Genomic DNA, 67,850 nt, shown 5'->3' with positions numbered 1-67,850 from the left:
TGGGATTAAGAGGGAGCCCATTACATACTTCCCTCCTCCCTGTAGTTGCAGTTTCACTGAGGATTGCAGGTTGAGTGCGGCTGGTCAGCCAGTTTCCAATCCATCTGGTGGCGGTGCTGTCTATCCCACATCTTCTATCTTACCAAGAAGTAGGTGGTGGTGGTCTATTTTATCAAATACCTCCCTGGAGTCAGAGTGTTGCAAGTGGCAAAGGGGTTTCCCCGCTCCCTGCCGGAGAACCAGTTCTCCCTGGCCTGCCTGGGGCTCAGGTGGCTCTTCTGGCTGGCTGCGGCCGTTTCCCTCCCGCCCATTTCTCCATCCTCTACGCCAGTGTTTCTCAACCTTGGCAACTTGAAGATGTCCGGACTTCAACTCCTAGAATTCCCCAGCCAGCGAATGCTGGCTGGGGAATTCTGGGAGTTGAAGTCCGGACATCTTCAAGTTGCCAAGGTTGAGAAACACTGCTCTACGCCAGTGTTTCTCAACCTTGGTGGCTTGAAGTCCTGTGGACTTCAACTCCCAGAATCCCCCAGCCAGCATAGCATAGCATAGCATAGCTGGCTGGGGAATTCTGGGAGTTGAAGTCCACAGGACTTCAAGTCACCAAGGTTGAGAAACACTGCTCTACGCGGCCCAAGGAAGCGGCAGGAAGGGCCGGAGGTTCGCTCAGAGGACCAGCCCTACGGCAGCCCCCGACCCCTAGCCCAGCTCAGCCCGGAACGCCGGCCAGCATCGCTCACCCAGGTCGATGGCCACGTCGCCCTCGGAGGGCTCCGTGGGCGCCGCGGCGGCAGGCAGGGGCAGCGAGTAGTTGTGCTCCCATTCCAGGCAGCCCGAGCCAGGGAGGCTGCCGGCGGGAGACGGGCTCCGGTCTTCGGCGAGGCTGCTCTGGCCGGAGGGCTCGCCGGAGCCGTCCCATTCCTCCCCGACGGGGCTCCAGAGGCATCGCAGCAGTTCCTCCAGCTCCTCCTCCTCCTCCTGCGGGGCGAGAGGCAGCGGGAGCAACCAGCGCCAGCCGAGGGCACCGCCCGCCCGTCCGGCCCGCCGCTCACCTGCGGGAAGCCCCAGGGCTCCGGCTCCGGTTCGGGCTCGCTCCCCAGGAAAAGCTCCTCCCGCAGCAGCCAGTCCAGCAGGTCGTGCTCGGCCATGCCGCCCCGGGAAAGGAAGCCGGTCAAATGCCCCGCCGCCGCCGCCGCCCCTCGCTCCAGCTACGCCGCTCCGGCTGCTGGACGGTGCCGCCCCGCCCCGCCCCTTCCAACACGGCAGAGATGACGTCACCCCAGGAAGTCCCTCGCGCTCCGTCCGTATTTCTCTTGTCCCGCCTCTCTCGCGGCCGTTCACTGGCTGGTGTGGCCGTCACTCGAGCCTGGGAAAATCCTGCGGCTTCTGACGTCATGGGGCGTGGGCGCCGGGTTCTCCCTCGGGCGCTGCCGGCCGCTCCCTGGCGGCTCTGGGCTGAAGGCCTGACGTCATGGGTTCTCGGAGATGCTCTAGTCTAGTCCAGTGTTTCTCAACCTTAGCAACTTGAAGATGTCTGGACTTCAACTCCCAGAATTCCCCAGCCAGTATTCGCTGGCTGGGGAATTCTGGGAGTTGAAGTCCAGACGTCTTCAAGTTGCCAAGGTTGAGAAACACTGCTCTAGTCCAGCCCGCTGCCCCGCACATGCATGGCAGAATGGCAGCCCGAGCTTGGCTTGCCCCTCCCCCGTAGAACCCCGGCCTTACTTCAATAGAAGCGCCCCCCCCCCCCGGCTTTTCCTGCTTGTCCCCGGGGGGGTTGTTTTTTAGAATGGAACCGAACCCTCTGTTGGCCAAGTGTGAATGGGCACGCAAGGGATTTGTCCGAGGTGGTGCAGTGGTTAAATGCAGCACTGCAGGCTACTTCAGCTGACTGCAGTTCTGCAGTTCAGCGGTTCAAATCTCAACCGGCTCAGGGTTGACACAGCCTTCCATCCTTCCGAGGTGGGTAAAATGAGGACCCGGATTGTTGTTGGGGGCGATATGCCGACTCTGTAAACCGCTTAGAGAGGGCTGAAAGCCCTATGAAGCGGTATATAAGTCTAACTGCTATTGCTATTGCTACTGTTATAATTGAGCTGCAACGTGGCCCATGGATTCAATCAATAAATACCGTTTGGATCTCCCTGTGTCAGGAGCCTCCACCTGTCGCTGCTTGTCCTGCCTTCAGGAGAGTCCCCACAGCCCCCATCCCAGCTGGTCGGAGGGTTTAACCTTCAGCACAACACTTCTGAGGACAAGGGAAGGGAGAGTCGGGCTGGGGGAACAAGTGGAGAGAGAGAGAGTTGCTCAAAAGTTGTGCTCACCCACAGAACTCAGTGAGGGAGGTCCAAAGCGAATGGCCACCTTGTGGTCTTGCAGGAGCTTCTCAGGAATGTCTTGGAGGAAGAGGGGAATGAGCGTACTTGTTGAATTTGCCCATGGCCCTGTGAAGTACCCGCGGTTTGCCCAGGAGGCCAATGTTGAGAAAAGACACGGACACGAGCTTTCTCGGGATGAGGCGACCCAGAATGGGGTCTGGTAGCCCCTTTTATTGAGATAGGACAAAGGCAGGAGGAGCAATCAGCATGTGATTTAAGACAGCCTGTCAAACTACAATTGCTAATCTACTGCTCAGGGAAGTTCTGTCTATATATGGTCATATCCTGGTCAGGATGTTTTATCTTTTGGGACTGGTTTTTTCCTGTGTGGTTCAGCGTGGCTGCGCATGCCCTGTTATGCACTGGGCCATGGGTGACCGCCACACCTACACAAGGAGTTATATGACAACATGGCCCCACACTGGGTGGGATAGTTACCACCCTAGAAGACAGAAATAGAATTATGGGAGCGACTTGGCGGCCCTTGCTGGCCTCCTCATTGATTTGTGGGAAACCAGTGTGGGAAGTTATCATCCAGCCCTCTCCCAGAAAAAATGAAATATCCTAGGAAATATTGAAAAGGCAAAATGTTTCTCTGGATGTGAAAAGAAGCATGTTTTAAAAGACAGAATAGTTGCCTGTAGCTTCCTACCCACCCCCACTTTGTCAATAGGCCCATTAAGACTAGCCAGGCTAGCCCACTTTACATAATAAAGACTTCAGCAGCAGCTACAGAAAGGCACGATAATATTGGCCTTTTACTCAACTCTCCATATGGCATCTGAGAACTCATACTTGGATTCAAAAACACAGCCTAGAGAGTAGCCCCCTGCATGGCACCATGGGAGTCTGACAACCAATCAGAATACATTTCTTACGCAGGAACAGGAAACAGAGAGGTGGGACTAAACAGGGTATAAAAAGCCTAGCAAGCCCCTCCCTCAGCCCTTCTCTTCTTCTCCACCAACATTGAAGCATGTGATCACCTTTTCTGTTCGGGGCTCAAGCCATGTGGCCCTGTCCACCATTAAAACCATCTTTCCAAGCAGCCTCCATGTCTCCAGTGTCTTTTCCCTCACTTGGAGCTGAACCCAGAAGGACATTTCTTTCAACACCAGCAGGGAAGGCTGCAAATGGTGATCACGACTGTGGCTCGCTGGTGCGCCCGGATAGCAATTGTGTGACAATGCGGACATTGAAACAGCTTGTCATTCCGAGGATCAATCACAAGCGCCCCGCATTCGGCTCCACTGTAACTTCACATATTAATCAGTTATCCACAGAAATACTTCATTAGTTGCAGTGAGCAATGCATCATCTTCATTTTGTTGGTCAGATCCCAGCTCTGGCAACAGCATTTAAGAGAAGTGGGAGTGAATCCAAAGAAGGGCAACGAAGCTGAAACAAGGAATAGAAACCAGTGACTGTGCAGAAAAGTGGAAGGGAGTGCGGGATCAGATGGCCAGCAGAGACTCGGAGGGAAGGGTGGCCAGAAGGCTTCTCTTTCGTCATTCTGGTGTGGATTATTTTTTTTCTTGTGGTAAAACATGAAATTGGATTGAGTAGGCTTTTGGTATACACGAGGGACCCGGTTACACATTGTGCCTCTGTTCCAGTGGCAGGATTCAAATTTTATTACTACCGGTTCTGTGGGCGTGGCTTGGTGGGTGTAGCAGGGGAAGGATACTGCAAAATCCCCATTCCCTCCCGATCAGCTGGGACTCAAGAGCCAGAGAATAGATGGGGGTGGTATTTACCGGTTCGCCAAACTACTCAAAATTTCCGCTACCAGTTCTCTAGAACTGGTCATGAACTTGCTAAATCTCACCTCTGCTCTGTTCTCTTTGATTGCTTCAGATCAGGTTTTTTAGTTTGCAATGTACTATAAGACACAGTGTTAGAATAAGAAAGTTTTAAAATGGAATATGGAGCCGCTAAGCAGTGTAACACGGTACTGTACTTTTTAGAATGCAGCCGCGCGAGCGATATCGGGTGTACCTCAGTACACCCATGTTACACCTGTCCTCCGCGAGCTGCACTGGCTCCCTATTGGTCTCCGGACCAATTCTAGCTGCCGTTAACACGCTTACAATCAAATATTTCAAGTCTCTATTGTATATTTCCAGTAATATTCCCAATAAAATAATCTCAGGTTTATGCAACAGAGCCGAGGTGGCGCAGTGGTTAAATGCAGCACTACAGGCTACTTCAGCTGACTGCAGTTCGGAGGTTCGGAGGTTCTAATCTCACCGGCTCAAGCTTGACTCAGCCTTCCATCCTTCCGAGGTGGGTGAAATGAGGACCCAGACTGTGGGGGCGATATGCTGACTCTGTAAACCGCTTAGAGACAGCTGAAAGCCCTATGAAGTGGTATATAAGTCTAACTGCTATTGCTAAAGTCTATATGTTTCTGAGTCATTTTTTCCAAGTAAGTGTGGATTTTAGTCCAATATCTTTTTACTCATGTCCACCACATATGGTAATATGAAGCTGGTATCTGATGACATTTCCAACATTTTTCTGATTTGTCCTGGAACATTCTTGCTATTCTCGCTGGGGGTAAGTGCCACCTGTAAAACATCTTATACAAGGTTTTTTTATATGCTGTTGACATTGTCATTTTATAATTTAGTGGCCATAATTTTTGCCATTTCTCTAAATCAATTCCATGACCAAAATTCCCCCCCCACAAGCAATAATAGTTTTTTTAACTTGTTCTTCTTATAGTTTAACCTCTAATAAGTATCCATTTAGTTTTTTAACCACCTTTTCATCAGTACCTGTCAGAATTTTATCCGTCAGTCATTTTATCATGAAAACCTTCTATCTAAAGATAAAATCTTTATCATATCTAGAATGTATTAGCATATGAAAACCAGTTCATTCTTATATCTTGTTCTTCTAATTCTTGCATTCAATATTTCACCATATCTGTTTGTTCCTTTCTGTATATTATTGAATATGAAAATGCTTCAATAGTTGATAACCAGACTGGATTTTTTAAATAATGCTGCCTTTTAATCTTCTCCCAGTTTAATAACAAGGCCTCCCGTATGTAATGTCTTCCGAAATACCCGTGTTTTATAGCAATAGCAGTTAGACTTACATACCGCTTCATAGGGCTTTCAGCCCTCTCTAAGCGGTTAAAGAGTCAGCATATCGCCCCCACAGTCTGGGTCCTCATTTCACCCACCTCGGAAGGATGGAAGGCTGAGTCAACCCTGAGCCGGTGAGATTTGAACAGCCGAACTGCAGTCAGCTGAAGTAGCCCGCAGTGCTGCATTTAACCACTGCGCCACCTCGGACAAATCCCTTGCGTGCCCATTCACACACATTCAAACTCCAGATAACAGTAATCTGAAGTGGCTTGCAGTACTGCACCCTAACCACTGTGCCACCTCGGCTCTTTTAGTTTTTAGTTTTAGTTTTTAGTTTTAGTTCCCTTATACCATAAGAAAGCGTCCAACCCAACAACAAATCATGATCTTCTAATGTCAGCTGAAGTAGCTAGAGTTTCTTAACATTATCCATTCCTTAACCCACATCAAGCTTGTTGCCTGGTAATAGAACTCCCATTTAGGTAGGCCAAATCCTCCTCTTATTCTAGCATCTTGTAACAGTTTAAGTTTTATTCTTGCTTTCTTTCCCTGCCAAATGTACTTCAATACTATTTTGTTAAGGTCTTCAAATAAATCTTTCCCTAACCTAATTGGAATTGTCTGGAACAAATATGAAATCCCGGGTAGTATATTCATCTTGATTGTTGATATTCTCCCTATTAGCGAGAGTTGTAAGTTTTCCCATTTGGCCAGGTCGTAATTTGTTGTTTTAAGTTTATAATAATTGTTCTCTTTAAGTGTACTACATCTTGCTGTCAAATATATCCCCGAATATTTAACCTTGTTTGTGACTGGAATCTTCAAAGCTTCCGCCAATACTTCCTTTTGTCTTGCTAGCATGTTCTTTGTCAAAATCTTCATTTTGTCTTTTTTTCCAAACCTACTACTTTTCCATATTCCTCTGTTTTTTCTATCAATTTAGGTGCGGTTTCCAATGGATCCTCTAAAATGAAGACTAGGGTCATCTGCGAATGCTTGCAATTTATATTCTTTTTTAATTTCCATTCTTTTTATCTCTTTATCTTCTCTAATTGTTCCTGAACGTTCTTCCTACACCCTCCCTGACGCTTCGACACCCCCACCCCCCCATGCAGCAGTAGCAATTTACCAGTCTGCAAATCCGGGACTTCTGACTTTGCTGGTGAGAAGGCAGCAGGAAGTTTCTTTGCCTAACAACTGTGGGATTCAATTAATGACGGCCACTAGGACTACAGGGATTGTTAAGCGATGCGGTCGCACTTTACAGTCAAAACTCCCAATTACCACAGTTAACTGAGGAGACTACCTGTGATGGTAGCCTGGCAACCACCATGTACATATATGTGGTTTTAAGAATGTGCAGAGAATGAAGGAAGAATTGAATTGGCAGAAGCTGGTGGGTTTATCCTGCTCCCTTTCAGTTTCCCAGGCCAAGCGTCTACCTCCCCATTTCCAACTTGGGCATTCCAGCCTCTAAGCAGTAGACCCTCATTTTTTTTTAAATTTTTTTTTAATTTTTGTTACATAGGCAACACAATCACATAACAATAGAAAAAGAAAATTCAGTTTAAAATTCAGTTAAAATCCAATTAACCAAGATGAAGGGAGAAAAAGGAAGATGGGGAGGATCTGGGGGACTAATACATTAACAAAGATGCCATCCTCGCGTTGGGACTGGCACATTGGGTTATATTTCTTTACCTCTTTGCTTAATTTCTATAGCTGCCCAACTCAATCAGGTAACCCTGAACCCAGGGGCCATGAAGGGTTTCCAACACCTTGAATTGGACCCGGAAACCAGTGCAGCTTGCGAGCAGTACCGCATGGGCCCCTCAATAACTGCTTTCCCAGGTTCTTCGTGTGATTTTGTCTCTGCAGCTTTGGATTTTCTTTCCCTGCAGGGCAGCCTGAGCAGCTAAGGGGTTCTGAAGGTCGTAAAACCGACCCATGACAAGCACCATTAGAGCCCCTAAGGGCCCTCTTCCCTGGTGGCCTTGAGTCAGTCCACCCTCATCGGCATCTTGCCCACGGGTGTGTTTTTCCAAAGAGCTTCCTCCGGGTGTGGCATGAGTCGTCAGGAGGCCTCCAAAGCAGCCTCCCTCTGCAGCTACTGCCCAAGGGAGGGAGGTGGGTGCCTGCTCTGGTGGGGCAGCCCGGGAGACCCTGCCCAGGTTCTCCGCCCTTCCCCACAAGGACAGGCACCAGCACGGACTCCAGCAGCACAGAAGGGCTGGGGATGAGACGCATTCCGTTGTTCTCCACTCAACTAAAAGCAACCAAACCGCGAAACCTCTAGAGCGGTGGTCTCCAACCTTGGCAACTTTAAGACCTGTGGACTTCAACTCCCAGAGTTCCTCAGCAAGGTTGGAGACCACTGCTCTAGAGCAGTGTTTCCCAACCTTGGCAACTTGAAGATGTCCGGACTTCAACTCCCAGAATTCCCCAGCCAGCAAATGCTGGCTGGGGAATTCTGGGAGTTGAAGTCCGGACATCTTCAAGTTTAGAGCACCCTTTGGCAGCCAGTTTAACACGGGGGGACTTCAACTCGCACGAAAGCGACCCTCCCCATCGGCCAAGTTGGGGGGGGGCGAGGAATTCTGGGAATTGAAGTCCCGGAACCTTTCGAAAACCAGGTCCGAAAGGCCCCCGCCTGCAGGACGCTCCGGCCCACCGGGGAGAAAGAGGATGCAGGCAGGAGGGGCTCCGCTGTCCCGGGTCGCCCTCGACGGAAGAGGCCGCCGCCGCCGCTCCCCTTCTCCCCTCGGGGGTCGGGGGTCTCGACTCAGCGGCGGGAGGGAAGGAACCCCCCTCCCTCCTCCCCCACCCCGAGGGCCCCGGGCATGCGCCCTAGCGGGGAGGCGCCTGGCGGGCGGGGCGGGGCCAGGCGGGGGCTGGGGCGGCCCTCCCCGCCCTCGCTCACAGCCCAGCGCCTGCCGCCGCCGCCGCCGCCTCGCCCCGCAGGTAGGAACGCGTCGCCGCCGCCGCTCCCCCGGGAGGCCCAGCCAGCCACGCGCCCGACGGGCGGGAAAGGGCGCCGCTCCGGGCTTCGCGCTCGCCCGCCCGCCCGGAGCCCCAACGCCCCGGGGCTGAGGAGGGCCGGCTCTTCCCGGGTTTGCAGGACGGGCGCAAAGTGGCGGACTCGGGGAGTCTCTCCCAACTTTCCCCGGGTGGGCGGGGGGGTCTAGCGGCGGAGAAAGCCCCGGGGGGGGGACACCCACGACTCCGCCCCCGCTCCCCCAGTCGAGAGGGGAGGGTCCCGGGGGGGGGGCAGGTGGGTCCTCGCTGCTCTCGGCCTTGGGGGCCCGTGCAAAGAGAGGCGCCCCTCTCCCCGGTTTTGGGACCCCCGGCTGCTGCCCCGTGCAGCCCCCGGGAGTTTGGGGGTCTCCTGTCCGAGCCGGCAGCTGGACACGGGCGCGGGGGGGGGGCGGTGGAAGTGCAGCCCCTCGAAGCGGGGCCTCCGGGAAAGTTGGCCTTCGAAGGTCCGAAGGAAAGCGGAAAGGGGGGGAACTCCACTCCCGGCTGCCCCCCTCTGCAGCTCTCGGAGCCCCCTCCCCGGGCTGCCCCCCTCCGGGCCAGCCCCCCGACCCCCCCCGACCCACCCCCCGACCGCCCCCCCCGGGCCAGCCCCCCCCCCCCCGGGCCAGCCAGTCTACTTTGCAGGGGGCGGCTTGCTTGCTTGGCGCAGGGCGAAGCGGGCGAAGCTCGCCTGCTCCTTAAAATTCCAGGCGGGGGAAAAGGCGGAGTTTCAATATTGAACCGAATGTGAACAAAATAGTCCCTTTTATGGCGCTGTGCTCCTTTTGGTGGGGGGGGGGGCTGAGGGAGGGGCCTTTCTCTCTGGTGACGGGCCTTTGCATGATGAAGAGGTCTCTCTGTTCGAGGGCTGGGATCGTTTTTTTTCTAAGAGGAGGGGATCTGTAAGCTGCTCCGGCTGGAATTGGGGAGGGTGAATCGGGGGGGTTCTCTGGAGTTTGGTTGCTGGCTGGCAGGCGGTTCATGATGGCTTGGAAGGAACGAGGGTGCATCCAAGATACACTTAAAAAAAAAAAGAGCACTTTAGTACAGTGTTTCTCAACCTTGGCAACTTGAAGATGTCCGGACTTCAACTCCCAGAATTCCCCAGCCAGCGAATGCTGGCTGGGGAATTCTGGGAGTTGAAGTCCGGACATCTTCAAGTTGCCAAGGTTGAGAAACACTGACTTAAAGCATAGCTGGCTAGAGAATTCTGGGAGTTGAAGTCCGGACATCTTCAAGTTGCCAAGGTTGAGAAACACTGACTTAAAGCATAGCTGGCTAGAGAATTCTGGGACTTGAAGTCCGGACATCTTCAAGTTGCCAAGGTTGAGAAACACTGACTTAAAGCATAGCTGGCTAGAGAATTCTGGGAGTTGAAGTCCGGACATCTTCAAGTTGCCAAGGTTGAGAAACACTGACTTAAAGCATAGCTGGCTAGAGAATTCTGGGACTTGAAGTCCGGACATCTTCAAGTTGCCAAGGTTGAGAAACACTGACTTAAAGCATAACTGGCTAGAGAATTCTGGGAGTTGAAGTCCGGACATCTTCAAGTTGCCAAGGTTGAGAAACACTGACTTAAAGCATAGCTGGCTAGAGAATTCTGGGAGTTGAAGTCCACAAGTCTTCAAGTTGCCAAGCTTGAGAAACACTGCGTCTAGTAGGCTTGTAGTGTGTCTTGTGCAAGGCGTGCGCCAGAATTAGCAGGCGGGTGTTTACAGGAAAAAATAAAACCACAAACGGCAGTCAAGGCTGCAGGCTTTTTTGTCAAAGGTTTTGGGCCATTTTGATCAAGATGACGGGGGTTTATTTTTAACCTCCTGAAAATGGAGCCGAGAAATTTGGAGTTAATCGACCTTTGCCGTCACCAACTTTGGTTTACGGCTTTGCTCTGTGGGTGGCTGCCAAGTGGATTTCCACTTTCTGTTCCTTTCTTCCTTGGTTGGGGCTGCTGGTGCCCTCCTGGCTTGCTTCGGGGGGGGGGGTCTCTAGGAAGCCTGTGAGAAGCCCCCCCCCCCACCTCCCCGGAGCTCCATGGCCTTGGGCTTCCTCAGGGCTTCCGCTTTTTTGCTGGAGCCGCCGAGAGCGAGGCAGCAGATGTGCCCAAGAGAGGAGGCCTCTGGAGGGAGAGCATGCCGCCAGCTTTCCTCCCACGTGGAAGTTGTGTCTTGCAGGGCTCAGTCGAAAGGGAACTGCCAGGGATCACCGGGAGCACAGTTCAGTATATCTCCCTTGTTTCTCGCTGTTGCAGAAGTGGGGCCTCCCCCCCCCCTCCCCACTGAGTGCAGAGCCTTTGACTGCAGCTGTAACATCTGCTTCGCTCAGCAATGCCTTGTGTGGTGGGGTGACCCGTGCTAGTCCAGAATGCGGCCGCGCGAGCGATCGTGGGTGCACCCCGTTTCACCCACGTAACACCTATCCTCCGCGAGCTGCACTGGCTACCTGTCGATCTCCGGGTGCGCTTCAAGGTGCTACTTGTCACCTACAAAGCCCTGCATGGTATTGGACCTGGGTACTTGAGAGACCGCCTACTGCCAATCACCTCCACGCGGCCTATTAGATCCCATAGATTAGGCCTCCTCCGAGTTCCATCAGCCGGTCAATGCTGACTGGCAACCACGCGGAGGAGAGCCTTCTCTGTGGCTGCTCCGACCCTATGGAACGAACTCCGCGTGGAGATTCGTACCCTCACCACCCTCCAGACCTTCCGCATAGCCCTTAAAACCTGGCTGTCCCGACAGGCCTGGGGCTAAAGACCTTAACCCCACCCGAATTGTATGAATGTTGTGCTTTTAACAATGTATTGTCTTATGTGTTTAACTTGGTTTGTCCTCCCTCCCTTTGAACTGTGAGCCGCCCTGAGTCCCCCCAGGGAAAAGGGCGGCATACAAATAAAATACCTATACCTATACCTATACCTATACCTATACCTATACCTATACCTATACCTATACAAATCATTCCTGGGGCTCCAGAAGGACAGTGGCATGCTTGCCCAGGATGGGGAGGACGCCCCAGGAGGCATATCCAGAATTGGGGGGTGGGGGGATGCCTTTCACTTTCCTCCTCTGACACAAGAGCAGCCTAGGCCCCCACCATGTTGGGCATTGCGCCATCTGCCAGTTCTTGGTGCTGTGGTTCTCTCTGCCCCCAGATAGAGGCCCTACAGCCTTCCCCCCCCCCCAGTGCTGCTGGTGAGCCAGGGGCCAGAGGTGGCCAGGCAGTCCATATTTGGTAGCAATCATCGTGGACTCTTTTGCCGTGGGAGGGGGACCCTTCCCACTCGGTTCCTCCTCCTCCTCCTCCTGGCTGGAAGCTGCTGCCTCCACATATGGGAGGGATGAGGCGAAGCCAAGGGGGTTGGGTTCAGGCTGAAGGGCCCTCTTGAGTGCATGTCTTCCAAAAGTGGTGGGCACAGAGAGGAAATTGGGTACGCGTGGGCCCCCCCCTCCTTTCCCTCTCCTGGTTTCTGGTTCAGGGAGAGCCAGGCGGGGATGACCATCCCAGGATGGCTTTGGGAGGGAGGGAGGGAGTCCTGAGCCTGTTCCTGGCTCTTCCTCTTCCCCCCCCCCTCTTTGGGGCACCTTGAAGGCAGAGGGGGCACCAGAGGTCGCCCCCTCTGACCTCTTTGCTCTCCTTCCCTTGTGCCCAGAGCGAGAAGGAGGAAGCTCTGGCGTCAGAGCCTGCTGATGCGGCCATGAGCTGGACGGGGCAGGAAGTGGACCAGCTCACCAGGGACTGTCCTGCAAGGGGGGGGGGTCGGCCGTTCCATCCTGCGGAGTCAGGGAGCAGGCGAGGCTGCTCGGCACCTCTGGAGGGTTGGGTGGGGGTGCTGGGGGCTCCCTTCTACAACTGCCAGTGTGCCAAAAGCTGCAGATGTTGTGCTTCCGTTGGGAAGCCGGGGGCCGGCTGGGTCCCGCAGGGCAGAGTCAGGGAAAGGAGGCCCAGCTCAGAAAGGGTGGGGCTGGGATGCACCCAGGGAGGGGGCTTTCTGACTTGGAATGGCATAGCCCACGGTGGGGGGGGTCTCCTCTCCCCCCTCAGCAAGGAGGGCAGGCGGTGCTGTGTGGGGAAGGGAAGGAGGGGAGCCCTGCCTGGGTGTTTGGAGGCCTCTGAACTCGGCCGGCCGCAGAAGAGCGGTGGGAGCTAGGCGGCTGAGCCGTTTCCTGTTGCATTTCTCTTTTGCATAGAGAGGGCCAGCGGGTGTGGGTGGGTGCCTGCTCCCTCCCTCCCTCCCTCCCTCCCTTCCTTCCTTCCTTCCTTCCTTCCTTCCTTCCTTCCTTCCTTCCTTCCTGAAACTCTCCTAAGAGAGCAGCCACCCTGCTCCCTTTGAGCAGCAGAGAAACAGGCCGAGGGACCTGGGAGGCTTGGTTGGCCCTGGGCTGCTCCTGGCGCAAGTCGCCTCTCCCCTTTGGACTGCGGCTCTCGGAAGGCCTTTGGCCCTGGCACAGCCAGCTTCCGGTTTGCTTTGGCTTTCTGGAGAGCGAGGAGGAGGAGGAGGAGGAGGAGACCTTCCTCTTGCCTGCTGCATGGCCCTTTCGGCTGGAGTGGGCTTCACCTATGGAAATTGTCCAGGTCTGCCTTTGCAGGGTGGGGAAAAATTTGCCTGGTGGTCTTTGAGCAGGGGGCTTCAGCCCCCTCAGGTGGGTGCCCTTCCTGCATCTTCTTCTGCAGTTGGCTCCCCCCTTGCCTTCTGGGCCCCCATTTCCATCTGCCCTGCTGCAGCCGAGAGCCGAGCCTGGCAGATTCCTCGTTCGGTGCCACCAACTGAAAGGCAGAGAAGGAAGGCAAGATGGCCCAGCGCCGCCTCTCTTCCTCCCCTTCCTCCTCCTCTCCCCCCCCCCTATTTGTTCTTAGGCTGATTGGTGTTTCTGTGGAGACATTCAGCGCCCCAAATTACTTTCAATCCATTCGATGTTAAGGCTCTGCTCCCCCCACCTGGCATGAGGGCTGGGGGGGGTGGGGAGATTCAGGCTGCATTTTTCAGTGGAGGACTTCAGAGTAGTTGATGGGTTTATCAAAACCTTCAGGGCCAGCTCTAGCATTGAAAGGGGGGCCGTGTAGCTAAGCTGACCTGCTTTCCCAGGCTCTGCTTGGGTCACCCGTCCTCTACCCTGTCATGCCCCCCCCCCCCAAAAAAAAACCATCCTTCCTCTGCTGCTGGTGATTCTGCTCTGTATGAGACGACACCCCCCTCCTGAGACACACACACACACAGGTTTTTTTTCTGCAGAAGCTCCAGCCTGGGGGCTCCCAGTGCTTGGCCTTGGTTGGTCCTGGGGTCCTCCTTGGGGGAGGGTCATTCCATTCAGCAACAGAAGGGCCAATGCCTGGAATGCACTACCTGACTCTGTCGCTACATCCCCAACCCCATAATTTTAACCTAAGACTGTCTTACTGTTGACCTCACCCCATTCCTAAGAGGCCCGTTAAAAACCTGGCTGTGTCGGCAGGCCTGGGGTTGATGAGTTCCCTTCCCCTCTCGAATTGTGTGTCTGTTGGTTATTTTAAATGCTTGTATTTGTAGTCCTTGTGTTTCCCTTCCCCTCTTGGGTTTGTGAGCCGCCCTGAGTCCCGCTGGGAATAGGGCGGCATATAAATAAAACGAAACCTAAACCTAAGGGGGGGGTGCATAAACACACTAGCATGTCCCCGTTTATTCATGTTCATTCTTTATTCCTTTTATCTTGTACACGAGTGACAAACTAAATAAACGAATAAAAACAAAACCTCTCTGCCCCGATTCCTACAGAGTTTAATTTTGAATGGTGCCGCCATCTTCCTTTGCGGCTCGGTGCTTATCCAAGCTAGAAAGTTGGCAGCTCTTTGATTCCAGTTCCCCATTTCTGTGTTAGCAAGAGCAATAGCAGTTCGACTTATATACTGCTTCATAGGGCTTTCAGCCCTCTCTAAGCGGTTTACAGAGTCAGCATATTGCCCCCAACAACAATCCGGGTCCTCATTTTACCCACCTTGGAAGGATGGAAGGCTGAGTCAACCCTCTTTTTGTCCTTCGGTCTGTAAGAGGAGGGGGGCGGGGGGACCCACACAGAGCAAAGGGGTGAGGAAAGGAGGGGAGGGGTTCAGGGGCTGCTTGGCTCAGAGGAATCCGGCATCTGCTGCATGCAGGTCCATTAGTGCTCTTTTGAGTGACCCCCCCCCCAAGAGGCCGGACAAGGCTTGCCGGACGCTGCTTGACTGTTTCTGAGAATGAACTGAGAATGCCTGGGCCTCTGTGGCCCCCAGCCCCACCCCCAACCTGTCTCCTGCGAAGGTTTAGGTTTCATTTTATTTATATGCCGCCCTATTCCCAGCGGGACTCAGGGCGGCGCACAAAACCAAGGAGGGGAAGGGAAAAATACAAAAAAACTACAAATACAGGCATTTAAAAATAACCAACAGCCACACGATTCAAGAGAGGAAGGGAAACTCATCGACCCCAGGCCTGCCGACACAGCCAGATTTTAACGGCTTTTCGGAAGGCCTGGAGAGAGGTGAGGGTCCTAATCTCCGCGGGGAGTTCGTTCCAAAGGGCCGGAGCTGCCACAGAGAAGGCCCTCCCCCAGGTGGTAGCCAGATGGCATTGGCTGGTGGACGGAACCCGGAGGAGGCCGACCCTGTGTGATCTAATGGGTCTTTGGGAGGTAATTGGCAGCAGGCGGTCTCTCAAGTACCCAGGTCCAATACCATGAAGGGCTTTATAAGTGACGACTAGCACCTTGAAGCGTATCCGGAGACCAATAGGCAGCCAGTGCAGCTCGCGGAGGATAGGTGTAACGTGGGTGTACCGAGGTGCACCCATGATCGCTCGCACGGCTGCATTCTGGACGAGCTGAAGTCTCCGAATGCTCTTCAAGGGCTGCCCCATGTAGAGCGCATTGCAGCGCATTGAAGGAAGGTCTGGCTCTCTGGGACTTCATCGGGTTGGGAAACTGACCCAGGGACTTTGCAGCTGCCTCCGTGTGACCCCTTCCGGTCCTGGCAGGATGTGTAGGTCCAGAGGGAAGATGCAGGAGCCCCTTCTCTTCCAAACGGGGGTCCCCTCTGGGAAAGTGTTGCTGCTGTGGCCTGTCTAGGCTCAACATTTCTCTGGGGAAAACCGGGTGGGGGAAGGGGGGCCGGGGCCGGCTCTTAACCCAGCCCATTCTGCGGATAGTTTGCCAACAGTTCTCTTGGTTTGGCCCAGACCAGCCCTCTTCCTCCGGTCCCCAAGTGGTGGTTGAGGGCCCATCTGGCAGCTTCTGCTGTCTTGCTAAAGGGGGTTGACCCGCTGCACTTCCGTTTGGGGAAATTGGCTCACCACAGTTGTGTGCATGCACCCACACACGCACGCACACACACGCACGCACGCAGTGTCCAAAGCCGTCGACAATTCCCAGGCTGCATTAACTTTCAACTTTCAATAGGTTTGTATGCCACCCAATCTCGAAGGACTCCGGGCGGCTTACATAAAAAGTAGTTTAAAAAATATTTAAAAAAGATTAAAAACACAAGAGGAAGAGGAGAGGGTAGTAAAGAGGGAAAGAGGGAGGGAAAGAGAGAGAAGGAGAGTTGAAAGGAAGGAAGGAAGGAAGGAGGGAGGAAAGGAGGGAGGTTAAGAGAAAAGGAAGGAGGAGGGAAAGAGGAAGGGAAGGAGGGAAGGTATGTGAGAAGGAGGGGGGGACCGAGGGAGGGAAAGGAGGGGGAAGGAAAGGAGGAAAGGAGAAAAGAAAGGAGGGAAGGCAGGGGAGAAGGAAGTAAGGGGGGAGGGAAGAAAAGGATATGGAAAAGAAGAAACGAGGGAAGAGAAGAGGGAGGGAAGGAATAAGATACCTAACCTTTGATGTTTATAATGATTTGAATATCTCGAAATGTAGTTGTATTGCTTTTTACAAGTTATGGATGTTGTATTTTCTTTTTACCAATAAAATCTTTTTTTTAAAATTAAAAAAAAAAAAAAACAAGACAGAACGGCTTAAAAACAGAAACACGACATGCACTCGGTTTTCAAAGGGGCTGAAGTTCAATCAAGATCAACACAACGGGTGGCAGCAGGCTTTTTGCCCCGGGACGGGTGCAGCCCCCCTGTCTGTGCAGGAGGGAGAGGGGCTCCCTGTGGCACTGCCAAGGCCAGGGGAGGCTTCGGGAGGGCACTCGGGTGGGAGAATGAGGAGGGGGCTCCCCTCCCGTCTTTCAGAGAAGGGTCTGCTTCTCCTGTTGGGAGGAGGGTTGGGGGTGGCGCAGTGGTTAAATGCAGCACTGCACGCTACTGCTAGATCAGCAGTTCAGCGGTTCAAATCTCACCGGCTCAAGGTTGACTCAGCCTTCCATCCTTCCGAGGTGGGTGAAATGAGGACCCAGACTGTGGGGGCGATATGCTGACTCTCTGTAAACCGCTTAGAGAGGGCTGAAAGCCCTATGAAGCGGTACATAAGTCTAACTGCTATTGCTATTGCTATTGCTATTGTGGGAAAGGGGAAGCCTAACCAAAGCACGCCGGAAGCGTAGGTGTCACCCCCCCCCCCACATTGGTTGCTAGCCCTGGTTCCTCTTTCAGAGGGGGGAGAGAGGGGGGGGAGCTTAGGCAGAGGCCTACCCCTCCTTCCTTCCTTCCTTCCTCTCCCTACAGAGCCTCTGGCCTGCCTGGGGCCAAGCGGGGGTGGGGAGGGGCTCCCCTGGGAGCAGACGTATTTGGGGCATGCTGAGAATGCAGCTCTGGAATGTCTCCCTGGCATGGGGGGCGGGATGATGCGGGGGGGGGCTGCCTCCTAGGGGGAGGACTCTGGTGCAGAGGCCGGGAGCCACTTGCCACTTTATCAGCTGCTTCTTGATGGGGGTCTCTGAACAGCCCAGGGAGCCTGTGTGAAGAGGGGAGGGGGCTCAGAGCCCCTCCCCGCCCTTGGGAAATTGGCTTTGCCGCCTGCTTTTGCTTTTCCCTCCCATGGTCGGCCTACGACGTTAACAAGGTTGGCGCCCCCAGCCCCATTCCGGGGTGGGGCAGGTAGAGAATCTGCTGAGTTCTGGATCGGTCGGGGTTGTGGGGCAGCATCCTGGGGCCCACTGAGACCAACCAGGAGCAGCAGGAGCAGTGGGGGGGGAGCCTCCTTCAGGCGGTCCTTCTGGGGCTTTGAGAGGGGCCCCCAATTCTACCTGTGCCCGCAAAAGGGACAGGGCTGAGGAGGAGGAGGAGGAGGAGTAGGGCTGGACCCACCTCCAGCTTATGAGCATCCTTGGGTTCCTAGCTCTGCTTCCCCCTCCTCAAATGTGACCCCCCCTTATGGGCAGTGAGGAAACGCCCGTCCTGCTGGCTGGGCTGGGCTTCAGCTGCTGGGGGGGCGGTCCTCGCTTTGGGTGAAGAAAAGATGCCCTCCTGGCTGGGCTCTGACTGGGAGATGCCCTTCCCTGCCCTCACTCCTCCTGGGGGCTTTGGGCCGAGAGGGCGGGGGGCATCCACATTTACCTGATTGGCGGGTGCCATTGAGGGGAGGGGCCTTGGGGCGTGGGCGTGACCCGCCCAAGCAGAAGCGGGGCTGGCCTTGGGGGTCAGATGAGAGGAAAGGGGCTGCAGCTGCTGCTGAGTCTCGCCCTGTCCAGAAGCCGAAGCAGGCAGGATTGGCACCCGTCCCGTCTGTCCGTCCGTTCCCCCCCCCGCAAAGGACAGCTGGACAGGCAGAATCAGGTAATATAATAGAAGGAGAAAGTAAAGGGGCGACACATTTAATACCACGTGCTATAACAGCAGCGAGAATGGTTTATGCCCAACATTGAAAATGTGAAAATATTCCTCTAGAAAGGGAAATAATAATAAAGAAAACATTAAGATTGTGCAGAATGGGATAGAATGTGACGATGGGACTAAAAAATAAAGGAGGGAATGCGGAATGAAGGATGAGATTTGGAATAGATTTTTTTATCAGTGGTTGGGTTTGAGGAAGGGAAGTCGGCCTGGAGAAGGACTAGGATGTGCAGACCGAAAGATGAAGGGAAGGAAGGAGAGAAGAAAGGTGGGAAGGAAGGAGGGAATGTAGGAGAGAAGGAAGAAGGAAGGAGGAAAGGAAGGGGGAAAGGAAGGAGAGAAGGAGAAAAGAAAGGGAAGGAGGGAAGGGGAAGGAGGGAGGGAAGGAAGGAAGGAGAGTAGGAGAGAAGAAACGAGGGAAGGAAAGAGGGAGGGAGGGAAGAAGAAGTAGGACCGTTGTAAGATAAGATGGATCTATGGGATGTTAAGAAAGCAATCTTTAAGTATATTGTCAACTGTAGGGGAGGAAAATTGTTATAAATACATATTATTAATAACAGTTATGAGATCATATAATTGTGAATGTATATATGAAATTGATAAAAGAAAAGAAAAAAAAAGAAAAAAAAGATGATATGATATATGTAGATGTAAGTGTTTATAAGGGGTTAAATACATGTAATAATTACTAATGTATATTGAGCACATGAGATGTTTGTGCTGTGCTTCAGATAATGCCAGGAGAAAGAACTCTTCCCTGGAAACTCCTGCCAGTCCCACTGTTTGAGCTCTAGGGAAGCAGTGGGGCGTGATGAAAGGGGGGGAGGTGGAAGGATGGGGTATAGCACGGTGTTGGGGGGGGGCTCCTTCTCTCCTCCGGGAAGTGCATCCTGGGCTTTAAACCCAAGGTGGCGCTCCCCTGCCCCCCACCGCCGTGAGGTGTGCCCTGGAGGGTATTCTGCAGCCTCCTCGTTTCAGGACGCATCTCCATTTCGTGCCAGAGGCATTGGAGAAGGCTTCAGTTGTCGGGTGGGGGGTGGGGGGAGGCAACCGTCCGGTGCCAGGCTGCGTCTTCTGGCTTCCTTCAGTGGTTTCCTCTTGCCGGTCATCTGGGCATAATCTGCCACCGGCCACCGGCCTTATCAGCTCAGCTCCACCATGAGGGGCTTCCTCCTGTGGGCATGATACGGGCACATCTTCCTCTGCAGGTTCCTCCTGGGCCACCCCAACCCCCCCCCTTTCCTCCTACCCTCGTGCAAGCAGCGCCTGCCCGCCCATGAGAGCTGCGCACTTCTCCAGGGCGATGGCAGGAAAAGGGAAGTTTCTGGTCATGGGACGGCAGCCTCCTGTTCTCATCTTGACCTCTGCGGCCCCCCCTCCAGCAGCTGTGCCAGGGATGTGGGTGGAGGGGAGGCCACACACTCAGAGAATGCCTCCTTGCGGCACCCGGGGAGGGCTGCCCGCTCAATAGCAATAGCAATAGCAGTTAGACTTATATACCGCTTCCTAGGGCTTTCAGCCCTCTCTAAGCGGTTTACAGAGTCAGCATATCGCCCCCAACAACAATCCGGGTCCTCATTTTACCCACCTCGGAAGGATGGAAGGCTGAGTCAACCTTGAGCCGGTGAGATTTGAACCGCCGAACTGCAGATAGCAGTCAGCTGAAGTGGCCTGCAGTGCTGCACTCTAACCACTGCGCCACCTCGGCCCTTCTTCAACAGGTAAAGCAGGAGAGGGAACATCTCAGGCGCCATCATGGTGGCCTTATCGCTCAAGATAAGCATTGGCAATGCGGTGAAGACTATGCAGTTTGAGCCCTCCACTATGGTGTACGACGCCTGCCGCATCATCCGGGAACGGGTGCCGGAGGCACAGATGGGGCAGCGTAAGTGTCCAGGCGGGCTCCCCTTGGAGAAGGAGATGCCGAGGGAGAGCTGGGTGGGCTACCAACCAGGGACTGCTGTGGGGGTGGGCCAGGGAGACTGGTTCCCGTTTCCACCTTGCCCCTGTGGCCTGGGGGCACCGCTGGCTGACCTCAAGCCCCCTCCACCCGCCCCGGCCCAACCCCCTTCCTGCTGTTCTTTCTTCAGCCAACGACTTTGGCCTTTTCCTCTCGGACGAAGACCCCAAGAAGGGGATATGGTTGGAGGCCGGGAAGGCTCTGGACTACTACATGCTCCGCAATGGGGTGAGTCCTTTCCTGGGGGGGGGGGCTTTCTGATCAACCGAGTGGATTGGGGGGAGGGGGGGGAGGCTGAAGGCCAGTGTTGGCCACAGCAGTTAATGAAGGGCTCCAGCGTAACTCCCCCCCCCCGGCTCCCACCAGGATAGGCTGCTCTTGACCATGTGGCCCCTGAGCGAAGCCCCTCCTCCAGAAATGGCCACTAAAATTACGCCGGAACAGCATTGCTCCCAGTCCGGAGCCAGGTCAGCCGCTCCCTCCGGCTGGGCCAGCATCGGCATCCACATCTCCCCTGGGAGACAGGTCCCTCCTGCCTAAGGAGGGTCCTCTTGGCGGCGGCTGGCGGAGGAGAAGGCTGGGCCTTGAAGCATCTCTCAGAGGAGGCCCAAGGACCTAACCTCTATACACACACACACACACACACACACAGCCCTCGCAGCTGGCTACTGGGGGAGGAGGGGTGTTGTAATATAGTTCCTTGTGTAGGTGTGGGTCACCCATGGCCCAGTTCATACCAGGGCATGCGGAGCCACGCTGAACCACACAGGAGAAAACAAACTCCTAAAACCCCATAACATCCTGATAGTTCATAACATAACATCCTGAGATGTGCCCTACCAAGGACGCCCAAGATTTGACCATATATAGACAGAACTTCCCTGAACAGTAGATTAGAAATTGTACTTTTACAGGCTGTTTTTAACCACATGCTGATTGCTCCTCCTGCCTTTGTCCTATCTCAATAAAAGGGGCTCTCAGACCCCCAATCTGGGTTGCCTCATCCCGAGAAAGCTCGTGTCCTGTCTTTTCTCCACATTGGCCTCATGGACGAACCACGGGAACGTCACATTTGGTAGCAGAGGATGGTTACTTCGCAGAGGGGAGCATCTCCAGCGTGGGCCCAAGTGGGTCAGCCCTGGAGGAAGCCCTGGCTAATGGCTCAGCAGGAGGAGCCCCAGAGGGACGACCTTCTTGGCTCCCTCGTGCTCTTTCCGACCCCCTTGGTTTTCCATACCACCACCACCCCCAATTCCGACCCTGGCATTTCTTGGCTGACCCCCACCCTCCTTAAATCTGCCTTCCCAGGACACCATGGAGTACAAGAAGAAGCAGCGGCCCCTGAAGATCCGCATGCTGGATGGGACGGTCAAGACGGTCATGGTGGATGACTCCAAGACGGTCACCGACATCCTGATGACCATTTGTGCCCGGATCGGTGAGCAGCCTGGGGACCATTGGGTTGACGGACAGACGGGAAGGGGGAGGAGTGAGGAGACAGCCTCTCTTCTGTGGGTCCTTCCTCTCCTCCCCCCCTCCCCCCCGATTCAGGAGGGACAAGCTGAAGCTTGGGCTACCAGGCAGCTGTGCCCATGGCTGTGGGCAGGGCGACGTTTGTCCCTGGCAAGGCTGCTTTGTGCCCCCCAGGCATCACCAATTATGATGAGTACTCGCTGGTGCGGGAGATCCTGGAGGAGAAGAAGGAGGAGCAGACGGGCACCCTCCGAAAGGACAAGACCCTCCTACGCGACGAGAAGAAGATGGAGAGGCTGAAGCAGAAGCTCCACACGGATGACGAGCGTACGTGATCCAGAGCCCAGCGCTCAGGGGAGGCGGGTGGGGTGAGGCGGAGGGGACCTCGGCGGCTCTCATCCTGCCCTGCCTCCTCGTGCAGTGAACTGGCTGGATCACGGACGCACTTTGCGCGAACAGGGCATCGATGACACCGAGACGCTGCTCCTCCGGCGGAAGTTCTTCTACTCCGACCAGAACGTGGATTCCCGCGACCCCGTGCAGCTCAACCTCCTCTACGTCCAGGTGCCCCTCGCTGCCCCTCTGCCTTGCGGGCTGGCATGGGATGCTTTAGCCCGTCTGCGCTGCAACGGAGGCTTCCGGGGGAGGCCCTGCACTCCCAGGGAGGAGTGGTGAGGAGTGTCCCTGCTGACCTTGCTCCTCTGTCTCCAGGCCCGCGACGATATCCTGAACGGCTCCCACCCCGTCTCCTTCGACAAAGCCTGCGAGTTTGCCGGTTACCAGTGCCAGATCCAGTTTGGGCCTCACAATGAGCAGAAGCACAAGGCCGGGTTTCTGGAGTGAGTCCCACTGGGTCCTTTCCTGGGGCCGAGTTTTCCCTGCAGTCCCCTGGGTCGGGTGTTGGCTGGAGGGCTGGAGAGAGCAGGGGAGCCGGGCCTGAGAAGGCCCCTGTCTGAGGGAGACCCTCTTTCCCCCCCTGCAGCATGAAGGACTTCCTGCCAAAGGAGTACATCAAGCAGAAGGGGGAGCGGAAGATTTTCCTGGTGAGGGGGGGTGTCTTGTGGGTCCCATCTACCTCTGGGAGGCCTGGACACCATGGCGGAAAGGGGGGGGGGAGAATCTGCAGGAGGATGGTGGGGCAGAAGGGTTGGGGGAGCTGTGGGACAGGGAGGGGGGTCATTAGGGAGCAGGAGAATGCAGCCCCCCTGTTCTCCCTCCCCTCCCCCAAGGCCCACAAGAACTGTGGCGGCATGAGTGAGATCGAAGCCAAGGTCCGCTACGTGAAACTCGCCCGCTCGCTCAAGACCTACGGCGTCTCCTTCTTCCTGGTCAAAGTAAGCAATGCTCCTTCAGCCCCGCTTTTGTCCCCCCCCGTCCCCCCCCCCGAGAGCCTGCTCACCGGCTCTGGAAGGGAGGCGGGAGGGGGGCTGGCTCCAAGGGCGGGGAGGGGGGCTGGCTGTGGAGCTTTCCTGCTCTGGGCCGGAGAGGATTAGGCACACCCCATGACCTGGGCACCTGCCTTGCAGGAGAAGATGAAGGGGAAGAACAAGCTGGTCCCCCGTCTCCTGGGCATCACCAAGGAGTGCGTGATGCGTGTGGACGAGAAAACCAAGGAGGTCATTCAGGAGTGGAATCTGACCAACATCAAGCGCTGGGCAGCCTCTCCCAAGAGCTTCACCCTGGTAAGAGCTCCTCTCTCCAGCCCTACGGAGGTGAAAAGGCCCATCGAGGACCGACTGGGGGAAGCCCCTCTCGCCCCCCAAGTCTACAGGCAGATTGGAGGGGAGGGGCCCGCTGTGAGGCCCCGGCCTTCCTGGAGCAGGCAGAGTCTGCTTGGGGGCCCCCAACCCCTCAGGGCTGTAGAGGCCACTTCCCAGAGAACTGTCCTCCGAAACAGCGGTGCCCAGTTGTGGCTGTGGCATTCCGTGGGCTGCCCTGCCCATCCTCTTCAACCCTGCCGCTTTCGACTGGCAGGCCTGCTCCAGCACAGGATGCCTTTCTCCTCTTCCGTTTGGCCTCCTCTGCCTGTGGCGTCGTCCCCTTAGCTACGCCTGAAGCCTTTTGTGCCAGGTCGAAGGGGCACCCGTGACCCATAGATGGGAGGCCCTGGGGGTGGGATCTATCTCCTCTCCCCCCCCCACAAGGCCCCCTCTTCTGGGGCTGACCTGGGCCGCAGTGGGCGAACCCCCACCTTCCAAACCCACTGCCACCCCAAGAGACCCCCAGGGGGTCAGGGGGTGGTCCTGGCTCAGCGGAATGGCCTTTCTGTCCGGCTGCTCCTGAGCGCGGCAGCAAGAGGGATGGGGCTGGAGGGGGCCGTGGGGAGAGTCCAGGAGCAGGAAGACCCTCCTGCAGCAACCCCAGCCGGAAGCCCCTCCCCCCTGCAGTGACTGCCTTGGCTTTGGGGTTGCAGGATTTCGGGGACTACCAGGATGGCTATTACTCAGTGCAGACCACCGAAGGGGAGCAGATTGCCCAGCTCATTGCTGGCTACATCGACATCATCTTGAAGAAGGTGGGTCGGAGCAGGAGTGCTGGCTCCAGAGCTGGGTCAAGGGGCGCCCTGAGCCGCAGCCACCCTCCCTTCACCTGGGCTGGCTGGGGGCGAGTGGGGGGGCAGGGATGACGGCTGCCTCTGTCTTGCAGAAAAAGAGCAAAGACCACTTTGGCTTGGAGGGAGACGAGGAATCCACCATGCTGGAGGACTCCGTGTCCCCCAAGAAGTAAGACCGGCGTTTCGTGGGGCGGGAGGGGAAGTCTGTCTCCGTGGGGGGTGGGGGGGCAGTGGGGGCTGCGCTTCACCCCCCTGCTTGCCTCCTAGGTCGACCCTCCTGCAGCAGCAGTTCAACCAGCTGAACAAAGCCGAGCACAGCTCCGTGGCCCTCCCTGTCATCATACGGCCGGGGGCCAGTGGGCCGGAGAACTTCCAAATGGGCACCATGCCCCAGGCCCAGCAGCAGGTCACCAGTGGGCAGATGCATCGGGGCCACATGCCCCCTCTGGTAAGGGTCCCAGGCTGGGCTCTGGACATCCTAGACCGCTAGCGCCAGCCGCTGCATCCCCCCGGGGTCCCTGCTGCTGCGGTGCGAGTCTTGGTGCTTCCGCTGCCCTCCAGGGCTTGGTGCTCCTTCCTGAAGCCACCTCCGATTCTTGGGAAACAGGGAGGCAGCCCCACATTTGCCCCGCTCACCAGCCTCCCTGCTGCTGCTGCTGTTGGGTGGGGGGTTACGTGTGAGGGGGGGAATTGGCTCACCTGTCTTTCTTCTGCCCTGCAGACGTCGGCTCAGCAGGCCCTGACGGGGACCCTCAACTCCAGCCTGCAGGCTGTGAAAGCTGCCCAGTCCAGCCTGGATGACTTCGAGACCCTCCCGCCCCTGGGCCAAGACGCGGTGAGAGGGGCTGGCATGGGATGCTTTAGCCCGCCTGAGAGGCCCAGGAAGCCGGGGGGGGGGGGCTGGGTGTGTTCCGGAGCCCCCGGATGACCGCTGCTTCTCCATCCATAGGCCTCCAAGGCCTGGCGGAAGAACAAGATGGACGAGTCGAAGCACGAAATCCACTCCCAAGTCGACGCCATCACCGCAGGCACGGCTTCCGTGGTCAACCTGACCGCCGGGGACCCGGCAGAGACAGACTACACGGCCGTGGGCTGCGCCGTCACCACCATCTCCTCCAACCTGACCGAAATGTCCAAGGGGGTGAAGCTGCTGGCGGCACTAATGGAGGACGAGGGCGGCAACGGGCGGCAGCTCCTGCAGGCTGCTAAAAATCTGGCCGGTGCCGTCTCCGAACTGTTGAAGACAGCCCAGCCGTCCACCGCGGAGGTCAGCAGCAGAGGGAGGGACCGGAACCTGCTCCAAAGGGGGGGGGAAGCTGGCTTGGGATGCTGGACCTAGGAGAGCCAGGGTGGGGTTGGAGCCGGTGGGAGGGGGAGGGCGCTGCAGATTCCCATCCCCCTTGGCAGTGGACTCTATCTGGGGGCCTTTGCACCCCAACCCCACCTCACAGGGTTGTTGTGCAGTAAATGGGGGTGGAGGGAACGCTGTGGCTGCTGCTTTGACCTGCCGTGCCAAAGGAAAGGAGCAGGTGTTTGATTCCACGGGTGCCCTTGTGCTTCTGGGCCTGCTGGGACAAGCAGCAGGGCCCGGGGGGGTGGGTGGTATGGGAGGGGGACAGACATTGCCCACCTTGACTGCTAGAGTCAGTTTCCTGACAGCAGCACTGGCCCAGGGGCTCAGGGTGCCCCGACTCCTGCGGCAGCTGCTTCCCTAATCCTGGGGGAGAGGGTGACTCTTGCCATCGACAGTCCGGAGGGTGCAGAGTGGCAGCTCGCCTGTCTCGGGGCACTGGACTGAGGAGAGCCAGGCCTTGACGTGCACCCTGTTTTCTCCCTTCCAGCCGCGGCAGAATCTGTTGCAGGCAGCCGGTGCGGTGGGACAGACCAGCGGAGAATTGCTGCAGGAGATTGGGGAGAGCGACACGGATCCCCATTTCCAGGTGAGGGGTCTGCCGAGAAACCCCACGTGAATTGGACCGGCTCAGGGGGGGGGATGAATGATGCCCGGGGGGCTGCAGAGAAGCCTCTGGGGGGGGGGGAGAGATGGGGGGAAAGGCCGAGGGGCAACAGCGGGCCCTTCTGATACCCAAAGGAGGCCGAGACTACCAGGCCGTGGGCTCCCAGACTAGAGAATTTGCTCCACCCCAGCAAGGACTCCTCCCTGAGAGTCGGCAGTCTGTTGGCGGTGCAGAACCCGAGGGAGCTTGCCTGGCTGGGAGGCTCCGAAATGGAGGTCCCTGCCTTGAGTTCGGGGGTTGGCTGGGGTGAGGATTCAGTGAGGCCTGATGGCCTGGAAGGCGACTCCACAACGGGCAGCCGAGGTTCGTGGGCTGGGCCGTGATCTCTCAGCTTGCGGATGTTCACATACAGATTGTGGAGAGCCGGCACCTCCGGACCCTGTGCGCCCCTGATGCCAAGACGGTAAAAGGGCCCGAGCTGGTCTGTGGCTGTGCTCCTGGCACAGCCCCTGCTCTTGCCACCCCGTCCCCAATCGGTGTGCTTGCCTGAGGTGGTCCCTGCAAAGCTTTCTCTCTGCCGGGCTCTTCAAAGCTGCTCTCTGACTGGGCTCTGTCCGCTGCCAATCCCCACCGTCTAATTTAAAAGCCCCTCGGAAAGCGACCCGTGGTCCCTCTCCGCGCTCACCTCTCGGATCTAACCTGCTTCCTCAGGGATGACCGGGCACCCTCGAAACTCCCGGAGACATAGGGATCCTCCTGGATGGGGGAAGTTTCAGCTGGGCAGCAAAGGAGAGGCGGGGGCAGGCTTACAAACTGGCAGAAGGGGGTGCTGGGCCTCTCCCAGCCCCCAAGCTGTGCCTGCTGGGCTTGGTGATGGGTTTGGTGTGCGGCACTCTGCGCTGAGATTGGGTTGCTCTGGTGGTGAAGGTTCCTGGTTGGGCAGGCTGGCGGCAGAAGCGTGGCCCCCTCCGGGCGGGGTCCCTGGGGGAAGAGGAGGCGAGATCCTGTGCTGAAGGTGGCCCTTCCTTCTCCAGGACGTGCTGATGCAGCTTGCCAAGGCGGTGGCCAGTGCGGCGGCCGCTTTGGTGCTGAAGGCCAAGAACGTGGCCCAGAAGACGGAGGACTCTGTGCTGCAGACGCAGGTGATCGCCGCGGCCACCCAGTGTGCCCTCTCCACTTCCCAGCTGGTGGCCTGCACCAAGGTGAGTCCTCCTTGCTAGGGATTTGGGTGGTCAGCAGCACGGCCTCTGTCGGGACCTCCTCTTGCCTCTTCCTTTCTCCGCTGGACGGTGGGCAGAGAGCCTGCTCCCAACCTTGAATTGTTCGCCGCCCTGAGTCCTCCCGGAGAAGGGCGGCATACAAATAATACAATACCTATCAGATCGCATAGATTAGGCCTCCTCCGAGTTCCATCTGCCAGTCAGTGCCGACTGGCAACCACACGGAGGAGAGCCTTTTCAGTAGTAGCTCCGACCCTTTGGAACGATCTCCCCGTGGAGATTCGTACCCTCACCACCGTCCAGACCTTCCGCACAGCCCTCAAGACCTGGCTAGCCCGTCACGCCTGGGGATGAAGATCGTAATCTGTCCCCACCCGAATGATGAATGAATGTTGTGTACTATTTTTTACTCATGTATTGTTTCATGTTTACTGTTTTGTACCCCCTTCCCTATATTTTGTAAGCCGCCCTGAGTCCCCTCAGGGAAAAGGGCGGCCTATAAATAATAATAAAACTCTAAAAAAACTCTAATACAATACAATACAATACAACCTGTGCGCCTTGCTCCTTCTTTGGCAGGTGGTTGCTCCCACCATCAGCTCCCCCGTCTGCCAGGAACAACTGATTGAGGCTGGGAAGCTGGTGGCCAAGTCCGTGGAAGGCTGCGTGGATGCTTCCCAGGCAGCCACCTCCGACGAGCAGTTGCTGAAGCAGGTGGGGGTGGCCGCCACGGCGGTGACCCAGGCGCTCAACGACCTGCTGGAGCACATCAAGCAGCACGCCACGGGAGGGCAACCGGTCGGGCGCTACGACCAGGCCACCGACACCATCCTCAACGTCACCGAGAACATCTTCAGCTCCATGGGCGACGCTGGTGAGGAAGGCCTGGGAGGCTGCCCCGTCTGCAAAGCCCCAGAGTTGAAAGGGGACGCCAGCCACGGTTACCGGACAACCCCTCATGGCCTCTCCCTGCTCTCTGCCCGCCAGGCGAAATGGTGCGTCAGGCTCGCATCCTGGCCCAGGCGACGTCTGACCTGGTGAACGCCATCAAGGCGGACGCGGAGGGGGAGACCGACCTGGAAAACTCGCGGAAATTGCTGAGTGCTGCCAAGATCCTGGCAGATGCCACAGCCAAGATGGTGGAAGCGGCAAAGGTGTGGTCCGGAGCTCCACGGAGCAGAGGGTTGGGGTGTTTGGTTCCAGTGGTGCCTCTTTGGCTCTGTGGCCACAGCTGGACAATGCAGAAAACGTCCCTCTCTCTTGGGCGAGTCCCCTGGCAGGCGGCTCGCAGGCGAGTGGGCCCTGCCGGAGCCCACCCCTGGGGGTTTATTGGAGTTGCCCCTCCCGGATGGAGCAGAGGAATTTGGGAGAAGGGTCTTCCTGACGGGCCTCTGTCCTTCCTGCCAGGGAGCTGCGGCCCACCCGGACAGCGAGGAGCAGCAGCAGCGGCTGCGGGAGGCGGCTGAGGGGCTCCGCATAGCTACAAATGCCGCAGCCCAGAACGCCATCAAGAAGAAGCTGGTGCATCGGCTGGAGGTGAGTTCCCCCCCCCCCTTTGGTTCTTCCTGGCCAGCTCTTTCTGACTGGGAAAATGAGGACCTCACTCGCATCTCTCTGCTCAGCATGCAGCCAAGCAAGCCGCTGCCGCTGCCACCCAGATGATTGCGGCTGCCCAGCACAGTGCCGGAGGGAGCAAGAACCCTTCCGCCCAGCAGCAGCTCGTGCAGAGCTGCAAGGTAAGCAGGAATGGGGGGTGGAACCTTCTCCTCAAAGCCCCCTCTGATTCCTTGTTCCCGACACGGTTTCTACCACAAAACCGCGGACGACAAAATCGCGGTCGACGAAAGCGCGTATGTGACGTCATCACAGCGCGACGAAAAAGATCGAAAAATGTAAAAATAAAGCTAAAACCTTCCCCTAACCCCCCCAAACCTAACCCTAAACCTAACCCTAACCCTTAACCTAGCCCTAAACCTAACCCTAAACCTAACCCTTAACATAACGAAAAACCTAATGCTAACCCTTAACCTAACGCTAAACGTAACGCTAACGCTAACGCCCTAACCCTTAACCTAACCCTAACCCTAACCCTAACCCTTAACCTAACCCTTACCTTAATGTGAATCGGCTTGCTGTAATTTAGTTTTTATTTCAATTTTTCGATCTTTTTCGTCGCGTTGTGATGACGTCACATACGCGATTTCGTCGACCGCGCTTTTGTGGAACGTGCTTTTGACGGGTCACGCCCCGACACGGGTGGGGTGGCCTGTCTCCACCATCCTCCCCCTTCCAGGGTGCCCGGTTGGGGGGCCTGCAGCCGAGACCTCCTCCTTCTTCTCTCCCCACAGGTGGTGGCCGATCAGATCCCGATGCTGGTGCAAGGCGTTCGGGGCAGCCAGTCGCAGCCGGACAGCCCCAGTGCCCAGCTGGCCCTTATTGCCGCCAGCCAGAACTTCCTGCAGGTAAGCAGAGCCTCTGGCCCGGCTAGGGGGCTTCCAGAGGGCTTACGGCACATGCCTGGCAAGCTGGGCCACTGTACGTGACGCCTACTCGTCCCTTTCCACTGTAGCCCGGTGGGAAGATGGTAGCTGCCGCCAAGGCCACGGTGCCCACTGTCACGGATCAGGCCTCTGCCATGCAGCTCAGCCAGTGCGCTAAGAACCTGGCGGCAGCTCTTGCCGAACTCCGCACAGCAGCACAGAAGGTCAGCCACTTTGCCTGCGAGGCTCCGGGTATCGGTCCCATGGGGGGGGAGAGGGGCAGGAGCAGAGGGGAGACCCCTGGCTCTCTCTGGGAGGCTGCTGGGCCTGAGACACAACTCAGCCTGGCCACTTTTCCGCGGGGAGGGCTGGGGGGGGGGCTTCCCTTTGATCAGGAAAATGTGGGACTCCTGGCCTTGGCAGGGAATCCCCACGGGGGGACGACGATGGAGCGTGCGGGTGAGCAGGACGGGTTCCCCTCTTCCCTCCAGGCGCAGGAGACCTGTGGACCCCTGGAGATCGACTCGGCCCTCAGCCTGGTGCAGAGCCTGGAGAGAGACCTGCAGGAGGCCAAGGCGGCTGCCCGGGAGGGCAAACTGAAGCCCCTTCCAGGGGAGACGGTGTGTTGGGAAGGGGGGATTCGTGAGGGCTGGGGGGTGGGTGGGAGGTGACCTCTGGGGGGCCCTTTCTGACAGCCGGTCTGTGCTGCAGATGGAGAAGTGTGCCCAGGATCTGGGCAACAGCACCAAGGCAGTCAGCTCCGCCATGGCTCACCTGCTGGGAGAGGTTGCCCAAGGCAACGAGAACTATACAGGTACCTGGTCCTGCGGGGCTTGTGGGCTCTGCGTGTTTGTGGGTGGCCTGTCCTGTCCGGTTCCACCACAAAACCGCGGTCGACCTAAAGCGCGCTCGATGAAACTGCGTACCTGACATCATCACAGCGTGACGAAAAAAGCACGCTGTGAGCGGTAAAGCTAAAATTAACGGCTAATCTAACCCCCCCAAACCTAACCCTAAACCTAACCCTTATCCTAACGCTAAACCTAACCCTAAACCTAAACCTAACCCTTACCTTAACGTGAATCGGCTTGCTTTCAGAGCGCTTTTTAAAGCGCCCTTTTGTCTCCGCGGTCGTTGTTGTCGCGCTGCTGATGACGTCAGCGACGCGCTTTAATCGGGCGTGCTTTAGTGGACCGCGGTTTTGTCGTGCCACGGTCCTGTCCTCCCCCGGCCAGCCTGAGAGGTCAGGGGCTCCTTGTGCCTTACAGCTGCCCCCACTTCCCCTTAGGACGCCCCAGCCCAGCTAGGTTTCCCTTTCTTGGGATGGGGGCCCCCGTTCATCTCCAGGCTCTGGAAGCAGGAAGACGGCTGGGCAGGGCGGGGATGACTCCCATGCCCCTCTCCCCTCCCCGCAGGGATTGCAGCGCGGGATGCGGCGCAGGCGCTGCGCTCCCTCAGCCAGGCTGCGCGGGGGGTGGCCGCCAGCACGCAGGACCCTCAGGCCCAGGCAGCCACCCTGGACTGCGCCGCAGACGTCATGGACAAAGCCAGCAGCCTCATCCGGGAGGCCCGCAAGGCAGTTTCCAAGCCAGGGGATGCCGAGAGCCAGCAGCGCCTGGCCCAGGTGAGCCCGGGGCCCTGGCTGGGCCTGGCAGTGCCAGAGGCAGCAGCTGCTAGGGGTGGGGGTTGGGAGCTGCCTGGGAGGGCAGGCTAAACGCTCCGTCTCTCCTGTGCAGGTGGCCAAGGCTGTCTCCCAAGCCCTGAACCGTTGTGTCAACTGCCTGCCTGGTCAGAGGGACGTCGATGCTGCCATCCGCACCGTTGGCGAGGCTAGCAAGAGGCTGCTGGCCGATTCTGTGAGTGTGGGGGGGCTGCTTTAGGTCCGGCGGGTGGGGGAGCCTGGGCCAAGGCCGAGCCCAGGCCGGCCCCATGTGTGCAGGCCAGCTGTCGAGCTGTACAGAGAGCCGCTGCCCTTCCCAAGCTCATCCCCGGGAGGGACCCAGATTGGAACATGCCCTCCCCCCCACCCACAGGCTCCACAGTGCCTCAGTCCTCGAGATCTGCGGGTGGCTGCTGGGTGTTTGGGGAGTTGAAGACGTGGGGAGATTAACCAGCAGCCCCCAGGATGTGGATTTGCGGAACTGGGCCGTGGGCCGTCCTGCTCCGGGCAGCGGAAGGGGCCACCGTGCCAGTCCTCAGGCGTGGTGTCCCCTGGACGGAGGGAGGGGCTGCAGGTGTCCGTGTGGAGGGGAGCAGATCCTGTGACCTGGTCCTTAAGGGAAACCGCCTGGGCTGCGGCCAATTCCTGGTTGGTCAGGAGTCGAGAGCAGCCCTCAGGCCTCTGAGTTTGACACCCTGTGTCAGAACCTCTCCATTAGATAATTAGGAAAGAAAGACCCCGAGACTCCGTGGGTAGAAATCAAGTGTACTTTTACTAATTATAAATGATTAAAGGCATAGCGAAGCGAAGACTGATTATTTAGGCGCGAAAGCGAGTGATATATCTCTGCTCCCAGTTTCCTCCCAGCACCAAGAACTTCCAGGAGGCCCAGGGCCAACTCAACCAGGCTGCGGCTGGCTTGAACCAGTCGGTCAATGAGTTGGTGCAGGCGTCGCGTGGGACCCCCCAGAACCTGGCCAAGGCGTCCGGCAAGTTTGGCCAGGACTTCAATGAGTTTCTGCAGGCCGGGGTGGAGATGGCCGGCCAGTCCCAGGTAAGAGCTGCCTTGGCGGGGTGAGGAGGAGAAGAAGGAGCACCTCACCTCAAGGCGCGTGGGAGGGGCTGCACACACAGAGCCTCCTGGTGGGGGTGGGGGAGGCACAAGCAGGTCGTTTGAAGGGCAGAGCCCAGGCGGGGTGCAAAGTGAAGGCAGGAGCTGCTCCAGAGAGCGTCCAGGGCAGGTTCTCTCCGGGGGGCTGGCAGGCAGATGCCATGGTGCCCATAGCCAAGGGAGCTGCCCCGTGGCTGGCAGGCCGGGTGAGGCCCCGGGGCTTTCAAAGCAGAGAACGCTTCGGGGGGGGGGGGGGGTTGACCAGAGATGAAACTGCTCTCTTTCCTGCAAGGCTGTTCTGGGTGGAGGGGGGGAGGTCTTAGGCCCTTCTTGGGGGAATCTGCTTGGGGGAGTCTGGAGGTCCAGCACAGCCCAGGGGGGGCAGAGCAGGCCAGACCAGGGGAGCCTGGGGTGGGATGTGGCAGTGACAGCCAGAGTCCTCCTCGTTCTTGGCATCCCGTGAAGGGCAGAGGGGCTACCCGGGGGAGGCTGGGTGAAGGCTCAGCTACACCTGGGCTCTGGGGACTAAGAGCTCAGGCTGGAGAGAAACCATTTGCTTGGCTGTGAGGTCCCAAGGCGAAAGGGGAAGCGGGGGGAGGGCAAGCTGGGCAGGGAGAGGGGGCCGCCCGTCATGGAATGCCGATTGCAGCGAGGGGCTGGCTGGGTGTGGCTCGAGGGTCCGATGACTCCCTCTGTCTCCCTCCCTCCCTCCCCTGCAGTCCAAGGAGGCCCAGGGCCAGCTGGTGTCCAACCTGAAGGGCATCTCGCTCTCCTCCAGCAAGTTGCTCCTGGCAGCCAAAGCTCTCTCCGCAGATCCTGCGGGGCCCAACCTGAAGAACCAGCTGGCAGCAGCTGCCCGGTAAGCAGCCCAATTGCGGTGGGGGTGGGTGGGAAGTGGAGCCTCCTCGCCCCCTTTCAAAGTTTAATAGCATTTGTATGCCGCCCAATGCCGTAGGACTCCGGGCAGCTAACAATACAAATAATCAGAAAGAATAGAAGGAAAGAGAAGATAGATTTAACAAACACACCATGCACTCCGTTCCAAATGGGGCTGGACCATATTTTGGGGTCAACAGCCCCAGGCCTGCCGGAACAGCCAGGTTTTAGTGGCCTTACGGAAGGCCGAGAGAGTGGGAAGGGTCCGGATCTCTGCGGGGAGATCAGGGCTGGGGCAGCTACAGAGAAAGACCTCCCCCGAGTAGTCGCCAACCGGCATTGCCCGGTCGACGGTACCCGAAGGAGGCCCAATCTGTGAGAACTGCCGGGGCCTCTCTTGGACAAGGAGTGGTGGGGGGGCTTCGGAGAAGAGCCGTGCGGCCCGTGGGTGCCCAGGGCGGAGGGCAGGGCAGGCTTAATGGCAGCCTTTCTTCTCCCTCCGACCTGACAGCGCTGTGACGGACAGCATCAACCAGCTGATCACCATGTGCACCCAGCAGGCCCCGGGCCAGAAGGAGTGTGACAATGCTCTGCGGGAGCTGGAGGTGAGCCAGCCCCGCCTGGAGGAGGGCAGGTGCCGGGGGGCTGAAGGGGGGGCAGGCAGGGTGGCCTGCCTGAGGCTCAGCTGACGGCTTCTCCTCTCCAGACGGTGCGGGAACTTCTGGAGAACCCCACCCAGGCCGTCAGCGACATGTCGTACTTCAACTGCCTGGACAGCGTCATGGAGAACTCCAAGGTGAGCGGGGCTGGGGGGTCCGATGGGCCTGAGCCAGCGCTTAGAACCCTTGTTGGGAGAGACTCTTGAGGCCTTCAAGCCCCCCCAAAGCTCAGGGTAAGTGGCCAGACAGAAGGACGTCCAGCTTCTGCTCCAGGACCCTCTGCTGATTCCCTGTAGGGGCGAAGGGGGTCTCCATCCCCTTCCTGGGTCATCTCTGCAACCCCTCCTCCCTCCCCCTTTGAAACCGCTCCCTCCGAAGGGCCTGGGAAGCTGCTCCTTGCCCCCACGCACCCACCCACTGCTTCCCTGCCTTCTGTCTCCTGCAGGTGCTGGGCGAAGCCATGGCGGGCATCTCACAGAATGCCAAGAACAGCAAGATGCCAGAGTTTGGGGAGTCCGTCAGCACCGCCTCCAAGGCCCTCTGTGGCTTCACGGAAGCAGCGGCCCAGGTGGGAGTCGGGGGGGCTCCTCGTGAGGCTGGGCTGGGGGCGCACGATGCTCCCAACTGTGGAGCAGAGGCGTTGTGGGGTGGGTGTGTTTGTCTTCCCTGCTCTCAAGATCCCCCCCATCCATGCTCTGTTACAGGCAGCGTATTTGGTGGGCGTTTCTGACCCCAACAGCCAGGCCGGTCAGCAAGGCCTGGTGGACCCCACCCAGTTTGCCAGAGCCAACCAAGCCATCCAGATGGCCTGCCAGAACCTCATTGACCCAGCCTGCACACAGTCACAGGTAACGGCCACCTGTGGCCAGGAGGGAAGATGGGTGTTTCCAAGGCAGTTGGAACAATTCATCAGGGGAACGGCTTCCCTCCAGATGTTGTGGGAACTCCAACACTGGAGGTTTTCAAGAAGAGACTGGATAACTTACTTGTCCAGAATGGTAGAGGACCTTCAGGGTCCCTTCCAGCTCTGTTATTCTGTTGCACATTGGGGAGGGGGGGGCTTGAGCCAGGCAGTGGGGAATGCAGCCCCACAGCCAGTGGGGCTCCTCACACGGAGGCCGGGGAGGAGGGTGGTGTTTCCTTGAGCCTCCTTAGGGCTCAGGAGCTAAGGCAAGAGGGGCCTCCTTGCCCTCCGCAGGTCTTGTCGGCTGCTACCATCGTGGCCAAGCACACCTCCGCCCTTTGCAATACCTGCCGGCTGGCCTCCTCCCGCACCGCCAATCCAGTGGCCAAGCGCCAGTTTGTCCAGTCTGCCAAGGAGGTCGCCAACAGCACAGCCAACTTGGTCAAGACCATCAAGGTACCCGCAGATTCCCGGCAGAGAGAAAGGGGAGCCCTGCGCTTGGGGGCCATGGAACGCAGAGGGCCCCCCCTGCCCCCAGGCTCAGGGTCAATAGGGGGCTGTGTCTGGCTGGCTCGAACTGAGCAGCTGTGTTTGCGCTGCATGCTTAGACGGTTCTCCGGGCCAGAGGACGGCGGTTTAGGGTCTTTGCAAAGTCATCCTGCAGAGGATGGGGGAGAGTTTCTGTCCAGGGGAGGGTGGGGGTGACCTTGTCACTGCGGGCTGACCCTCCTCCAGTTTGGTTGTGTGGGTGCCTCTCAGCTTTGTGTGGGCCGGGAGCCGAGGTGGCGCAGTGGTTAGGGGTGCAGTACTGCAGGCCACTTCAGCTGACTGCTATCTGCAGTTCAGCGGTTCAAATCTCACCAGCTCAGGGTTGACTCAGCCTTCCATCCTTCCGAGGTGGGTAAAATGAGGACCCGGATTGTTTTGGGGGGGCGATATGCTGACTCTGTAAACCTCTTAGAGAGGGCTGAAAGCCCTATGAAGCGCTATATAAGTCTAAGTGCTATTGCTATCTATCTATCTATCTATCTATCTATCTATCTATCTATCTATCTATCTATCTATCTATCTATCTATCTATCCTATCTATAACTATCTATATCTATCTCTCCATCTATCCATCTATCCTTCTATCATCTATCATCTATCATCTATCATCTATCTGGGTGAAATGAGGACCCAGACTGTGGGGGCGATATGCTGACTCTGTAAACCGCTTAGAGAGGGCTGAAAGCCCTATGAAGCCGTATATAAGTCTAACTGCTATTGCTATCTATCTATCTATCTATCTATCTATCTATCTATCTATCTATCTATCTATCTATCTATCTATCTATCTATCTATCTATCTATCTATCTATCTCTATTTCTATATTAAAAAGAGCCGAGGTGGCACAGTGGTTAGGGTGCAGTACTGCAGGCCACTTCAGCTGACTGTTATCTGCAGTTCAACGGTTCAAATCTCACTGGCTCAGGGTTGACTCAGCCTTCCATCCTTCCGAGGTGGGTGAAATGAGGACCCGGATTGTTGTTGGGGGCGATATGCTGACTCTGTAAACCGCTTAGAGAGGGCTGAAAGCCCTATGAAGCGGTATATAAGTCTAAGTGCTATTGCTATCTATCTATCTATCTATCTATCTATCTATCTATCTATCTATCTATCTATCTATCTATCTATCTATCCTATCTATATCTATCTATATCTATCTCTCCATCTATCCATCTATCATCTATCATCTATCATCTATCATCTATCATCTATCATCTATCTGGGTGAAATGAGGACCCAGACTGTGGGGGCGATATGCTGACTCTGTAAACCGCTTAGAGAGGGCTGAAAGCCCTATGAAGCCGTATATAAGTCTAACTGCTATTGCTAACTGCTATTGCTATAATAGCAGATCCAAAGATCTCAGAAGTCTAACTGCTATTGCTATTGCTAGAAGGGAGACCACGGCAACAGAGGGGAGAGGAGCCAGTGCAGGGGGGCCTCAGATGGAAGCGCCTGCCCCCTCCCCACGCGGGACCTGACAGCTCTCTTGGTGCAGGTTCCCCCTGCAGTGAGAATCTCTGGCCGTCGGGGGTGGGTGGGGGGGTTAGCTCCTCACTTTCCACTCTCTAGCACTCTACTGAACTGCCTCTTTTCTGGGCCACTGCTGGGGCCACTATCTATCTATCTATCTATCTATCTATCTATCTATCTATCTATCTATCTATCTATCTATCTATCTATCTATCTATCTATCTATCTCTATATGTATATGTATATCTATATATCTCTATATCTATATTAAAAAGAGCCGAGGTGGCGCAGTGGTTAAATGCAGCACTGCAGGCCACTTCAGCTGACTGCTATCTGCAGTTCAGCGGTTCAAATCTCACCGGCTCAAGGTTGACTCAGCCTTCCATCCTTCCGAGGTGGGTGAAATGAGGACCCAGACTGTGGGGGCGATATGCTGACTCTGTAAACCGCTTAGAGAGGGCTGGAAGCCCTATGAAGCCATATATAAGTCTAACTGCTATTGCTAGCTTCTGTGGGAGCAAGAAGTGGCTGGTTCTGGGCTCCGGGAGCTTTTTTATCCCGGCCTGGAAGGTAAAGGCCCAAGGGTGTGTGTGTGTGTGTGTGTTTCCCGCAGGCTTTGGATGGCGCTTTCACTCCGGAGAACCGCGAGCGCTGCCGCGATGCCACGGCCCCATTGATTGAAGCGGTGGAGAACCTGACGGCCTTCGCCTCTAATCCCGAGTTTGCCACCATCCCTGCCCAGATCAGCCCAGAGGTAGGGAGAGGTTGCTGGGGGGCAGGGAAGGAGGAAGGGGTCCGCTCTGGGCAGCCTTTGGCCTGTTGTCCTGGAACGGCTCTCTGCTGGTTCCCTGTAGGGGCGCAGGGCCATGGAGCCCATCCTCTCCTCTGCCAAGACCATGTTGGAAAGCTCGGCTGGCCTCATCCAGACCGCCCGCTCTCTGGCGGTCAACCCGAAGGACCCGCCCAAGTGGTCGGTGCTGGCAGGCCATTCGCGCACCGTCTCCGATTCGATCAAGAAGCTGATCACCAACATGAGGTGGGGGCTCCCTGTTTGCCCAGCTCTCTTTCCCCCTTGGTGGGGGGGTGGGGGTGGGGGAGAAGAGAGGGATAGAGAGAGTGACCATTCACACAACTGGGGAGATTCAGGAATTGCCATCTTCAACTCCTTGCCAGAAGCCTGGAAAAGCGACTCTCTCTGTCCTCCAAATCCTTGGCAGCACGTTGGCATCTCTCTGGCTAGCAGAACTGGGGAGGGCAGAACTGAGGCAGCCATGGCGGCGGGGGGGGGGGGAGGGAAGTAGGGAGGTGCCCAAGTGTGCACATCTGGTTGCCCTTCCTGTCTGCAGGGACAAGGCTCCAGGCCAGCGGGAGTGCGACGAGGCCATTGAAACGCTGAACAGGTGTGTCCGTGACGTGGACCAGGCCTCCTTGGCAGCCATCAGCCAGCAGCTGGCGCCTCGCGAAGGCATCTCCCAGGAGGTGAGGAGGGGCCCAGGCGGCGGCCTTCTGGGGAAGAGTCTCTGATTGCCACGTCACCCAGGTTGGAGGGCCTGTGGACGCCAGAAGGGCCGTCGTCTCCGGCAGTGCAGAAAAGGAGGACGGGCGGAGGGAGGGAGACTGACCAGGAGGGCCCTTCTGGAAGGGACTGCAGGCCCTTCAGGGTCAGAACTGGGTCCTGCTCCAGTTTCTGGGGAAGGGGAGTTGCCCCCCCCCACCTCTGTCCCCCACTGGTGCTCAGGCCTGACTCCTTCCACAGGCCCTGCACAACCAGATGCTTGCAGCTGTTCAGGAGATCAGCAACCTCATCGATCCCGTGGCAGGCGCTGCTCGTGCGGAGGCCTCCCAGCTGGGCCACAAGGTGAGGCTGCTGGAAACCTTCGCTGGCAGTGCCAAGCGAAAGGCGGGCGAGCCCCGGACTCTCAGCCTGCACTCCGGCACCTTCTTCATGATGCGGGGGGGTGTGGGGGCAAGGAGGGGGCCCTCCAGTCCCTCTACAGGGCTTTGAACCTCTGCAGCCCACCCCGCACGTCTCCCCCCTCCCCGGCCGCCCTGTGTGGGGGCTCTAGGCCAGAAGAGTCTTTCGGGCTGCCAGGGTTTGTGCCATCCTGGCTCCGTTTGCGTCAGATTCTTTGCCGGGTTCAAAAGAGGTTTGGTGGCACCTGGTCCAAAAGCCCGTCTTTTGGCCACGCTCTGTGGTACAAACAGCCGTTGTGGTTTGCTGGCATGGTTTAGGTCCATGGTGGCAAACCTTTGGCATGCACGGCACACGGAGCCATATTTGGTGGCACGCCAGCCGTCAGCTCCGGTGCGCATGGGCACGCCGGCCACCTGGTTTTTCGCCCTTCTGGAGGGCCAGGGGAAGCCATTTTTGCCCTCCCCAGACTTCAGGAAAAGGTGAAAAGCACCCCCAATGGGCCAACCGGAAGTTTGGGAACGAACTAGGGGTTCCCTGGCCGAGCCTCAGCCTGGGCTGCCTGTGACACCGGTGTTGCCCTCCACACCCACCCAGCTGTAGGGTGAGACAGCTGGGGGGGGGGGGGGAGTTGAGCTTCCGCTTGGTGAGAGAGATGGAAAGTCCTCGGGGCCCTGAAGAAGACGGGGGAGGCTCTGTGCGGGGTCCCCTTGGCTCCTGCCCTCTCATCCTTGACTGGCCCCCTCGTTCCGCTTGGAGAGCGGCATCTTTATTGCCCAACCCCTTACGCCGGCCCTCACCGCTCCGTCTCCATTCAGATTCAGAAGTTTATTTGTATGCCGCCCTTTTCCCTGGGGGGACTCAGGGCGGCTCACATCCGAAAGGGGAAAGGGGAAACAGACTTTTACATATACGACAACACATAATTAAAAGAAAACACAACATTCATACCATTCGGGAGGGTACAATCCTAGTCCCAGGCCTGGCGGGATAGCCAGGTTTTAAGGGCTGTGCGGAAGGCCTGGAGGGTGATGAGGGTACGAATCTCCACGGGGAGATCGTTCCAAAGGGTCGGAGCTGCCACCGAGAAGGCCCTCCTCCGCGTGGTCGCCAGTCGGCATTGACCCGCAGATGGAACCCGGAGGAGGCCCAATCGGTGAGATCTAATAGGTCGTGTGGAGGTAATTGGCAGTAGGCGGTCTCTCAAGTACCCAGATCCACTACCATGGAGGGCTTTATGAGTGACAAGTAGCACCTTGAAGCGTATCCGGAGATCGACAGGTAGCCAGTGGAGCTCGCGGAGGATAGGTGTTATGTGGGCGAAACGAGGTGCACCCACAATCGCTCGCGCGGCTGCATTCTGGACTAGCTGAAGTCGCCGAATACTCTTCAAGGGCAGCCCCATGTAGAGCACGTTGCAGTATTCCAGTCTAGAGGTCACAAGGTCCATCCCCTTCCCATCCCCACCCCACCTTTTCTCCTCCTCCAGGTCTCCCAGCTGGCCCAGTACTTTGAACCCCTGGTCATGGCTGCGGTGGGTGCAGCCTCCAAGATGCTGAACCACCAGCAGCAAATGAACCTTCTGGACCAGACCAAGACCCTGGCGGAGTCCGGCCTGCAGATGCTCTACACAGCCAAGGAGGCCGGGGGAAACCCCAAGGTACCCGGGGGGGGGGGGGGGGCGGCACTGGAGGCGTGTCTGAGGACGGAGGTTGCGGGGGGGGGGTGCCGGGGTCTGACAGGGTGGCCTCTCTCTGCAGCAGGCGGCCCACACGCAGGAGGCCCTGGAGGAGGCGGCGCAGATGATGAGGGAGGCGGTGGAAGACCTCACGGCCACCCTGAACGAAGCCGCCAGCGCCGCGGGAGTGGTAGGCGGCATGGTGGATTCTATCCGGCAGGCCATCAACCAGGTGAGCAAGGAAGCCACGGCCCGGCCTCCCTCGGGCCAATGGGCCTCCTTTCTGGGCAGCCCCTGTGCCCGACTTCCCTTGGCACCACAAGCCTTGCCAAAGCAGCTTTGTAAGGGGGGGGTTGCAGGCGGAGTCAGAGGGGCTCAGCTGAGAATCTTGGAAGCATTTGCTGTCCAGTCTTTTGGGGCGCTAAAGTCGCCCCCGTCGGCCACCTTGCCTGCCCCTCCCCCATCAGGGCAATCTTTGCGTCAGCCAAAAGAAAAGCCGTGGGGAGGGTGTGGGGGGGGGGGACGCAGGCGTATGCTGAGAAGCAGGGGGTGACTCCTGGGCTCTCTCCTTCCCTTGGGCAGCTGGACGAGGGCCCGATGGGGGAGCCCGAAGGCACCTTTGTGGACTACCAGACCACCATGGTGAAGACGGCCAAGGCCATCGCGGTGACGGTGCAGGAGATGGTGAGCTGATTGGATGACCTCTTTAGGGAAGGGCGGGTGTTGGGCACGAGAGCTGAGGGACGGGCTGCCATGCAGACCCCCTGCCAGAGCCCAGGCCTGAGCCTTTCCCCCACCCCCCAATTCCTACCTCCTATCTTACGCTGCCGCCACAGGTGACCAAATCCACCACCAACCCAGATGAACTTGGCATCCTGGCCAACCAGCTGACCACGGACTACGGGCACCTCGCCCTGCAGGCCAAGCCCGCTGCCCTCACAGCCGAGAATGAAGAGGTGAGTCTGGGGAGGGGAGGGCCTTGGAGGTGGTCTTGGCAGGAGCATCCAGAGTCTGCTGCAGAGACCCTGGCAACAGAGCGCGGGCCGGGCAGTTCGAATTCCTGGGGTGGGGGAAGAGGGCAGGCTGGCACAGTTCTGCCCCTGTCTGGAGGAAACCTCCCTGGCGAGTCGCTTCTGCCTGTTCCTATGCTGGCTCGACAGGCATAGAAGCCCAGGGCAAGGGAGACGGTGTTGAGTCGGGGAGCTCCTAAGGGGGTTTATGGAAAAGGAGCGTACCACGTTTCCCCCACCTCACCCCGAGGCTTTGCATATAGCCAAAGTAATTATAATGGTCACTTCCACCAAATATATGTAATGTAATGAGTTAAATAGATAAAGAAAGAATTTAAAAAAAGGATGTTGGGTGGCTTGAAGAGCCGAGGTGGCGCAGTGGTTAGGATGCTGTACTGCAGCCACTTCAGCTGACTGTTATCTGCTGTTCAGCGGTTCTAATCTCACCGGCTCAAGGTTGACTCAGCCTTCCATCCTTCTGAGGTGGGTGAAATGAGGACCCAGACTGTTAGGGGCGATATGCTGACTCTGTAAACCGCTTAGAGAGGGCTGAAAGCCCTATGAAGCGGTATATAAGTCTAACTGCTATTGCTCTATATCTATCTATCTATCTATCTATCTATCTATCTATCTATCTATCTAACTATCTATTCTATCTCTATCTATCTATCTATCTATATCTATCTATATCTATCTATATCTATCTATATCTATCTCTCCCTCCCTCCCTCCCTCTCTCTCTCTCTCTCTCTCTCTCTCTCTCTCTATCTATCTATCTATCTATCTATCATCTATCTATCTGGGTGAAATGAGGACCCAGACTGTGGGGGCAATATGCTGACTCTGTAAACCGCTTAGAGAGGGCTGAAAGCCCTATGAAGCGGTATATAAGTCTAACTGCTATTGCTATACCTGCCATTTTCTTTCTTGAATTCCATGCTCCCCTCCAGATTGGCGCCCACATTAAGAACCGCGTGCAGGAGCTGGGCCACGGCTGTGCCGCTCTGGTGACCAATGCCGGGGCCCTCCAGTGCAGCCCCAGCGATGCCTACACCAAGAAGGAGCTGATTGAATGCGCCCGCAAGGTTTCGGAGAAGGTGACTGTAGCCCCCCTCGTGCCTCCCCCCCACCTGGGTCCGTATTGGGGATGGGCCCCTCCGACCATAGCGGGTGTCCTGCCTTTGCTCCCCTGCAGGTTTCCCACGTGCTGGCGGCCCTCCAAGCCGGCAACCGGGGCACCCAGGCGTGCATCACCGCAGCCAGTGCCGTTTCGGGCATCATCGCAGATCTGGACACCACCATCATGTTTGCCACCGCTGGGACCCTCAACCGGGAGAATGCGGAGACCTTCGCTGACCACAGGTGGTGGCTGCCGTGGGCTGGTGGGCGGAAGCTCCTTGATGCCATCCCCTCGGCCTCCGGCGGGCTCTGACGGGCTCTTTCCTTGGCAGGGAAGGCATCCTGAAGACAGCCAAAGCGCTGGTGGAAGACACCAAAGTGCTGGTGCAGAATGCCACTGCCAGCCAGGAGAAGTTGGCCCAAGCGGCACAGTCTTCGGTGACGACCATTACACGCCTGGCAGAGGTGGTGAAGCTGGGCGCTGCCAGTTTGGGCTCTGAGGACCCCGAGACTCAGGTCAGGGCCGCGGCCACAGGTGGTGGGCAGGTGTGCCCTGGGCTCTGCCTCAACCTGCCCTCCTCTCTGTGCCCAGGTGGTCCTGATCAACGCGGTCAAGGACGTCGCTAAAGCCCTGGGGGACCTGATCAGCGCCACTAAAGCCGCTGCTGGCAAGTCTGGGGACGATCCTGCGGTATACCAGCTGAAGAACTCCGCGAAGGTCAGGGCGGAGGAGGGTGCTGGCTGAGGGTGGGCTCCTGCTTGGGGGGAAGAGAGGCGGGCACCACACGAGGCACTCAGGAGATGGCTGGCTGGTCCCTGAGGGGCTCTCTGGATGCTTGTCGGCAGGTGATGGTCACCAACGTCACGTCGCTCTTGAAGACGGTCAAAGCCGTGGAGGACGAGGCCACCAAGGGGACGCGGGCCCTGGAGGCCACCATCGAGCACATTCGGCAGGAGCTGGCGGTGAGGGACGGTCCCCTTCCTGCTCCCCGTAGCTGCCAGCTGACACACCCCCCCCAACCCGGCCTCCCCATGCTGACTCCTCCCCTCCTCCCCCTCCAGGTGTTCTGCTCCCAGGTGCCCCCTGCCAAGACCTCCACGCCGGAAGACTTCATTCGCATGACCAAAGGCATCACCATGGCAACAGCCAAGGCGGTGGCAGCCGGCAACTCCTGCCGCCAGGAAGACGTCATAGCCACAGCCAACCTGAGCCGCCGCGCCATTGCGGACATGTTGCGCTCTTGCAAGGTGGGCCCTGGCGAGAGGGGCCACGGTCAGGAGCAGTGGGAGGCTGATGGGGGAGGAGGAAGGCGTCTGATCGTGCAACCTGATGAGGAGGAGGGGGGGGTGGCTGGAGAAGGCCGGCAGGGGCACCCCTCGAACGGGCCTCTCGCAACCCTCCTCCAGGGGGCAGGGGCTGCGGTTGGGCAGCTGTGGGGGGGGGAGGGCAGTCCCTCTCCTTTCTGCCTCGGGCTGGCAATCATCTGCCCGTCCCCTTCCAGGAAGCTGCGTGCCACCCAGAGGTGGGCAGTGAGGTGCGGCACCGAGCCCTTCGCTTTGGCAAGGAGTGTGCTAGCGGCTACCTGGAGCTTCTGGAGCACGTCCTGGTGGTAGGTCCCTGTCCCTCCCCACTCCCGCCCCCAAATACTGCGCCTCTTCTTCCTCCCGCCCACCCCCTCCGCTTTCTTCGACCCAGCGGGTGAGTGCGGCACGCACTGTGTGTGAGGGTGGGATAAAAGACCACGTGTGTGTGTGTGTGTCCTAGGCTTGGCCCCCGAGTGACTAAGGCCTAGGGGTGCCCAAGGATGACGGCCTTCCCCCTGCGGGGTGAGACGTTAGGCTGCCCGACCATGTGGGACGCTGGGCTTTGTGCTGTGGGGACAATTCTAACGGGCAGAAGCAGCCCCCACATGCAGAGAGGTCAACCTTCATCTTGTCCCATCTCCCTGAGCCGAGGTGGCGCAGTGGTTAAATGCAGCACTGCGGGCTACTTCAGCTGACTGCAGTTCTGCAGTTCGGCGGTTCAAATCTCACCGGCTCAGGGTTGACTCAGCCTTCCATCCTTCCGAGGTGGGTGAAATGAGGACCCGGATTGTTGTTGGGGGCAATATGCTGACTCTGTAAACCGCTTAGAGAGGGCTGAAAGCCCTATGAAGCGGTATAGAAGTCTAATTGCTATTGCTATCTATCTATCTATCTATCTATCTATCTATCTATCTATCTATCTATCTATCTAACTATCTATCTATCTATCTATCTATCTATCTTATCTATTCTATCTCTTATCTATCTATCTATCTTATCTATTCTATCTCTATCTATCTATCTTATCTATTCTATCTCTATCTATCTATCTATCTTATCTATTCTATCTCTATCTATCTATCTATCTATCTATCTATTCTATCTATATCTATCTATATCTATCTCTCCCTCCCTCCCTCCCTCCCTCCCTCTATATCTATCTCTCCCTCTCTCTATATCTATCTATCATCTATTATCTATCATCTATCTATCTATCTATCTATCTATCTATCTATCTATCTATCTATCTATCTATCTATCTATCTATCTATCTATCTATTCTATCTATATCTATCTCTCTCTCCCTCCCTCCCTCCCTCCCTCTATATCTATCTCTCCCTCTCTCTATATCTATCTATCTATCATCTATCTATCTATCTATCCTATCCTATCCTATCCTATCCTATCCTATCCTATCCATCTATCCTATCCTATCCTATCCTATCCTATCCTATCCTATCCTATCCTATCCTATCCTATCCATCTATCCTATCCTATCCTATCCTATCCTATCCTATCCTATCCTATCCATCTATCCTATCCTATCCTATCCTATCCATCTATCCTATCCTATCCTATCCTATCTATCTATCTATCTATCTATCTATCTATCTATCTATCTATCTATCTATCTATCTATCTATCTATCTATCTAATCTATCTAATCTATCTATCTATCTATCTGGGTGAAATGAGGACCCAGACTGTGGGGGCGATATGCTGACTCTGTAAACCGCTTAGAGAGGGCTGAAAGCCCTACGAAGCGGTATATAAGTCTAATTGCTATTGCTATCTATCTATCTATCTATCTATCTATCTATCTATCTATCTATCTATCTATCTATCTAACTATCTATCTATCTATCTATCTATCTATCTATCTTATCTATTCTATCTCTTATCTATCTATCTATCTTATCTATTCTATCTCTATCTATCTATCTTATCTATTCTATCTCTATCTATCTATCTATCTTATCTATTCTATCTCTATCTATCTATCTATCTATCTATCTATTCTATCTATATCTATCTATATCTATCTCTCCCTCCCTCCCTCCCTCCCTCCCTCTATATCTATCTCTCCCTCTCTCTATATCTATCTATCATCTATTATCTATCATCTATCTATCTATCTATCTATCTATCTATCTATCTATCTATCTATCTATCTATTCTATCTATATCTATCTCTCTCTCCCTCCCTCCCTCCCTCCCTCTATATCTATCTCTCCCTCTCTCTATATCTATCTATCTATCATCTATCTATCTATCTATCCTATCCTATCCTATCCTATCCTATCCTATCCTATCCTATCCTATCCATCTATCCTATCCTATCCTATCCTATCCTATCCTATCCTATCCTATCCTATCCATCTATCCTATCCTATCCTATCCTATCCTATCCTATCCTATCCTATCCATCTATCCTATCCTATCCTATCCTATCCATCTATCCTATCCTATCCTATCCTATCTATCTATCTATCTATCTATCTATCTATCTATCTATCTATCTATCTATCTATCTATCTATCTATCTAATCTATCTAATCTATCTATCTATCTATCTGGGTGAAATGAGGACCCAGACTGTGGGGGCGATATGCTGACTCTGTAAACCGCTTAGAGAGGGCTGAAAGCCCTACGAAGCGGTATATAAGTCTAACTGCTATTGCTAACTGCTATTCCCTGCCCGGCCAGGCTGCCCAGGGGCAGAGGAAGCCCCAGCCCTGTTGAGTTGGGGAAGCCTCAGGGGACGGGAGGAAGGGCACTTGGAGGCCCCCGGCTGGCTTCTCCAGCCCTTCGGGGCAACCCCAGGTTTCCCTCCCTTTCCAGCCCCTCCCGGCTCCCTGCTCCACTACTGCCTTTGCCCCCCCACCCCCAAGCAGCCGCTGCCAGCAGCAATGGGCTCCAGTTGGCCCCGAGGATGCCCAGCATGACTCCTCCTCCTCCTCCCCCCTTCCTCAGATCCTGCAGAAGCCCAGCCACGACCTAAAGCAGCAGCTGTCCGGCTATTCCAAGCGGGTGGCTGGTTCTGTCACGGAGCTCATCCAGGCGGCCGAAGCCATGAAAGGTAGGCGGGGAGATGCCTTCCTCGCAGGGCTCCGGCTCTCTCAGTCTGTTGGGTGGGGGCTCCGTCCAAAGGCGGCTGCTCTTGCCCCATGTAACGAGGGGAGGGAGGTGGGAGAGGCCCGGTCAGGTGTGGGGCGTGAATGCCCTTTTCAGCAAGGGAAGCCGGGGCATTGAGGAAACTCATGACCTCTGTGGCCTCTTGTCCCCCCCCCACAGGGACCGAGTGGGTCGACCCCGAGGACCCCACAGTCATTGCCGAAAACGAGCTGTTGGGGGCAGCCGCTGCAATCGAGGCCGCAGCAAAGAAGCTGGAGCAGCTGAAGCCGCGAGCCAAGCCCAAGGTGGGCCCCCACCGCCTAGCGACACACGGGAGTCGCTGCCAGCTCAGCTCTGCCCCTTCCGTGCCACCCCGACGGGAAACTGCTGGCTCCCGGGACAGCCTGGGCAGCTCCTTGCAAGACCCCCAGGGCAGGGGGCCTTAGGGGGACTCCGGCCACAGCTCCTACCCCCCCCCCCAAAGAAGACATAATTCTGTGCCAGCCAGGCTGTGCCTCCGTCCTGGGCAGAGCCAGTCGGCGGCTTTTTCATGCCCGTTTCGAGCACAAGGGGGGAACCGGAAATGTTCCCTCTGGTTCAGAGCCCCGGTTGTTACACCCCGGGGAAGCCTTCCCCCCCCCCCCAACGCTAATGTCCCCTCCCTCTCCAGCAAGCAGATGAGAGCCTCAACTTTGAAGAGCAGATCTTGGAGGCAGCCAAGTCCATCGCTGCGGCCACCAGCGCCCTGGTGAAGGCGGCCTCTGCGGCCCAGAGGGAACTGGTGGCCCAAGGCAAGGTGAGTGAGTGAGTGAGTGGGGGGGCGGGCACCTGGGCAGGAAGCCCTCCAGTCTGGCCTGGAGCTGACCACTCTTATCTTTCTCTGCCAGGTGGGCGCCATCCCAGCCAACGCCCTGGATGACGGACAGTGGTCTCAAGGCCTCATTTCAGCCGTGAGTGTGGAGGGGGCCGAGGGGGGGGGGAGGCTGCCCACTCACCGGAAAGGGTCTCTGCTTGCTTGGAATGACAGAGGGAGGCCCTTCCCACATTCCAGCGTGGGCAGGGGAGCCCTTTGCTCTAACCTGAAGCCCCCAAGCCCCTCCCCAGGCGCCCTGTCAATCAGGGAAGGGAGCGATTGGGCAGAAATGGGGGCTCCCGAGTCTTCTGGGGCATTCGGGCTGTGTGGCGAGTGGCAATGACTCATCCTTTGCTCGCCTCCCTCCTTCTTCCGCCAAGGCCCGGATGGTGGCCGCTGCCACCAACAACCTCTGTGAAGCCGCCAACGCGGCGGTCCAAGGCCACGCCAGCGAAGAGAAGCTCATCTCCTCCGCCAAGCAGGTGGCGGCCTCCACGGCGCAGCTCCTGGTGGCGTGCAAGGTGAAGGCGGACCAGGACTCCGAGGCCATGAAGCGCCTGCAGGTGAGGAGGGTAGAGGCGCCTGAGGGATTGTGAGGGGGGGCGGGACACCTTCCCTGTCGGCCATGGGCTAGGACAGTGTTTCTCAACCTTGGCAACTTGAAGATGTCCGGACTTCAACTCCCAGAATTCCCCAGCCAGCGTTCGCTGGCTGGGGAATTCTGGGAGTTGAAGTCCGGACATCTTCAAGTAGCCAAGGTTGAGAAACACTGGGCTAGAAGTTTCCTCGGAGGGATGGGGGCCCTAGGCACTGCCTCCCCCCTCACTCAGGGGTCTGCAGGCAGAGGGTGACGGAGGCCGCCCCGGTGGGTAACCCCCTTCCTTCCGGAATCCGAGCCGAGGTGGCGCAGTGGTTAGAGTGCAGCACTGCAGGCCACTTCAGCTGACTGTGATCTGCAGTTCAGCGTTTCAAATCTCACCGGCTCAAGGTTGACTCAGCCTTCCATCCTTCCGAGGTGGGTAAAATGAGGACCTGGATTGTTGTTGGGGGCGATATGCTGACTCTGTAAACCGCTTAGAGAGGGCTGAAAGCCCTATGAAGCGGTATATAAGTCTAACTGCTATTGCTATCTATCTATCTATCATCTATCTATCTATCTATCTATCTATCTATTCTATCTCTATCTATCTATCTATCTATCTATCTATCTATCTATCTATCTATCTATCTATCTATCTATATCTATCTATATCTATCTCTCCCTCCCTCCCTCCCTCTATATCTATCTCTCCCTCTCTCTATATCTATCTATCTATCATCTATCATCTATCTATCTATCTGGGTAAAATGAGGAGCCGGATTGTTGTTGGGGGCAATATGCTGACTCTGTAAACCGCTTAGAGAGGGCTGAAAGCCCTATGAAGCGGTATATAAGTCTAACTGCTATTGCTATCTATCTATCATCTATCTATCTATCTATCTATCTATCTATCTATCTATCTATTTATCTATCTATTCTATCTCTATCTATCTATCTATCTATCTATCTATCTATATCTATCTCTCCCTCCCTCCCTCCCTCCCTCTATATCTATCTCTCCCTCTCTCTATATCTATCTATCGATCATCTATCATCTATCTATCTATCTGGGTGAAATGAGGACCCAGGATTGTTGTTGGGGGCGATATGCCTACTCTGTAAACCGCTTAGAGAGGGCTGAAAGCCCTATGAAGCGGTATATAAGTCTAACTGCTATTGCTAATCCTCCAGGCGGCCGGCAACGCGGTGAAGAGGGCCTCAGACAACCTGGTGAAGGCGGCGCAGAAGGCGGCGGCCTTCGAGGACGAGGAGAACGCGACGGTGGTGGTGAAGGAGCGGATGGTGGGGGGGATTGCGCAGGTAAGGCTCCCCCCTCGGGAGGGGCTGGAGCGGGGCCGGAGGGGCTTCTCCTGAGGTGACCGCTGCTGATTCTTTCTCCTCCTCCTCCTCCTCAGATCATCGCCGCCCAGGAAGAGATGCTGCGCAAAGAGCGGGAACTCGAGGAGGCCCGGAAGAAGCTGGCCATGATCCGTCAGCAGCAGTACAAGTTCCTCCCCTCCGAGCTGCGGGACGAAGGGCAGAACTGAGCTGCCCCAACGGCCGAACCCCCGAGCGAGGGCAGCCCTCCTCATAGCCGGGCCCCAGGACCCTCTGCCGCCAGGCCCACTGCTTCTGCACGAGCCCCCCAAAAGCCCCTTCATGCCGTGCTCTGGGCTGCCCTCCTGGGCTGCCCCTCCGGGGAGTCTCCCCTGTGCCTTGGCTGCCTGCTCAGCCTGATTGTCTTGGGGGGGGGCCGTGGAGCCGCCCCCCCCGGGGCTGTGCAATCTGGGGTGGGGGGGCGGGGGCTCTTCCCACCCCTCCCGGCCTCTGCCTCTCAGCATTCTGCCTAAAGGGCGGGGGCTGACCTGTGGCTGAAGGGCCGGCCCCGCCCTTTGATTCCCAAGTGCCTGCCAGACCCCCCCACAGCCCTCCAACTTGCTTGGCTCCCCCACACACACGAGCCTCCCCCCCCCCACACACACACGACAGGAGCCCCTCTCCTGCACAAGCCCCCAAGCGCCGTGTGCTTGACCGCATCTGGGGACCAACTCCACAAGCTGAGGCTACTCACCTGTTTTTACTTTTGATACATGCCTAAGGCCGGGAGCCCAGGGCTGGTGGGAGGGCGAGGGGTCTCCTTCCGATCCCCTCGGGCTGCCTGGAATGGGCTGCTCTGCAATAAACTGGTTTCTCTGCCCTTCTGCCTCTCTCTGCACCCTCCTTCGTGGCCAGCAGCTGCCCCTTGCCTCCCCTTGGGGCTGTGGGAAAGGGGGCTCTGGGGAAGCAGACCCAGCTCTGGTGGGGGCAGGATCCACATTGCCCGGTCCCAGCGGCCTTGCCAGCTCTGGAGAGGAAGGCAGCCTCAGGCCACGCCTAGCCACGTGCCAGGCTCCTGCCACCCTTCCCACCAGGTGCCTGGGCACGGCTCTCCTGCAGTGCTCCCAGCATCTTCCTACGGTAGCAGTCTATCCCTGGCAGTGGGTGCCCTGGCCTGGCAGGGGAAGAGCGGCAGGCCTGGGCTGGGGGAGAGGGGCAGGAGGGAGCACTGCCATTCCCCCCCAGGCGGGAGAGGAGGGGGCTTGCTGTACGGACTCTTCCGGCCTCGTGGGATCTCGATTCCTGCTCTGACTGGAACTTTGGCGGGCGCTGCCCTCCTGGGCGTGTTTCCCTTCACTTGTGAATGGCGCAATTCTACTCTAGCGCTGGGAGGGAAGGGGTGGAGGGCAAGGGTAGAGAGGGATCCTCAGCCTCCTCTGCCTGGGGTGCCCCCTTCAGCTGCTCCCCACAAGCGGCCAAAGGAAGAGCCGGGGCCCAGACACGGCATCCTCAAGCAGGCACCACTGGGTCTGGCCAGCCACTCCTAGAGCCGGGAAGCGATACCTATGAGGTTCGGCCTTCAGCGCCCCCGTTGTCACTCGGCCCCTTCCTGAGCCTGAAGAGCATCTTCTGGCCGGCTGGCTTAAGCAGCACCGGTGAGAACGGGTGGCGCGGCAGACTTCGCAGTGGGGGGGGGGTCTGCATTCAGGGGCTCTTCCCTTGGAGGAGAAGATGCAGCCCCTCTGCTAAGGAAGCACCACTGGGGAGCGGGCAGTGTCTGTCCTAGAGAATGGTGCGATACGTGGGGGCTCCCCAGGTGGGTTGTGGGCTTCCTTTCCTGCAGGGGTGGGAGTTGTGGCTCTGGGGGGCATTGCGCTGTCCCCTGCCGACCCACGAAGCCCCCAAGATTCAGGGATGGCAGCAGGAAGAGGCTCTGGAAGAGGGTCACTGACCTGCGCCTCGGTCCGATGTGCCTGGTGCCCCTGAACCCGCCACCCCTGAAGGAACTCTGCTGCCAGGCCTGGGTGGGCGGGCATCCAGATTTCAGGCTTTGCCATTCGCTAGGACCACCCGCCAACCCTTATTACCACACCAGTTCCAGGTTATGGAAGCTGCCCCCCGCCATCTGCCGAAGAGCCGAGCAGCCTGGGTGTGCTTGGCCCCTAATCCCCGGATGCCTGCCCAGCGCCAGAAATAGCCCGCTGGAGTGATTTGACGGCCAGGGATCAAGGCAGGCCCTTCCTGATCCACACCTGCTCCGCGCCCATCACGCCTGTGGGAGGGAGCCAGCAGGCACCCTGCCCCACAGCCTGGGACTGCCCAGAGAGAGGGGGGGGGTGCTGTGCCTCCCTGCACCTGCTGAATGAGCCATTCCTGGCAGGAGGGGAGGGGGGAGCGGGGAGCATATTCCCACGGGAGCTTGGCTGCAAAAGAGCCAAAAACTCCCTTTCCCTTCATTCAGCAGCATGAGCAAGTTACTACGCGGGTCTCGATCGCGGCTCCTTTGACTGTCGCCCCCTCCCAGGTGGGGGTCATCTTGAAAAGTATCCCAAAATTGGCAGTTGGTACAAAACGCCTGGCTGCTAATTCTGCATCAGTGGCCTTCTGGACACTTCCGAAGTTGTCAGTCGCTCAGGACATCATCATCTGAGGGACCACCAGGAATCTGCCCGTATTTTAACATCTGTCGTTATTGGCATTTTGGAAGATCAGGCTGGGTTTATTCCATCTGGTATTGAAGTCGCTCTTCTTGGTTTATAGAGCCAGCATATCATCCCTAACAATCGGGGGTCCCCATTTTACTGACCTTGGAGGTGCGGCCGGGTGGGGGGGGGTGAAGGTCCAATTCCACTTCCACTTCTTTTTTTTTAAATTATTTTAATTTTATCAATTTCATATATACATTCACAATTATATGATCTCATAACTGTTATTAATAATATGTATTTATAACAATTTTTCCCTACTGTTGACAATATACTTGAAGATTGCTTTTTTAACATCCCATAGATCCATCTTATCTTACAACGGTCCTACTTCTTCTTCCCTCCCTCCCTCTTTCCTTCCCTCGTTTCTTCTCTCCTACTCCCCTTCCTTCCCTCCCTCCTTCCCCTTCCCTCCTTCTCTCCTTCCCTCCTTTCTTTTCTCCTTCTCTCCTTCCTTTCCCCCTTCCTTTCCTCCTTCCTTCCCCCCTTCCTTCTCTCCTACATTCCCTCCTTCCTTCCCTTTCTTCTCTCCTCTCCTTCCTTCCCTCCTTTCTTCTCTCCTTCCTTCCCTCCTTGCTTCCCTCCCTCCCTCCTTCATTCATTTCATTCATTTTTTTTCATTTCCTTTATTTGTATGCCGCCCTTTTCCCTGGGGGGACTCCGGGCGGCTCACAATTCAAAAAGGGAGGGGGGGGGAAAGACAAACAGTATTCCAATATGGAAACAATACAACATATTAAAAGAGAGCACAACAGTCACACAATTCGGGTGGGGTTGGAATCTTAACCCCAGGCCAGCCGGGACAGCCAGATCTTCAAAGCGGCGCGGAAGGATTGGAGGGTGGCGAGGGTCCGAATCTCCACGGGGAGTTCGTCCCCCTTTCTTCTCTTTCTTCTCTCCTTCCTTCCTCCTCTCCTTTCCCTTCTCTCCTTCCCCTTCCTCCCCTTTACCCTTCCCCTCTTCTTCCCATTCCTCCCCTCTTTCCTACTCTTACATTCCCTCCCATTCCTCCTCTGCCTTTCCCTTTCTCCTATTCCTCTCCTTTCTCCTCTCCTTCCTATCTTTCCTTCTACTCCTCCCAATTCCCCTTCTTATAACCCCAGGTATCTCAAGGAACATTGGCCTTAGTTGTTAGCAATACTTTCAAGGAAGCCATTAACTTCACTTTCCACAATATCTGACTGTACTCCTGTGATCAAATACTCGGATGTGTCATTGATTAGGGAATCTTTGTTACTCTCCTCTTTCATTTATCTAACTAACTTCTTGTTTTCTGCTTCTTGGCAAGCTCATATTTACATAAAAGCTTCCTGTAAGTTCCTTAAATTAATAGTCCATCTCTCTCATTGAATTCTTATCCTCGGTTTCCTGGTGTTGCTTGTCTACATATAACAATTTGTCTGTTCCTGTCGGTGCCTGAAATCCGAGGCTTGGTTGGGCAAATGTTTCTCTCATTCCTTGACTGAGGTGATCTCATCCAGCATTCACACGCCTGCTTCGCCCCCCCCCCCATCCTTTTGTTTCAGGTAGGCATGGAAGGAAGATTGAGGAAGGAAGGATGGAAGGAAATGGGGGGAGGGAGGCAGACGGCTCTCCCCTGTATGGTTCCCCCACCCACATTTTTTCTTTCCTTGCTGGTGTGTGTGTGTGTGTGTGCGTGAACAGGGTGGTGGGATCCTTGGCTGCCCCAGGGCTAAGGTAACAACCCTGTTCCTCCTTGAGCAGCTGCTGCGAGGCAGACCAGAAGGCCAGGATTGTAGATAGCAATAGCACTTAAAAGAGTCATATACCGCTTCATGATGCTTTCCAGCCCTCTCTAAGCGGTTTACAGAATCAGCCTCTGGCCCCCAACAATCCGGGTCCTCATTTCACCCACCTTGGAAGGATGGAAGGCTGAATCAATCTTGAGCCTGGTGAGATTTGATGTGCCACATTGCAGGCAGCCGGCAGGCAGCAGAAGTAGCCTGCAGCAGTGCACTCTTAACCACTGCCAAGGTGGCGCAGTGGTTAAATGCAGCACTGCAGGCTACTTCAGCTGACTGCAGTTCAGCAGTTCAGCTGTTCAAATCCCACCAGGCTCAAGGTTGACTCAGCCTTCCATCCTTCCGAGGTGGGTGAAATGAGGACCCAGATTGTTGGGGGCGATATGTTGACTCTGTAAACGGCTTAGAGAGGGCTGAAAAGCCTATGAAGCGGTATATAAGTCTAACTATTGCTATTGCTATTGCACTGTGCCACCGCAATTGAGATGACACCTCTACACCTCTGTCTTTACGGCTTCCCTCCCTCCTTCGGACGTTTTGCCTGGTTTCTCCTCCTGCCTGTCAGGATGTGTTTGTTTCAGTGGTGGGTTCCTACCAGTTCGCACCAGTTTGGTAGAACCGGTTCGTCAAATCTACCGAACCGGTTAGAAGAGGTTCCACCAGAAGGCAGGCCACACCTACAGAAGAGGTTCCAAATTTTTTTGAAACCCACCACTGACACACACACACACACACACACAGAGAAAGAGAGAAAGAAAGGAAGAAAGAAATAAAAAAGAAAAAGAGAGAGAGAGATGAAAGAAAGAAAGGAAAAAGGGACAGAGAGACAAAAGGAAGGAAAGAGAGAGAGGGAGGAAGAAAGAAAGAAAACACAGGGCCGGCAAGCCACTCCCACCAGGTCACATGGCTGGCAAACCACTCCCACAAAGGAGGCCACACCCACAGTAGGTTTGAAAAATTTTTGAAACCCACCACTGACACACACACACACACACAGAGAAAGAGAAAGAAAGGAAGAAAAATAAAGAAAGAAAGAAAGAAAAAGAGAGAGAGATGAAAGAAAAAAAGGAAAAAGGGACAGAGAGACAAAAGGAAGGAAAGAGAGGGAGAAAGAAAGAAAGAAAGAAAGAAAGAAAGAAAGAAAGAAAGAAAGAAAACATGGCCGGCAAGCCACTCCCACCAGGTCACATGGCTGGCAAACCACTCCCACAAAGGAGGCCACACCCACAGAGTAGGTTCGAAAATTTTTTGAAACCCACCACTGACACACACAGAGAGAGAAAGAGAAAGAAAGGAAGAAAAAGAAAGAAAAAAAGAAAGAAAAAGTGAGAGAGAGAGATGAAAGAAAAAAGGAAAAAGGGACAGAGGGACAAAAGGAAGGAAAGAGAGGGAGGGAGAAAGAAAAAGAAAACACAGGGTCGGCAAGCCACTCCCACCAGGTCACATGGCTGGCAAACCACTCCCACAAAGGAGGCCACACCCACAGTAGGTTCGAAAATTTTTTGAAACCCACCACTGACACACACAGAGAAAGAGAAAGAAAGGAAGAAAAAGAAAGAAAAAGTGAGAGAGAGATGAAAGAAAAAAAGGAAAAAGGGACAGAGAGACAAAAGGAAGGAAAGAGAGAGAGAGGGAGAAAGAAAGAAAGAAAGAAAGAAAGAAAGAAAGAAAGAAAGAAAGAAAGAAAGAAAGAAAACATGGCCGGCAAGCCACTCCCACCAGGTCACATGGCTGGCAAACCACTCCCACAAAGGAGGCCACACCCACAGAGTAGGTTCGAAAAATTTTTTGAAACCCACCACTGGTTTGTTTGCCTCCTCTAGACTGAAAGTCTGTAGAGATTCTCTGTCATCCAGCTCCTAGTTCTCCTGCTTTTTCAGGAGGCAAGTGGACTTGTTTTTTTTCCTTCTGAAGACATTTCTCTTCTCATTCAAGAAGCTTCCATTCCCCACCATCCAGTCAGAGCAGAAGAAGCTTCTTGGATGAGAAGCAAAACGTCTTCGAAGAAAAAGACCAAAGTCCAGTTGCCTCCTGAAAAAAGCACCTTTGGGACAAACAGGATCTGGATGACGGAGAATCTATACAGTTAGCTATAGTCCAGTGTTTCCCAACCTTGGTGACTTTAAGTCCTGTGGACTTCAACTCCCAGAATCCCCCAGCCAGCTATGCTGGCTGGGGGATTCTGGGAGTTGAAGTCCACAGGACTTAAAGTCACCAAGGTTGGGAAACACTGAGCTATACAATTTGGGAAGAGCATCCTTTGAATGGTGTGTGGGTAGGAATGGATTTCCAGAGGAAAAAGAATTTGCAGACTACAGGAACCATTTGCACCACTCAGGTGGTGAGGACACAGGTAAACCTCCAGGTGGCCTCAAGGACCTTCTCAAAGGATGCAAAGGACCAGCTGTCTGCAAGGAATATAAAATCCTTCCCTTCCCCACCATCCAGTCAGAGCTGAAGAAGCTTCTCGGATGAGAAGCAAAACATCTTCAAAAGAAAAAGACACAAGATGCCACAAATTTCAGCCCAGAGTTTTGCAGTCGCTCTGCTTAATCACAAATCTACTCTCTGCCTTCGTTGCATAATTACGTTACGTATGAATGTTGTTGGTCTAATAACCTTGCTTGCTTTTGTTACTTTACGAGAAGGGAGTTCATGAGTTGCAATAAGCTTCCACCTGGTCTTCTAAGGTAGGGGGATTCTGGGCCCCTCTGATGGGCATAGGCCAGCTTTGAATTTCCTGGAATTGCTGGGCCCACAAACCGAGGCTCCTCCATCTTGGATGGATGGGGTAATTTTCCCCATTAGCCCCATGGAGCTCATGGTGAATTGAATTGAATTGAATTTATTATATTTCTATGCCGCCCTATTCCCAGAAGGGACTCAGGGCGGCTCACAAACCAAGTCAGGGTGGGGAGGGAATACAAATAGGAAAAAAAGACATGGACAAAGCAATACCACAATTTAAAAACAATCAACAGCCACACCATTCGAGCGGGGACAAGAACTTATCAGCCCCAGGCCTGTCGGAACAGCCAGGTTTTAAGGGCTTTGCGGAAAGCCTGGAGGGTGGTGAGGGTCCGAATCTCCATGGGGAGTTCGTTCCAGAGGGTCGGAGCAGCCACAGAGAAGGCTCTCCTCCGGGTAGTCGCCAGTCGGCACTGGCCGGCGGATGGAATTCGGAGGAGGCCTAATCTGTGGGATCTAATCGGTCTGGTGGAGGTAATTGGCAGCAGGCGGTCTCTCAAGTACCCAGGTCCAATACCATGAAGGGCTTTATAAGTAATAACTAGCACCTTGAAGCATATGGGAGACCAGCCACCTCCTTCTCTGTCATCCCCTTCTTCTTTTGCCCTCCATCTTTCCCAGCATGAGGCTCTTCTCCAGGGAGTCCTTCCTTCTCATGAGGTGGCCAAAGCCTTTGAGTTTCCTCTTCTAGATCTGGCCTTCTAAAGAGCAGTCTGGGTTGATCTCCTCTTGGACTGACCATTTGGATCTCCTTGCAGTCCAAGGGACTCGCAGGAGTCTTCTCCAGTACTAAGAGCTCAAAGGCCTCCATTCTTTAGCGCTCAGCCTTTCTTATGGTCCAGCTTTCACAGCCATACACTGCAACGGGGGAAACCAGAGCCTTGACTATATGCACTTTTGTTGGCAGGGAGATGTCTCTGCTTTTTAGTATCCTGTCTAGGTTTGCCATAGCTTTCTTCCCCAGGAGCAAGCATCTTTTAATTTCTTGGCTGCAGTCCCCATCAGCGGTGATCTTGGAGGCCAGGAAAATAAAATCTGCCACTCCCTCCATTTCTTCCCCATATATTTGCCAGGAATTGAGAGGGCCGGATGCCATGATCTTAGTTTTCTTACAACTTTTGCACTCCCCTTCGTCACCCGCATCAAGAGGCTCTTTAGTTCCTCTTCACTTTCTGCCATTAGAGTGGCATCAATTGCATAGCTGATGAGGTTGTTGATATTTCTCCTGGCAATCTTAATTCCAACTTTTGATGCATCTAGCCGCACCTTTCACATGATGTGCTCTGCATATAAGATAAATAGACAGGGGGACAGTCTACAGCCTTGCCGGGCTCCTTTTCCCAATTTTGAACCACTCAATGGTTCCGTGTCCAGTTCTCACTGATGCTTCTTGACCCACATATAGGTTTCTCAAGAGACAAATAACTTACAGCCTAAATGTTGGAGATGTGGCTCTCTCGATGCTACATATTTTCATATATGGTGGACCTGCCAAAAGGTTAAGGCATTCTGGATAAAAATATGGTGGATTATGCAAAATATTTTTAAAAGAAGGATAAAGTTTATTCCTCAGTTATTTTTACTAGGTATATGTACTGACTTTACAGTGGTAGAGACTAACTTGATTCTGCACCTAATAACGGCAGCAAGACTGTTGGTGGCGCAATACTGGAAGAAGGAAGACTTGCCTACAATCCAAGAATGGACATTGAAAGTCACAAATTGAGCCGAGATAGCTAAAATATCGGCATATCTTAAAGATCATTCAAATGAGAGATATAAACGAGACTGGAAAAAATGGATTGACTATATACAAAATAAATACGGGACCAAGAAACTCCAGTTAGCCTATGCTTAAGATCAGAAATGATTTAAATTGTTTAAAGTTGGTTCAGCAAGAAGAAGCTAAGGTCAATGTAGAATGTTATTAATTATTTTATTTCTTTTTTTCCCCAACAGATTTTAGACTGTGTTTGTTAGAAACCCATACCGTGTACGGGTTCTGGGAAGCCGGGGGGGGGGGGAAGGAGGAGGGGGTTGGGGGAGAGGGTGGAGGGAGGGAGGGGTATATATTAGGCTAGACAAGAATTTGGTGGTAAACTAGAATTATTTTGACATACAAAAAATTGTACTTCGATGTCTTACTGATTGAGGAATGATGAAATGTTTGCCTTAAAAGAAATAAAACTTTTGAAACAACAACAAAAAAAGAGACAAATAAGATGGTCTGGGGCTCCCCATCTTTAAGAATTTGCCACCATTTGTTGTGACCCACACAATCAAAGGCTTTAGCATAGTCAATGAGGCAGAAGTAGATGTGTTTCTGGGAACCCCTTAGCTTTCTCCATGATCCAGTATGTTGGCAATTTGATCTTTAGTTCCTCTGCCTCTTCGAAATCCTGCCCGTACTTCTGGTAGTTCTCGATCCACATACTGCCGGAGCCTGGCTTGTAGGATTTTGAGCATAACTTTACTAGCATGTGAAATGAGTGCAAGGATGAGGTAGTCTGAACATTCTTTGGCCTTGCCCTTCTTGGGAATTGGAATGTAAACTGACCTTTTCCAATCCTGTGGCCACTGTTGCATTTCCCAAATGTGCTGGCAAATTGAGTGTAGCACTTTCACTGCACCGTCTTTTAAGATTTTCAATAGCTCATCTGGAATACTGTCCTTTCCACTAGCTTTGTTGTTGCTCAGATTTCCCAAGGCCCATTTCACTTCACATTCTAGGACAGTGATGGCGAACCCTTCTTGGCTCGTGTGCCAAAAGCAGGGGGAGTGCATTCGCTGGCTGGGGAATTCTGGGACTTGAAGTCCAGACATCTTCAAGTTGCCAAGGTTGAGAAACACTGGTATAGAGCTTCTCCATCTTTGGCTGCAGAGCACATAGTCAGTCTGATTTCTGTGTTGACTGTCCGATGATGTCCATGTGTAGAGTCGTCTCTTGGGTTGTTGGAAAAGAGGGCTTGCTATGACCGTCATATTCTCTTGGCCAAATTCTATCAGCCTCTGCTCTGCTTTATTTTTGTACCCCAAAGCCAAACTTGCCTGTTATTCCAGTTATCTTTCGGCTTCCTGCTTTAGCATTCCAATACCCCAGGATGATAAGGACATCGCTTTTTGGTGTTAATTCTATAAGGCGCTGTGGAGCTTCATTAAACCGGTCAATTTCATCCTCCAGCATCAGTAGTTGGAGCATAGACCTAGACTACTGTGATGTTCAATGGTTTGCCTTGGATTTGAACTTGGATTCTGTCAATTTGAGAATTGTATCCCAGTATTTCTTTTCCTACGCTTTTATTGACTATGAAAGCTACTCCATTTCTTCTGAGGGGCTGCCCCTGAAGAGTGTTGAAGACTGCAGTTGGTCCAGAATGCAGCTGCGCGAGCGATAATGGGTGTACCTAGACAGCAATAGCAGTTATTATTATTATTTTAAATTAACATTTATAGGCCGCCCTTTTCCCTGAGGGGACTCAGGGCGGCTTACATAAAATCAAGGGGGGGGATATACAAACCAGTAACGCAGACAAACATAGAATAAAATAATGAGCAGCATTCATTCATCATTCGGGAGGGGGCAATTATCTTTGTCCCCAGGCCTGACAGGCTAGCCAGGTCTTGAGGGCTGTGCGGAAGCCTGGACGGTGGTGAGGGTACGAATCTCCACGGGGAGATCGTTCCAAAGGGTCGGAGCTACTACTGAGAAGGCTCTCCTCCTTGTAATTGCCAGCCGGCACTGGCTGGCAGATGGAACTCGGAGGAGGCCCAATCTATGAGATCTAATTGGTCGCAGGGAGGTAATTGGGAGGTAATTGGCAGTTAGACTTATATACCACTTCATAGGGCTTTCAGCCCTGTCTAAGCGGTTTACAGAGTCAGCATATTGCCCCCAACAACAATCCGGGTCCTCATTTTACCCACCTCGGAAGGATGGAAGGCTGAGTCAACCCTGAGCCGGTGAGATTTGAACAGCCGAACTGCAGAACTGCAGTCAGCTGAAGTAGCCTGCAGTACTGCACTCTAACCACTGCGCCACCTCGGCTAGATACACCCATGTTACACCTGTCCTCCGCGAGCTGCACTGGCTCCCCATTGTTCTCCGGACCCGCTTCAAGGTGCTAGTCGTTACTTTTAAAGCCCTACATGGCTTAGGACCTGGCTACCTGAGAGATCGCCTCCTGCCATTCACATCCCAACGGCCAATAAGATCGCACAGGTTGGGCCTCCTCCGGGTGCCGTTGACCGGGACAATGCCGGCTGGCGGCTCCCCGAGGGAGGGCCTTCTCTGTTGTTGCGCCGGCCCTGTGGAACGATCTACCTGCAGAGATCCGGACCCTTCCCACTCTCCCGGCCTTCCGTAAAGACCTGGCTGTTCCGGCAGGCCTGGGGCTGTTGATTAAAATCCAGCCCCACTTGATTGAATGGATGATATCTTATTTTAAATAACTGTATTTTTAATATTTTATGTTTTTACTTTTGTTGTGAGTCCCTAGGGAGTGGGCGGCATACAAATCTTATTAAAGTTGCAACAAAGGTTATGTAAATGCAACAAAGGTTAGAGTGGAGGGAGGGAGGGGTAGTAGGAAAGTCAGGATGGAGAGGAGAAAGGAGAGGAACAGGAAAGGCAGAAGAAGGGGGGAAGGTTAAAAAGGAGGAAGAGAAAGGAGAGAAGGGAAAGGAGAGGTGGAAAGAAAGAAGGAGAGAAGAAAGAGAAGAAAGTGGGGGAGGAAGGAGGGAGGGAAGAAGGGAGGGAAGCAAGGAGGGAAAGAGGGAGGGAAGGAAGGAGAGAAGGAGAGTAGAAAGGAAGGAAGGAAGGAGGGAAGAAAGGAGGGAAATTAAGAGAAAAGAAAGGAAGGAGGGAAGGAGGAAAGGAAGGAGGGAAGGTATGTGAGAAGGAGGGGGGATGGAGAGAGGAAAGGGAGGGGGAAGGAAAGGAGAAAAGGAGAAAAGAAAGGAGGGAAGGAAGGAGGGAAGGAGGCAAGGAGGGAGGGAAGGAAGGGGAGTGGAAAAGAAGAAACGAGGGAAGGAAAGAGGGAGGGAGGGAAGAAGATACCTAACCTTTGATGTCTATAATGATTTTGATATTATGGGAATGTCTCGAAACGTAGTCAAATGTAAAGCAAAACAGTGGTGGATGTTGTACTGTCTTTTACAAGTTATTGATTGTTGTATTTTTCTTTTACTAATAAAAATAAATAAATTAAAAAAAATCTTATTAAAGTTGCAAAGTTGCAAAGGTTCTTGCCCTCAGTAGTATACCTGATGGTCATCTGAATTAAATTCACTCGTTCCTGTCGATGTTCAGTCTTGTCATCTCTTGCCTTGATTCATGGATCTTACATCCCAGGTTCCTATGGAGAACAGATCTTTACAGCATCAGACTTTCCTTTCACCACCTAAATTATTTCCCAACTCAATGATGACCTTACTCTGAACCGCTGAAGACGGATGGAATGCAAAGTTAGTTCTCAAACTGAAAAGTTGCTAAATCCTTCAGTGGAACTGGGGAGGTGGCTCTGCAGTGGCAGACTTCACCCGAAGCACAGGAAGGCTTGTCCTGACTTCCTTCCTTATGACTCGGTTTCTAAAAGGCTCCGATGCCCCTCATTGAGTCTTGGGGGGGGAGGCCCTGGGACAGCCAATCAGCATTCAGCAGCTCTGCCAGGGCTGGAGAAGCCATTCTCGTCCAAGCGATCTGCCCAGTGCTCCCTCCTCCCCCCCCCAATGGGCCTAGGGAGTCACATAGCAAGGAGGCCAGATTGAGAGGCACCCTCGACTCCTGGGTGACCCATTAGAAAGAGGCTGTGCTGGGCATCAGGCATGGCTGTGCCACCCAAGTAGGAGTGGTCTGGGGCCTCTAGGGCAGTGTTTCTCAACCTTAGCAACTTGAAGATGTCCGGACTTCAACTCCCAGAATTCCCCAGCCAGCGAATGCTGGCTGGGGAATTCTGGGAGTTGAAGTCCGGACATCTTCAAGTTGCCAAGGTTGAGAAACACTGCTCTAGGGGACTACCACTGGGTCTGTGGTTCTGCCCATCCTTTCCTTGGAGAGGAGGAGCCCCCCCCCTCAACAGCTGTACCACAAGGCCTGTGCATGGGTCTCCCAGCCTCGCATAAGGGGAAATAAGGAGTGAGGGGCATGAAAGGCCCCCAACCTGCCCCTGCCTGGTCCCCAGACCTGGCAGGCAGCCTACTGGCCTGCTCCTCTCTGGCGCACTGAGACTGAGGCCGGGCCTCCGCTTGCGCCTGGCCGGGGCACAGCATTCATCTGCCTTGTCCCCATCATGGTTGCGGCCAACCAGCACACCTCTCCCATTATTCCAACACCTGCCTGGCCTCTCCAGCCCTCTCTGAACTAGCAGAAGGCCACAGCAGCAGGAGCCGAGCTGCCAGCTGCCAGCTGCTACTCCTTGCCCCTGCCCCCGTCCCCACTGCCAATCCCCTTTTTCTAGCTGTTCCATTCTCTCATTCCCAATGGGGACATCTCACAGGTTCCCCCCCCCCTCCTCAAGGCCCTGGGACTTCTTTAGTCCTTGGGTGTATTGCAAATGCAGGAAAGAAATTTATTCGGAAACCAGGTTCCACATCAAAGTCTGCCTAGTGAGAGACCGCCTCCTGCCGATTACCTCCCATAGACCGATTAGATCTCACAGGTTAGGTCTCCTCCGGATTCCATCTGCCAGCCAATGTCGGCTGGCGACTCCCCGGGGGAGAGCCTTCTCTGTTTCAGCTCCGGCTCTTTGGAACGACCTCCCCGTGGAGATCCGGACCGTCACTACCCTCCCGGCCTTCCGCAAAGCCACCAAGTCCTGGCTGCTCCAGCAGGCCAGGGGGGGCTTGTGAAACATCCAGCCCCACAGAAACTGTGAATGTTGCGTATTTTTAAAGTGTGGTTTTGTCTATTTATCCCCCTCCCCTTGTTTATTGTGAGCCGCCCGGAGTCCTTCGGGAATGGGCGGCATTCAAGACCAATAAACTAAACTAAACTAAACTAGTGGAGGGAGATCTCTCCAGTAGTCGATGCCCCCCACCCCAGGTTCCCCAAATCCAAAGGTCCTTGGACCCACTGTCTGCCGGTCAATGCCGACTGGCAACTACGCGGAGGAGAGCCTTCTCAGTGATAACTCCGACCCAATGGAACTATCTCCCCGTGGAGATTCGTACCCTCACCACCCTCCAGACCTTCCGCACAGCCCTCAGAATCTGGCTATCCCGTCAGGCCTGGGGCTAAAGACTGTAACCCGCCCGAATGGTATGAATGTTGTGTTTTTTTAATTATGTATTGTCTTATATGTTAAAAAGTTTGTCTCCCCCCTCCCCCTTGGATTGTGAGCCGCCCTGAGTCCCCCCAGGGAAAAGGGCGGCATATAAATAAACATCTATCTATCTATCTATCTATCTATCTATCTATCTATCTATCTATCTATCTATCTATCATCTATCTATCATCTATCTATCTATCTATCTATCTATCTATCTATCTATCATCTATCTATCTATCTATCATCTATCTATCTATCTATCATCCTATCTATCTATCTATCTATCTATCTATCTATCTATCTATCTATCTATCTATCATCTATCTATCTATCATCTATCTATCTATCTATCATCTATCTATCTATCTTATCTATCTATCAATCTATCTATCTATCTATCTATCTATCTATCTATCTATCTATCTATCTATCATCTCTATCTATCTATCTATCATCTATCTATCTATCTATCTATCTATCTATATCTATCTATCTATCTATCTATCTTATCTATCTATCTATCTATCTATCTATCTATCTATCTATCTATCTATCTATCTATCTATCTATCTATCTATCTATCTATCTATCTATCTATCTATCTATCTATCTATCTATCTATCTATCTATCTGCCGCGGTGGTTCTGGCGAGGCCCCCGGGCACGGCTGTGTAGCCAGGGGATGCGGTTAGCTGCAGCCCAGGCTAGGCGCTGGCTGTGGGCTTCAGTTAAGCCGCCACGAGTGACTGCCACGTGTGGCCCTGCTTCCCGATTCCCGGGGCTTTTGCGACGAGATGCAGCGGCGGGACACCGTGGCTCGGTCGCCCGATATAGCAGGCCGCAGAGAAATCTGTCTCAGCGGGGCCTATGGGGCCTCCAGGCCGTCCTGACTCGGGAGGGGGAGCGGGAATGCCGAAGCGCTTACGGCCAAACGGGGAGAGACGCGCTGCCCCTTGGCCGTCTGCCTTTCTCTCCCCGCCCGCAGGCCGGTCCGAGTTTGCCAGCTTGTCCCTAAAAAGGTGCTGCTTGGCCGGCGGGGGAGGGACCGGCCCCTCCCCAGCTTTTAGGCAGCGGCGGAGGTCCGGGGCGCCCAGCCAGCACCCGCCGCTCCCGGCTCCACTCGGCTCTCTCGTCTCCGCCGCCCGTCTTCTCTTCTTTCTCCAGCCGTCCGTTCCGTCGGTCTCCCAGCCGCCACCGCCGCCATGGAAGCCATCAAGAAAAAGATGCAGATGCTGAAGCTGGACAAGGAGAACGCCATCGACCGAGCCGAGCAGGCGGAGGGCGACAAGAAACAGGCGGAGGACCGGTGCAAGCAGGTGACTGGCCCGCGCCCCGACTACCCCCGGGGAGACCCGACCCATCTGGAGTCTCTGTCCCGGGGGTCCCGGCTCCCCACGCCCTATCAGCATTCCACCCCGCCGGAGCCCTGGGTTTGGGGGCCCTGGGTTTGGGGGCTCTGGGTTTGGGGGCCCTGGGTGCGCTTCGGAAAGTGAGGGACGCCCTTGGTCCCCCTCCCCGTCTCCCAAGGGAGCGAGGGTCCAGAGGATCCCCCCCCCACCGGGGCTCTGAATGCAGGGCGGCCCCGCCTCTCCCAGCTCCCCCTCCGGTTGAGCTCCGCTGTTCTGCAGCGGCGTCCCAGGCACAGCATCTCCTGACCCCCCGCCGCCTTTTTCTCTCTTCCCCCCCGTAGCTGGAGGAAGAGAAGCAGGGCCTGGAGAAAAAACTCAAGGGAACCGAGGATGAAGTGGAGAAATACTCCGAAGCGGTCAAGGAAGCCCAGGAGAAGCTGGAGATGGCCGAGAAGAAGGCGGCCGACGTGAGTGAAGCCAAGGGCGCTGGGGCGGGCTCCGTGATCCGTGGGCTTTCGGGGTATAAGGGTCGAGCCGTCGGGGCGGGCTTGGCCGGGCGCCCTGATGAGCAGCGGCAGATGAGACGCGACGCCCCTGCAGGTATTCCGAGCGCTTTAAGCCCCCAGCAGCTGCTGCCGGCGGCGCCGGGGAGGGGACAAGGGAGGGGCCTGGCAGGCAGCGCGTTCCGTCCAGGGTGCCCAGCAGCGAGCGGAGCTTAAGGGAAGCATCGCCGGGCGCCGGGCCAGCCGCCCCAAAACCTGTCAAGGGCCCACAGTTACCACTGCTGAGCTCCCTTCTAAGGCCGGCTTTGACCCCTGCCGAGAAGGCAACGCAGGTGGCGGCGGCGGCGGCGGTCGCGGGTAATGTTAACGCCCAGCCTCCGCGAAGGCACTCGGCACCCTATAAATAAACGCGCCTTTCGAAGCCCGGCCCGTGTCGGGCTGGAAACCAATCGGGGAAACTCAAGGAGCTGCTAAAAGGTAGCCACTTGGAGGACAGCCAGCGCACCCCCCCCCCCCCCCCGCACGGCGGCCAAATATCCCAGCACGAAGAGACCCACCACTGGGGAGGCTGGCCCTGCCAGGGGGCAAGGCAACAGGCGGCCCAGAGACAGGGGTCTCTCAAGAGACGGGAAAGAGGGAGGCTCTGTTCCCCAGAGCCTAAGCAATGGAAGCCGGGGACCCAGATCTGCCCCTTGGAGCCCCCAGCCTTGGCTAGTGGACCACAGAATGTAGCAGAGGTGGAAGGGCGAGGCATCCCCCCCCCCCCAGATTCTCCAGGTGCTGGAACAGAGCCTCGACTTCACTAGGAGCAGCTTCTTTGTGGGGCCACCTCCCCCCCCCCTTCAGTGCGCAGGCTCTTCCAAGGTGGGCCCCACTGGAGGAGCCAGGATGGGCTGCTGAGGTGCGCAAAGGGATCCCCTTCCGATGATCTAGAGCTGCCTGGAAAATAGGCACTGTGGCCTGGCTCAGAGAGGAGCCCTTTTCCCTGCATAGATTAACTGGAGCCCCTCTGCTCAAGGCGCCCCCAGCTGCCCACTTGCCCCCAACCCCTGAGCACCCAAAGTGCCCCCCAAGACTCCCCTCCCCTCCCCCAGAGAACCCCCACACTTCCCGGGGCCAGGGAATTCAGCAGAAGCTGGAAGGAAGGAAGCTGCTGCCACCCTCCTTTGGCCTGGCTTCTCTCTCCCTCTCGCCTTTGCTCATATTTGGTGATTCCCTGAGCCAGGGGGAGGAGGAGGAGGGGCTGACAGGGGGGAGGAGCAATGCCTTGGAAGTCCAGCTGCTCCCTCCTCCGTGATGGTCCCATCGCCTCCTACTGCACCCGGGGTTCCCCCCTGTGTCCTCCTCCCCCCCCCGTCCCTGTGCAGAACCCACTTTGCCCGTCTTTCTGGACCCGTGTGGGGCTGCTGGAGAGTGTTTGATTTTTAAGGGAACTGAACCTGAACCTGCAGACACCTGTATTCTGGAGGCCTCGGGATGGAGGGGTCCCATCACTCAGAGCAAGGGTCAGCCCAGCAGCAGGAGAACTGAATGGGGAAGGCTGTATTTA

General features: G+C 55.6%; 3 protein-coding genes across 10 annotated transcripts in view; 2 read left to right on the top strand and 1 right to left on the bottom strand.

Moving 5' to 3' along the window:
* CREB3 (cAMP responsive element binding protein 3) overlaps positions 1-1,223 on the bottom strand; it is a 5,951-nt gene extending 4,728 nt beyond the window's left edge. The window contains exons 1-2 of the mRNA XM_087715230.1: positions 1,053-1,223; positions 741-978 (exon numbers count right to left, since the gene is read on the bottom strand). Coding sequence (XP_087571356.1) covers positions 741-978; positions 1,053-1,148 — 334 coding nt within the window. The 5' untranslated portion in view covers positions 1,149-1,223. The remainder of the gene's footprint in view (positions 1-740; positions 979-1,052) is intronic.
* A 7,132-nt stretch (positions 1,224-8,355) lies between these two features.
* On the top strand, positions 8,356-50,849 carry TLN1 (talin 1). 5 transcript variants are annotated; one of them, XM_087715226.1, is made up of 57 exons: positions 8,356-8,437; positions 19,925-20,088; positions 20,294-20,391; positions 21,472-21,601; positions 21,811-21,963; positions 22,058-22,200; positions 22,348-22,475; positions 22,619-22,679; positions 22,866-22,970; positions 23,163-23,318; positions 24,050-24,151; positions 24,283-24,359; positions 24,458-24,638; positions 24,912-25,025; positions 25,140-25,457; positions 26,032-26,130; positions 26,561-26,611; positions 27,183-27,350; positions 27,948-28,242; positions 28,356-28,522; positions 28,776-28,904; positions 28,991-29,104; positions 29,717-29,830; positions 29,938-30,072; positions 30,340-30,468; positions 30,560-30,662; positions 31,264-31,472; positions 31,585-31,704; positions 32,365-32,562; positions 33,339-33,478; positions 34,007-34,100; positions 34,202-34,291; positions 34,600-34,722; positions 34,859-35,002; positions 35,353-35,514; positions 37,695-37,835; positions 37,936-38,117; positions 38,428-38,560; positions 38,838-38,939; positions 40,483-40,653; positions 40,757-40,903; positions 41,254-41,355; positions 41,508-41,627; positions 42,632-42,778; positions 42,877-43,043; positions 43,133-43,316; positions 43,393-43,518; positions 43,647-43,763; positions 43,863-44,048; positions 44,303-44,410; positions 47,079-47,184; positions 47,400-47,524; positions 47,890-48,015; positions 48,107-48,169; positions 48,453-48,635; positions 49,844-49,972; positions 50,068-50,849. In XM_087715226.1, exons 2-57 carry the CDS (start codon positions 19,959-19,961, stop codon positions 50,197-50,199), a joined length of 7,677 nt encoding a protein of 2,558 aa, XP_087571352.1. In that variant the 5' UTR covers positions 8,356-8,437; positions 19,925-19,958; the 3' UTR covers positions 50,200-50,849. The 5 variants fall into 5 exon arrangements, with proteins under 5 accessions (XP_087571352.1, XP_087571349.1, XP_087571354.1 ...); XM_087715223.1 differs by having other exon boundaries at positions 40,754-40,903; XM_087715225.1 differs by lacking the exon at positions 8,356-8,437 and adding an exon at positions 17,980-18,146 and having other exon boundaries at positions 40,754-40,903.
* A 14,687-nt stretch (positions 50,850-65,536) lies between these two features.
* Positions 65,537-67,850, top strand: part of TPM2 (tropomyosin 2) — a 22,323-nt gene continuing 20,009 nt past the window's right edge. Inside the window, exons 1-2 of one of the 4 annotated variants that reach the window (XM_087715218.1) lie at positions 65,537-65,765; positions 66,140-66,265. In XM_087715218.1, the coding sequence (XP_087571344.1) occupies positions 65,652-65,765; positions 66,140-66,265 (240 nt within the window). In that variant the 5' untranslated portion in view covers positions 65,537-65,651. The remainder of the gene's footprint in view (positions 65,766-66,139; positions 66,266-67,850) is intronic. The other 3 variants (XM_087715217.1, XM_087715216.1, XM_087715215.1) reach the window with 3 other exon arrangements.

The sequence above is a fragment of the Thamnophis sirtalis genome, unplaced genomic scaffold, assembly GCF_051295495.1.
Source record: "Thamnophis sirtalis isolate CommonGarterSnake01/CBP01778 unplaced genomic scaffold, rThaSir2_p1.2 scaffold_5, whole genome shotgun sequence".
Lineage (NCBI taxonomy): Eukaryota > Metazoa > Chordata > Lepidosauria > Squamata > Natricidae > Thamnophis > Thamnophis sirtalis.
This window is presented reverse-complemented; position numbering and strand designations above follow the sequence as displayed.

What these genes read in the sequence shown, in the direction of transcription:
- TLN1 (XM_087715223.1), top strand. Translation starts at nt 19,959, where the DNA reads ATGGTGGCCTTATCGCTCAAGATAAGCATTGGCAATGCGGTGAAGACT. An exon ending in GAGACCTTCGCTGACCACAG is followed by an intron (nt 43,044 to 43,132) that starts GTGGTGGCTGCC and finishes TTTCCTTGGCAG; the next exon opens with GGAAGGCATCCTGAAGACAG. An exon ending in AACTGGTGGCCCAAGGCAAG is followed by an intron (nt 48,016 to 48,106) that starts GTGAGTGAGTGA and finishes TTTCTCTGCCAG; the next exon opens with GTGGGCGCCATCCCAGCCAA.